Below are 60,948 nucleotides of genomic sequence, written 5' to 3' on the forward strand. Positions count from 1 at the left end.
AGTGAATTAATCTACATACAATGTGGAATATTGACATGATACTGTTGTAAAAGCAAACGCTGCATAATGAAAGAGCACTAAGCAAAAGGCAAATTACTTGAACAACGCAGGGAAACGAAGAAAGTAAAAGCGAAAAGCTGTATTAAAGAACTGGAAGGCTACATTTTATAGCCCGCGACCCTGTTGGAACACGGGCTTATCATCTTCATAATCATCATCATCATCATCTACTTCTTCCAGGCACAGTATACCGTGGCACGGAGGAGTATGGTGGTGCGTTGTGTGTGCTGGTTCTTACCATCCCATCCTGCGTACGGCGGGGCGTACTGTTGCTGCTGGTAATACTGGTCGTCAGCTGAAAAAAAAAATGGTTATGCGTCAGCAGAAATATTGTTTTTCGCCATGGGTTCATGTCAGGAGAAAAGAGATACCTGAAGACATAACAGCAGTTTACTATGAACTCTGCGCCAAAACCTCCTGGCTAAGAACGCATTTTCCCAGCTAGTAAGTGCATTGCACAACATTGACTGAACAGATTATAAGCTGCCCACAGCACGCGAACAAAACTTTGTTTCCGCAGACAACTGCAGGAAAATTACGAGAAAGAAAAAAGAATAAGCCGCCGCGGTTGCCCAGTTACTGTGATGTTCGACTGCTAAACCCAAGGTCGCGGGATCGAGTCCGAAGCGCGGCGACCGCGTATAAATGGTTGCGAAATACAGAAACGTCTGTGTTGTGTGCGGTGTCAGCGCACTTAAAGGGAAGCTGAAGCACTTTTCGAAAAAATCGAGTTCCATGCGGCATTTTATAGTTTTTAGTCCGCTGAAAAAGAATATCGCATTCGAAAAGGGCGGAAATAAACGCAAAAAGTTGTTTTTGGAAGAAAACGGGCACCAGCGTCTCAGGGCGCCGAGCGAGCGCCGCTAATGGCCGGGATCGTCATGACGTCATCTACGGAGATCTCCGGAGAAGGCTACAGGCCGGAAATTTCATAAACCCGGTATGGGTGTCACACGTCCTACAAGACGAGGACATAGAAGATAAATGTAAAAAATGTGGAGAGAGGGGGACCCTCGACCATATAATTTGGCAGTGTGTACACTCCCCAGGGGTGAGGGAAGGAATAGATAGTAGAGAAGCCTGGGAAACCCTTCTGCAAAGCGCGGACCCCGCGACCCAGAAGAAAGCCATCCATCTGGCGGCAGAGGCCGCGAAGAGCCAACAACTCTTTGCCTGCATCTAGTCGCGGAGGACTTGGCCTCTGCCCCTAGGCCTGCGCGCCAGGGGTAGGGAGTAGAGGGCCTCCATTTCTGATGGAAATAAAAGTTTTTGGAACTGGAACTGGAACTCCGGCCAGCACCGACTGTGTTGCTGCGTAGAGCGTTGCTTCAGCTATCTTGAGAACTACGTTTTGCAAATTCTGGATCCGTCATTCACCAAAGCGCAGGCCGAAAAGCAGCAAGCAAAGCAGGACGGCCGGCAGACTACCCGTGAATGGCGTCACTTCCGCAAGTTCCGTCCCCCCATTCGGGGCTTCCGGAAGCGAAGAGGGCGTGCCGGCTCAATTTGCGAACAGAATCGAGAAAAAATTTACACGCATGATTTTCAAAGTCCCTTCTTCCCAACCACAGCGTTTCATGCAATTTGAAAACTGTTTCAGCTACCCTTTAATGTAGCTCCAGGTGGTATAAATTAAGCCGGGACCCTCCACTATGTGTAGATTTGGATTTGGACAAAAGATAAAAATTCTTCGTCCAGTTTCCAGAAGCTAGGAACATGTGCGTATTCCAGCATTCTGCAGCTGCCTACGTACAATCTACGCCACCCTTGCGTAGAGCTAGAACAGAGTATTACCCTCCGAATAAAGCGACATTCCGCCGCACCTCCAACATTCTTGAGGCAGCGTTTGCGCGGAAGTAGAACAGCATAAACCCAAAAGGCAGGCGAGAAGTTGTACTTTGGCGGAAAGCCGTCGGCTGTTTAACTTCAGCTTTTACCGATTGGAGCGCACTACTCGACTGCTCTACCCAAGGGTGACGTAGACTGTGCAATCGGGGGCAAAGGTTTCTGAACCTCCTGCTCTCTAAACGAAGCTGATAGTTCTATTATTAGCCACCGGCCGGGGACCACACTTGGGGAGGTGAAAAGTCAAAATCCTGTTATTTTAAATCCACAAGCGCGTTCTCCAGCTGGTAGCTACAGTAATAGAGCTATCGGCTTCGTTTACGAATCACGCAGTCCAGAGACTTTTGTCCCCGACGGCACATTACTCTGGAAGCTTCTCGTATCGGCAAAGGAGTACCAGACGTGAATAAATCCACGCGTTTAATATGCGCCGGAAGGATGCGAATTTTCAACGATTTTAGTTTGGAAAAGTAAAATGGATAAAGCAGGATGCGGCCTGCTCTTCGCGCTGTTCCTTCAGCGTGGAGATTGTAAAGGAAAAAAAAAAACGACTTGTATGCTTTAAGCTCGGGTCCTGGAAGAGATCCCCTTCTCCTCCCGTACCCCCCGCCCGTACTGCTCCCAGCATGCAAGGCACATTCGTTAAACTTTATTCGTTGAGTGAAATGGAAGTCATTGTGATTTTAAGGCGACAGCCTTTAATGGCTCATACTCGCGGTGACCGTCCGTCCGTTGCATCGCCACCTAGGTCACGTGACCTTGTGATGTCACGTGACCTAGACATTAAGATCACGTGACCTTGTAATGTCACGTGATCTTAATGTCACGTGACTTTGAGATAACCGACGCGCTGCGCATGCGCAGCGTGACGTCGCCGCTCCCTCTGCCACGCTCGCGCCAGCTGCTCTTCTTTGTCGTGAAATGAATTTTAGCACGGCAAATTCGAATCAGTGCAATGAGTGTCAAACGGCTTTCGCCTTCCCGCAGTTAAGAGATATCTAAGTGTTTCCAACGAATGTGTTTGAAAGAAAAAATTTCTCGTTCGAATGAGACAGTTGTCTGCCGCCCACCGGTCAACCTTCTGATCCGCCCTTCCGGCACAAGCGCGCAATGCTGCCGAGGTTCTGGATTCATACGAGGGTGCTCGTACTGAATGCTAAGTACTAACACATCCGTCACGCCTTATGGGTCTGAACCAGCGACGGCCGTATTTCTGCGATCGAGAGAGATAAGCTACCAACCACACTCCACAAATTAGGCTCTGGGTGAGCCATCCGCTTGGCTGAGCACGGCGTGGCGTGTATGCGGCCGTTACTCACCGGTGCTGGTCGAAGCCATGCGGTACGTAGAACGTCAAAACGAAGCTTCTCAACAAATACTACGGCAGACTGAGTGCTTCCGCTGCTGGCGGCTGATGCTCGAGCGCAGGGCGCGATAGCAATGCGGCTGCGCGTGCACGTCCAACGCAGGGTGTTTAGGCGAAGGGATAGGTTGAACGAATAAAGAGAAAAAAAGAAGAAAAGTAAGGCTGGGATATCCAAACCAATGTGTGACGAAGAGTTTATTTTCTTATCAGCCGGGCCATTCTGCTGAGCCTAATATCTATATCGCGGATTTATATTATCTTGAAAATCTTACAGCTTCGGTACTGCTATTACAATATCTTCTCAGCCATGGGTAAATGCGAAGGCTGGATAGTTTAAACGTGTCTTGGCACGAACTGAAACAATCTATCAACGTGGTTGTATGGTTACGTACAATGCATGTGGTCTGGTGAGTTTGACGTGGTGGCTGCTAGTGTATGGTGTACTCCACACAGTTAGAAGAAAGAGCTCAATATAGTGTTCGAAGCGTGTGGCTGTACTTATTTTGTACTTTTTTACCTACCCACTTCACACTCGCAAAGACTAAGTTCAGTGTCTTAGTCCCGTTAATTAGGAACCCACTGCAGCGGTGCCTGTGACTTGTATTTGCGGCCCGCGAGACCTACGGCTCACCGAACTTACCTCTCACGCGATTTGGCTGTCCTGTCCGCCGTAGGCTTGAGTTCGCACGAGTAAGGACTTTGCTCTTTCTGTTTTGTCACGCTTACATCCACTGTTGCGCATGACACTTTAGCAAAGTGTTTATTTTATCGATATTTTTCTTATAATTCACGCTACGCACGAGACATGCTCCTTAAGCGGAGGCTTTCTCTGCCATTCTGTCTATACATTGCGTTCGAATTGGACTAGCAGGCTGAGTGCCGCAAGCGCTTGTTCCAGCTGTTCCTGCCGGACCGTCCTCGAAGGAGACAAAGAAGAAGACATACAGGGCCACCGTTGTGCCGTCACGGTTACCTCGCTGCAGTCTTAGGGTCCTTCCCGCCCGCTCATAATGGCTGAAAGTAAGACACAAACATATTTATTTCATTTGTTATTTGAGGACATCCCACTGTGTGTAAACCACCTTTGTACCCCCTTCGCCAAAAGTAACCGAGCAGCAAGTTTCTGCTTCTCAACCGTGTAACGGAGCCGTTACAGAACCCCTAAAGACCGAAAGGTGTCAAAACGTGAGGACAAGGATTTACTTTATTTTACTTAGATTCAGAGCTTATAAGGGCTGTCTTAAGTGCTTCGCTACGCGGCTAAGAAACAAACCACCGTTGCCCGCTTACTTTTGGCAAAGACTGTACATTATGTGCAATTCCTGCACCACGACGTTATAGTAGGGCTGTACCGCCTGCCGTCGAGATCTTTAGCGAGTGATTTAAATGAATACACTTTCATTTTGGGGGCGCATTGAAGCAGCATTCACTTTGCCTCAATTCCTTGGAAAACCAACCTCAATGCAATGTGGGGAAACTTCCTTCGCAGGGTAGAATTCGCTGTTATAAATAATTCAGTTGTGTTTTTTTTCTGTTTTTGTTGTTAAAGGTCTCCCAGGACTCAGCACAGCATGGCTAGGTAAGAAAACTTCGGTGTCTTGAAGGTGTTGTTGGCTGCTTGGTTTCGTTTCTAAGGAATTAAACTACGCGATAATGTAGCGTGACAGAGACAGTTCTGGAGGACAGTGCACATTTCTTGCAATCACTGTCACATATTTTGTTCAGCTAGATTTACAAAGTTCTGGATTCATTAAACACCCGTTTTATTTAGTTGACCTTTATCACAGCAGTCAGTGTTACTTGAGCGTGCAGTAATGAACTGAAGAAAGCGAAGAAAGTACCGCAACGCTTTTTCGTTTCTTCACTTCTTTAATGTACCTTGAGGTAATCCTGCGATGCGCTTACATTCGTTGTACTGTTCAGAACTGTCCTTAAAATTTTTTTAGATAGTCTTTAGACTGTTTGTAGTAGTCTGTCTATAAAGTCTATAGACTCTCCATAGACAAACCCTAGAGAACAGTCTGATGGCAATACAAATTCTATAGACAGTTTATTGACAATCTGTAGATTTGTGGCCGTGCACTTCTAGTAGACTTTTGTCTATAGGCATTCTGTAGATTATGAATAGACAAAATTAAATATCTATAGGAAGGCAATATAATCTATAAGAAGTCTATAGACTGTCTATACACCATTTTTGTAAGGGGCAGCACGGGAAGAACAAGTGTTATACTAAGCAATACCGCGAGGTGCTCTTCGACCTTCAGAGTTTCTCTCTTCTCGCTGCTCAAGACATTGCGTTACCCAGCACTCACCGCCACATCATAGGTATGTCTCGTTTAACACCGCATATTAGCCTCTGGACAAATTACCATTGACACTTTAAGACACGTTGCATCTTGACAGCCATTGCCCGTTCCTAAAAGAAAGCCTGCAATTTGCAAGACACCCCAATTTTTCAGAAAATGTGCACGATAAACACCTGAACTCCTAAATAAATATAATGTATACCCCACTATTCTCTCTTGCTAACACTTTAGCGCCCAGCATACAGATGACTCCAGGTATGGAAGCTCTTTGATCATCTTTTATTGATTTCAAATCGTGCAAAGTCTCGGATAACATATTATTCATGAGCAAAGTATTCAAATGTCCGATTAAATGTTCCTTTGCTATAGGCATGTGGACGACAACTTTTCAATAAAGGCGAGGATTGCCACCAATTGAGCAATATTGGCCTATTATTGGTCCCGACCTCTGAGTGATGATTTCCCCGTATTGTTATTAGCAAACGAGGAAATGATTCTTTCACACACACAAAAAAAAAAACGAATGCTAGACGCGTGGAATTCACTTCAACAAAAAAAAAAATCACCATTTGTTGTGCTCGCGTACCGAGTCTCTGGTTGCATCCAGCCTGTGCAAGAAATTTGCAAACGCATGCTCTTTGTATAAATGCATTCTTGTCTATCGCTGTTCTTGCTGTTTGGAAAATACTACTAACGTAACTGGTTCCTGGGCGCCGGGAATAACGGGACGAATGCCAGTATTTTGGAACGCAGTTGGAGACACAGGTAATTGTGTGTAGATTTACACGCTGTTGTTCAAACGCCGTTATCAACACTTTAGATTCTGCTAGAGGTTGCCAATTTAACCATACAACTCTCGTACAATTCCACGTTCTGTCTTTGTGACTGCCCTAAATTATCTGGCAACGCCGCCGGATGCAGAGTGAATTTTGTTAAAAATATGCCACAGTGTTGTTATGGTTTGCTTGTCTAACTCACAGGTGGTAGCAAAACTTGGTTGTGCTTTGACGTCGTTGTGTGTTAACTTAGCGTTTCGATATTACTTTGCGTGGCCTCCAGGTTCAGCTGACATCTTCCCAGTTGGTATGTACTCATTTCTACGTTGTTTCGCTATCACTCCGCTCTACACAGGTCATAATGGTTACTATGAGAATCATGGTTTAGTATATCTCATATCATGATAGGTCATCGTAGTACGTAATTAGCGTGTGAGGAATTCGAGATAATTGGCAAGAGTATGTAAGACTTCTTGTTATGGCACCATTTAGCGACAGAGGGACATTTTGTTGTTCTCTTCAAATGGCCTTCAGCTTCACCTGGAATATACGAAGCTCGTATGTATTACTCACCTTGAGTGGATGTATTATGTCGTCCACAATGCAGCATTACTATGATATTTACGGGTCGCACTAGTTCACATTTTAAGAAAATTATCATAACGGTGCAAGAAAATAATCATATTTAGTGATGTTCACTGCCGGTTTCGAACCACCGAACATTAAGACATGTACCCCAACATGAAAGAAGACGCATTAATTTCATCGGCATTTTTTGAGGTTAATTTTCTACAGATAGATACGACTGCTAATCACTGATGATGATGATCATCAAAACACTTATTTGGTCTAATAAAGAAGTTTGCCCTGTCCGGGAGGGGCCTTTCGACCAGGGCTGCAGCAGCGGCTGCCGTCGGCCTGGCCCTGTCTACCAGCTTGCGCTGGTCATCCAGGCCCGAGCTAGACAGTGCAGCTTCCAATAGCTTCCAATTGGGCTGGGTCCGAAATGGGGAATAGAGGGGACTGCCGATTTGAGTTGGCTCGCCAAGGGAGTGTGGTGCAGGGCAGGGTACTCATTACAGTTTGGGCACATGTTAGGGCATAGTGTGGGGTGTAGTAATAAGAATAAGAAATTGAAACAAAAAAAAGAGGATACCAAATGACGTAGAAGCCACTGTGGGCGCCGAAGCTACTCCAGTGACCAAGTACAAGGCAAGGTTGTACAGACTTGTAAGCCGCCATATCCTTCCAATGAGAGAGAGCTACGTATTGCTCAAGTCTCGCCACACAGCCGCTTAGTTGGCGGTATATACTTGTGGACAGCACCTGCGTTGGCAGTCAAAGGCTTTGACTGGATAGATACTCGTGCAGCGAGAATAACCACTCGAGGCGATAACTAATTAATCAATTTGAGGACATGCATGCAGCTGCTGTCCGAAGAGAAAGTTTTATCGCTCGTGGACTCATTTTGAGTCTCCTACTACTGAGACAGTGTAAAAACTCGGCATCTGCATTGTGCTGCGAGAGTTTCATTGCGTGCTCGACTCCCCAGTGAAAAAAGTTGGTGACAAAGTGTAAACTGCTCCATTGTGCTACTTTTACTCTTGCGCAGAATTACCGTCCTTGTCGGCTCCTGGACTAGGTGAGAATGATTTGCTGTCATTCGCCCTAGTGATATCGTTATTTGATTCTAAAGGAGTGTCGCATGTAGGTTTTTTGATGATTTGTGACGAGTTATTTAGAAGCAAAAGCTGTCTAGCCTACACACTTGGGAAAGGGCGTCGTGTATCCAAAAACAAACACGCAGCACCTTCTGGAGGTTGCGCTACGGAGAACAAGAAAAGGAAAACATTAGACGCGCTTTGCGGCCACTTTTTTTTTTTGATGAGACAACGACGGCGGTGACTGCATGAAGTCCACCGACCCCACGCCTTAGAAGCAGATGCCTTGCAATTATGCTGTCGTATATATCTCGCACTGATGCGAAATTTGCTGCTTAGAAGAAGTGAAGAAATCCTGTTCCGCTTATTTCTAAACATTAATGCACAATATAAAAGTTTATCAACAACGCTATATATATTTAGCATGCCAATAATGTTGCTGCGAACGTAAGAGATGTATAGTCGTGAGTAAAAAAGGTTAGCACTAGTGACGTGACTAGTGACGCTTGGCGCTGCGGTTACGAACACGCCGATAACAAAATTGCCAGTATGTGTTCGCAAAGCACGGCGCCGCGTCAAAGGCGCAGTGCGCTTTGCACCGCTCCGGTGACTTCATTGTGCTAATCTTTTTTACTCGCGGCTGTACGTAGCTCGTGGTAGCCATTTCCTTCCTAAATTTGGCATTGTGGAGGGCAGGAATACAATACTCTTGAGAAAATTTCGAGTGACTCTCGAACGAATTAGCTGTATGCACACGTAATTGCGAGTCTCCCACGATGCCGCCCGCCTGCACGGTCTACGGGAGGGGATGCGGAAGGCAGGCTATAGCTTTCGCGCGACTACCCTAACTATCGTTTTATCTTAGAAATAGTTACACATCAGACATCAAAGCGAGCTAAAAAGAGTCCCCCCCCCCCCCTCCCCCCCAAGTTTCGCTGCAGAACAGCCTAAGTATCACTTAGGGAATGAAATTTTTTCTTTGCCAGAAATGTAAGTTGCCGTATGACAGACTTATCACACAGACCATGAAAGCGACAACTGCTATCACTTTCTCTCTGAGTTTGTCGACACTACATTTACTATAGCGTTAGATTCCGTATTTATTTTTTAACTTGGCGTTTTCAGGTGTGGAAAAAGACGAGTAAGTGAAATTTGATTATCAAGTAACTTTCCAAAGCTGTTCTCACACAAGTTTTACTAATGAGGTGTCGGTTCATGAGTGCTGGCTAATAAAAAAAACCCCACACAGTAGCCACTGTGACGTACGGCCAATCATGGCAGCCAACGAGATGAGAGGAAAAGGGAACAGAAATGAATTCTACTCCTCGTGAGGACTAATTACATGTGGTGGGTACTTTACGTCCCTCTAGCAAGCCTCTGATCCGTTTCAAATTTTAACGCCATAAACCGTTGAAAAAATTCAAGATTTAAACAAAGTACTGCACCTAGGGCATGCATGTTAGAAAGGTACCCAGAGTGATCCGATTTTGGCGTAGTTGTGCATTGCCTGCATGTAGCTGTGTGTAATTTGGTGTGATTGCAACTGCACTGTGAGGTCACAGGGGCTGTGTCAACCCTTCAAGTGTTTACTATCCAAGATGCCATCTATAGTCCCCCCCCCCCCCCCCTCCCAACTGCCCACGAAAAAGGAACAAAGGTAAAAATATTTTTAGGTAACGAATTTATAGGTATTTGACAGCTGGATAAATTGTAACAAGCATCGCCTATTTTTGCCACTGACTCATCTCCTCGCCACCCCCCCCCCCAAAAAAAAAATCAAGAAAAATCAGCTTTTTCCGCGAAGCTGAATTACAATAGCAAGTTCAGGAGGGAGGGGGGGCGCAGTTTGTAAAGGCCGACTATGAGGCAAAGAAAATCATAACGAAGGAACACAAGGGACGAATGAGAATGGTATGAACCAAAGGCGCATAAAATACACGTGTGCAGTATAGTTCTTTTGGGATTGCACCGGGATGGTTGGGGCAGTTATGCATTCCCAGCTGCACCCTGGCAACATCCATGAAGCGCAGCACTCGCCGGAGCGAACGAAGGCTGTGCGGTGCTCATGCTATGCTTGCATTAGCCACCATTTAAGAACGTGTCAAAGGAATGTGCTTTACGTCACCCACGGGTCCCAATTGGACTTATTTTTGGAAATATGGCGGAGTGCTTGAAGGTTGCTTCACTTCCGCCACCGGTTGGCCCGGTACTGCACTGCCTCCGGAATCGGCCTGGGTAATTATACCGCGCGTCTTTTCTATCCTGTCTTTCTATCCCATCTTCTTTCAACTCTCCTACTATCTGCACATGGTAGCGATTGTGGCTCGGCTTGAACCAGTGAGCAGGCCTGTGCACTTTCCTTTTCTTCTTTCCTGGCAACAACAGACAGACCCCCCCCCCCCCCCCCCTTTTTTTTTTCTGGTTACGGTCGGCGCGGAATGCTTGACCCATGGAACGCTCAACTTTTGTAAAAGTTTTAAAGTGTTGAGAAAGGATGTAGGAGTTATGTGCGTTTTGAACTGTTTCCAAATTAGCTAGCACGAAGGTTTGTTGACGCTGAGAACACTAAAAATGCTAGGCATAAAGAAATATGAGCTTCCAGCAGTCAGCCAATTGCGGTTTGTCGCCGTGTGGCAACAAAAGAAAGCCACCTTTCGCTTCCACAAGGATGGACCTTCGGTGCAAAGGAACCCCCCCCCCCCCCCCCCGCCCTTCTTCCTTCCCACCCACCTTGCTTACGAATTCTGTTTCTTCCGCAGTTATTTTTAAATTCATCTCCAGAAGGAATGAATTAATTCCACCCATTTATTCAACACGTTTTGACAGCCATTTGATGCCCAGAGCTTGTGTCAGCTGTAATCAACTTCCTTGTGGCATTGCAATTGTTAAGATTGGAACGATATTTTCCTGCGAATCTGCCTCCAAACTGTGTGTTATTACATGTTTGTCCTGTTGTATTCTTCTTTTTCTGCAAGGCCCTCTTTGTAATGCAATGGGGCTCTGAGGGCATACCAACATACGTACAAACCAGCAGAGTCGAATAAATAAACGAACACACAAACAATAAACGAATGAGTAAATGAATTTACATTGTCCGAAAGCTGTCAAGAGTGTTAGTGTATTTCTGGTATGTCCCTGAGAAGCACCAACCTTTCTTGCATAGTTATGTGAAGCGCTGACAGTAGACGAAGTAGTACGATTTATTGCACGAAGACGGTGCTGTAAAATTAAGGTCGCAAATTATTGTTTAAAATTTTCTTACCATACCGCTGAATACCTGATTGGATCAAACAAATGAGATGGGCTCGGTCTTAATCTGGACGCTATTTTAGAATGTTACAGACGACCGTTAAACGAGCGAAGTTAGCAGCACGTAGGTCTAGCTGAGAAGAAACTAGCTGCATTTGTCCATACTTTTTTTTTCTGGCTTGAGACCTATCGTCACATGGTGATCATGGCCAGTCTGTGTTTCGTCTTCGTGTCCATCTCTGTAGTGGGGGCAGTCCTAATATTCCTAAATCGTGACACCTGAATGTTGCCAGGAAGCTGTATGAGCCATCGATCGACGCAGATAGCAGGGGTCCAGACAACGTCCTGCTGTGATTAATACCCCGGGTTTAAATGAGAACCCTCTCTCGGGCAGCGCGAGTGTCGTCGCGACTAACCTGTCATATGCGTGAAAATGGTGTCTAATTTTTAATTTATTGCTATAAAAGTTAAGTCAAATGTTTATCACTGCAAGCGTCACGAGACACACTTCAGAAGAAAGCGGACTTTTCTGTTTTGGAAAGTGTAACAGCCACCACTACTTGCGCGTCGACTTTGATTGTCTATGAAGACTATTCAGTGGCTCGAATAAAATCGAAGAGGCTTTCTAAGCTGTCAGATTTTGTTGACAGGTAAACCGAACAAAATCGTTTCTCTTTTTAAGACCACTCTTATAAGAATAAATTTACACAGCCAGGAAGTCAAAGTCTAATACGAACTATCACGCTACCTCCTGAGTGAGCAAGGGAATTGTCGCTAGCCAATCAGATTGATCATTAGGCGCTATCTCATTAACAACATTTAATGCTCTGAACCATATAAAGGGGAAACTTATATACTGTATTAACCAGTAAGAGCAAATGTAGGCTACCATAACGACGTATGATCATATGCGCCTGCACGCTACCTCTCTGGCGTCATTCGCTCGGCAATGTACTGAGGCGCAACTAATCTTACAGTTCCAGATCGAGCAGGCGATTCAAGCACGGAAGGTGAGAAAGTCTTTCGCGCTGTTTGATACGTGAAAAGTATTTCTCAGTACTTGTTTGGCAAAGTAGTTATATTCACTCCATGTTCAAGAAAGATATCCCGTTCGTAGAAATCTGGCCTGTACTGCAGTTCCGCGTCTATATCAGCCTCTTCAACAAAGAGCTGACTTGTCTGCGCATGCGTGGACCATGACCACGGCTCGAACAGAATGTATATTGTGTCAAAACGTTCAAAATAAAGTAGTTGGAAGTTCGGCGCCGTCCTTGTCTCGTGTCTGTCCTTGTAATGTTTTTGCGCTGCTGTCTTTTTCAGGCTCCGTTACCTTCTGCTACCCTGCGGGCCCGCGCGACCAGCCACTTTTCATACCCAGCAATTCTAGACAAAAGCATTTTTGGGCGGGAAACCGTTTATGAACGCAATTTTTTCATATAATGTAAGATTTCACTATAATAATCTAAATATCTGCAGATCACTCGACGGCAGCTTTGACTTTTTTTTTTAACGTTTTTGCTATTGTCAAAAGCGTTCCCCATTGTTTTTCTGTGGGAGCCTTAACTGTTCGATGCGACCAATGGAAACACTTTGAAATATTTTGTTACATATCAGAATAATAAACCATTACATTCAATATTACCGTAAAAGTATCTTACAATTTTTCAATTTTCAAAATTTTTGTCCGAAATTGCTGGACATGGATCGCACAGGCTAAAGCTGGACAGAGCAGCCTCCCATGAGGAGGTAGTCGGGATTGTAATAGGTGGTCGCCAGGCTGGGGGGCATTCTAAAGTGTAGTGGTATAGAGCTGTTTGGGCACCACTGCATGATGTGCAGTGAGAGAGGTGTTGTGAGCTGACTAACGTGTGGTTGACGTGGAGGTTCGGGAAGGAGTTCATCTGGAGATGGCGCCATGCCGTGGCGTCAGCTCTTCATAGGGATGGGTGAGGTGATGGAAATGTGAGAGTGAGAGTGCGGATGGGTCGGGTGGTGCAGACTTTAGTATTCGAGGACGTTGGAGTATGCGAGTGGGTCGGCCAGTAATGCATCGTTGAGTTGTGACCGCCTGTCGCATGGTGCTCACCTGTGCTCACTCGTTGCCAGGAAGGGACCAACGGCCTAAAATTCCCACTAAATTAAATCACATGACTTAACCTAGCTTGCCCTCTGATTACGCCGCAGACCAAACGCTTTTTATTTCTAGTGACAGTCAACTGAATGATGGCTTTTTTTTTTGTTAGAAGCTGCGCCGTCTACTCATAAAACAGCTGATATTGAGCTCTCTATCCGCAGGTGTCTCCCACGAGGACATCGTCTCCGCCATACCACCAGCTGCAGTTGTGATACGTATGCGGGAGCCGCCGGCGAGCACCGAATCACCAAAGACAATCCCACCGCTGTCGAAGGCCACTCTGGAGATCTCCAGTGTTCCCGCGCCCAGTGGTGGAGGTCCATCAAGCGCAAAGAGTGCATCCGCTAGCACGAGCATGCGTGTGACGACACCAACGGCTGTGACGAGTGAGTGGCCAGTGCATGGTCTAGAATAGAGACATTTAGCATAGCCCGTACCGACACCGTTTCCGCTTAGCGCTACCGCGCGCCACCAGTGCGCACGCGCTGATTAGCCTCGACGTAGCAGGTGCTTTGGCCTCGTTATCGGCAAATTTCGTCTCCAGCTTTAAACTGAGGTTGGTCGTGCACGATAACCAGTCTGTTCTTTGACGACCGCCAGGTTCAGTTCATTTGAGGGCACAAGTTCGCCCAATAAACATGTATCTTTTGGAAGCCTTGCGCTGTTTGCCTGGCTGTAGGACTGGCGTCTCCACTTCGTGATAAAATGGATTTCATGGGTTCATTTCGTGGGAACTCAAACTCAGTTGATCTCGTTGCTTCTGAGAAGGGAAAAATTTTGGCAAGACTACATGATGCGCAGGCGTCGCTATGAAAATATTTGTATCACAGTGCGTCTGGACATCACAGACGGTACACAGTATACCACGCCAGGCGCGTGTATGCTCGGTGAGTTGTAGGATTTGAGATGTCCTCGTCTCAAAAGTAATTCATTAGCCTCTCCTTTCCTGGCTGAAGTGATAAGGTACACTCTTTAAATTCATGCCACATCGGAAGCTTAGCCCCCGATTTTTCATATAGATCATCCCGCGATGCTCATGAGGAAGCGATGCGCAGAGGGAGTGCGTGTCGCAGCGCATAGTATGGCAATGTCATCGTTGCATTTCGCGTCTGTTCTAACGGTAGACCAAGCACTCACACCTGATGCTATCATATCAGTTGTTCTTTTAATAATATTCTTCATATACCCCCATAATGACTAACCTGCAATCTGTGATATGTGGAGGTAGAAGAAAATGCACTGAAAAGAGTCTTACGTGCTTTCAACTTTCAACAACTCAAAACTGTCGTGGCAACGCCACAACAATGCTGTTTCCTCTCCACGTTTCTCGCTATTTATTTTCGCTGAGCGACAAGAACAGGGGAGACGAGAGACTCGCCAGCATGTGTACATTGAAGGAGCTTACAGTGCTAAGGCCACGGAATACACAAGAAAGTGTCCGTCTTATTGCTATTTTACTGCGGTTATCTACAGACGGAAAGTACTTAAGTACTCCGCTTAGGCAGGAGATAATCTGAGAAAGAAGGAGTAAAGACGACGTGAGTTCGTTGGGAGCTGACCCCACGATCTCCGCTTGTCAGTTGAGGCGCCTTACCATCAGAGGTTCTGTGGCGGGTGTTTCTTTTTATACTTCAGAAGGTATTTTCGTACACATATTCAAAGATATGCTCAAATGAGTGCTTCCGAAGCTTGAGAACATTTACCAGCTGCACAACCAGCCGTAGCGCCGGACACCGTACGCCCGTTTATACTGCGCTTGCCACGCGAAAAAAAAAAAATGGTCGTGCGATCTAGAACCATTTTTGCTATCTAGGACATCAAGACTACCGAAACCAATACCTTAGATATGCATAAGGATACAAGAATGAGGAGGGGAGAAAATCGTACTTGGGCGATTTTCTCCTCAAGAGAAGCCTCCAGTTCTTGAAACCAGGGAAGAAGCAAGGAAATTCTTATATTACTAATTTTCTTCTTAATTTGGTTACCTGAGGCACTAGTGAACACTCAGGAGGTTATAAGATGTATAGAAGTGTGAGCGCAAATGCCTTCCAAAAGCGAGGGGCGTACGGCGTTAGGAGAATCTGAAATAGTGATTACATGCGACTTGTGCAAGCCGCTCTAATCACAGCTATTGCGTTCATCTGTTTCCTCTGACCTTTCAATTTTGTTAGAGAATTCTGCTATGCAGCAATTCCTCGCCTCTCTCGTCTCATTGGCCCTTTCATGGCCACTTTCACCTGTGCTTTTATCCCATGTTGTGTTGACATACTGTTGGTATTCATGTGGTTGGGTACATCCGGCTCTTCTTCTAATTACCTGTCAACACTGGCGAGTTAAGTTTGGGTCTTTCTGACCTACTTTTATGTTTGCTTTTGTCCTTTCCTTATATATCCTTCTTCATTTCTATAAAACACTGCCCGCGACTACTCGCTGTCTGCCAGGCGCTGCTGTACAAGCCCCATGAGGCTTTCGAAGGCCTGAACATGTAAACTTTTTTTCTTAGTGCAAAGTAAACTGATTGATTGATTAATGAACAAACAAATGGGTCTTTGATCTCTTGCTGCGATATGCACGGAATTGCGGTGAGGTGCATCTGAATTGAACCCTGGAACAATAGCTTCCGCTGTACTGACAACTCCCGCAGCTACCAGACCTGCGCAGACTACCACAACGGGGCCACTCCCACCGGCCCAGGTCTTCTGCTCGCTCGGCGAGAACTTTGACGACGAGCGGGCCATTGCGACGGGGTACTGCGACTACGTCGTCTACCCCGACTTAACTGTGGCGGGAGCGGACGACATCACCTCCATGTACGGCAGCCACAGCTGGGACGCGTTCCAGGAGGTACGGGCATGGCTGGCGATTGAAGCCTTGAAGTCTTGTACTTCAGTACAAGTGCCGTGCTTGCATAGCAGCTTTCGCCAGTCCATGTGCAACGAAAAGGTGTAACTTCCGGAGTGAAGGGTGTAAATAGCGTAAGCGGCTCTGGTAATTAAGACACAAAGGTCCACTCAACTTAATTCACACTCCGTGGGGTACAGAACGCAGCCCTGATTTAGGGGACGGGGAAAGAAAACTAACAAGCGCAACTTGCCATTTTCACTGTATCTCGCATATAGAATGCACTTCAAAGACTCTGGAAGCTGACCAGCAGACCATCGAAGCCAAATTTTGAAGGTTATGAAAGTCTCCGGGAGGTAGCGATAAGGCAAGATGTATGGAGGTACGAAAGATGAGTGTGCCCATTAATATCCATTACGACGTCGTCGTACAGGCATTCAGCAAGCGTCAGCCCACGATGGCCGGCGTAAGCCTGACTTCGCTGCACGCGACCCATCCAGGAAGCGTGGTGGCCCGGCTTCCCGCTCTGATACCGCAGCTGAGGCAGCTGGTGAACGCGCTGGATCTGCGAGCCGTCGGCGTGCTTGACTTTCCACGCCACGGAGGGCGCAACACGGCTTCGCTCGGTCCGGCATACCAGGTGCATTAGATTCTTCCTGTACCTATGCTTGCTTTGACTTTTTTAACTTCTTTCTCCTTTGGTTATTTATGTAAAAAGACCGCGAACCAGTATTTTCGTCCTACTGAATTACCTGCATCATACCTACTGGATCCGTTGTATCAAACCGTTGCTGAAATTTCCGCACTGACAGCAGTGGCACAACATCGAGCTAGCCCAGCGAGCGAAGGAATCAATTTTGTGCAGAAAACGCAGCGATGTTGTGAAGACACGTGCCATCAAAATCGAAGTGCAGGTGCTTCTGAAGCAGCATGTACAAATGCCCGGAAAAAACTTTCGGAATATGAAAATCACAAAAACATAAGTAAATGCTCGCTAGTCTGAGCAATCAGCCAAGAACTCATGGTGGCTATCCCTGCCTCCCCGGATATCCTGCACGATACGCGCAACGCCCCTCTCGATGTAAGGTTGCATTTCCAGGAAGTGAGAGAATTTAGGCTTGAGTAGCTGTCATGCACCGGAAACGTCTGCGGGCACCTTTAGACGCTGTGTGCATTTAGTTGGTACATGCACTATCGAAATCAAAATTCTGCATGAGATAAGAGTTGCGATTTCGGTACAAAACTCGAATGTGCCATCGGCTGCCGTCTGCCGTTTGTAGAGCTTGAAGCAGGTCGTGCTTTCGCTCCCATACCGTTGTGATACGAAGTGAGCAGTGGTAGATGTTGCCAATGTACGCGCCTGCGTTTCCTCCTGCTTGTCCTAGAGGTTTCTGGCTCGTGTTGGTAGGTTATCAACCTCCTGTGCTTCGCAAAAGTGGCTCGCGGAATGAAGCACAGTGTTCACGTTTAGTTCAGGTTCTGTGTATTAGTTATAACACAATAGCTTTAAAGATGCAGCGAAGGCTAACGTATTTGTACACATGATAACTTATGTTGCCATTTGTTGTTTTTAAACCGGTGGTTTAGAATCTGAGCGCAGGAACGGCCAATTGTCGTTTCTATGTTTTTTTCCTTTGCAGATTATGGACGAAGTGCTGAGAGGCAAACAGAACAAAAGCATATTTTTGGGAGTGTTGTTGACGTCATCTCAGCAAGCTCAACTGTTCGCCAGTGAATTGTCCGGCCTTGGGTGAGTCACCTACGCGTAGCGACCTACGAACGGTCAGTAGTCACTGGGAGCGTTATGTGAGGGTGCAGGCTCGAAATGGCACAGTTATTTTAAACAATTCTGATCACGAAAATGTCATGCACGACAGATGGAGTGAAAAAAAATTGAGCCTTAGTTGAAAGAAAAAAAAAAAACTCGTGTTAAGCTTCAGCTTGTGCTCAGAGTCTTGTGAACTGTCATTTATGAAGCCGAATGGTGCATGGCATAAGAAAACGTCATCCGAAAGTGATATTGTTGACAATCGGTAAAGCAAAATAACCCCAAAAACAATAATAGTGTTCACAAACATGCAAAGCTTGTTAAGTTTTTCAATATCAAAGCGCTTCGTATCGAATTTTTAACATAGTATAAGTGAACTAGACTGGTCAGGTGAACCCTCCCATCTTTGCGGTGAGCATGTTTTCCTTTGAGTGCTCCTAAAATTTGCCTTGTTAGGCTGCTCATGACACTATCGCTACCCACACAAGGTCGCACTGTCATTATCTTCGGCGTATTACATGATCCCTGAGTAAGACCAATTAATTCGTGTTCATTAATTCTTTATCCAACTTTTATATGCGATCACCCATAAATTCTCCTCCAGTTTGTCTTGCCACTTTTTCCTCAGTCATCTTCTGGACCTCTTTCAGCCAAATTCAAGCTAGGTTGTTTTACGGCGTATGGAAATTAAGAAATTAAGTCAATTAAGGTTCCAAATAGACTCTGGCTGTGAGAGACACCGTAGTGGAGGGATCCGGATAATTTCGACCGCCTGGGGTTCTCTAACGTGCAGTGACATATCGCACAGTACACGGACCTCTAGAATTTTGCCCCCATCGGACTTCGACCGCCGCGGCTGGGGTTGAACCCGCGTCTTTCGGATCAGCAGCCGAGCGCCGTAACCACCCAGCCACCGCGGCATATTATGTGGTTTACCTCGACAGGTTGCAATTAACATAAGACAGGTACAGATCTAGAAACGAACAGTGCTGTTTCCTTTTGATAAGCCCCTAAACCTTGTGCTTGTCTGCTTTGCGAACTGACTGCATGAAACCTTCAGCACTTCAACCTATCATCCTTGGGTGGTGCACCAGCGTTACACGGCAGTGGCCTTTTTTCGTACGAGCGCAGTCCCTTACTTTCCATAATCTTTTTTCGCGCAGGCGGAACCGGGAACACAAATGGACCAACTAGAACTTGAAGTCTGATGGAACATGAGGACGTGTTAATTCTTCTGACCAAAGAAATATTATTTAGCTCGCCGGCGTGCTGGCAGCGCATTGCTCGCTAGGCGTCGCTAGGCTTAATCTGCTTCGAATCGAAGCCGCAGCGCACGATGGATTGGAACTAGCCTTTGCATGTCAAAGATGTCTAATCCATCTATGAGCACACTATAAATAGAATAATGTCATCAAAATTAAGGCACATTTGGTTTCCGCAGCGTCTTCGGCAGCTAAGCACACAAGGCTAAAGCCGCCGATAGTCTTTGGTTAGTTACGTTGGCTTCACCGCATGACAGAAATGTGATGTGGAAAATGAGTGCGAGAGACTGAAGGCCATCCCCATGTACACCCCACATTCACCTTGCTGCCAGCGGGCGCACAAAGCCACGCAGCCGACCCCTCCCCTCGTGCGAAAAGTGATCGAAGAGCCTCGTTAGGAGAAGAGCCACTTGCAGGGGCACGCCGTGTCGTTTGATGTATATAATGACGAGCGAAATTTGAATTTGATATACAGCGCTATTTTCCTATACCTTTACACGGAACTTTCAAGGAGGTGATCTGTATGCTGGATATAGCGAAAAATTCGAAATATCCGGGATTAATTTATCCGGGCTTGACTGTAGATGCCACTGGACGGAGAACTTGACAAGAAACAAGAAATCACACCGTGAAGAGTACAAACACACACGCACTCAAGCCCCGAAAGACGTCGCGCAATGTACGTAGAAGACTATGAGAAACAATGCACACACTGTCGCATAGAGGCGGATATACACCACATGTTGGTATAGATAACACAAAAATAGAAAGAATAAAAGAAATGGTGATTGAGCGATGGAAGGAAATGCTGTTCAGCTCAGAAGCGACAGTTCAGCCAGAGCTGACCGAAAGGGCAAGAACGGCTGCACGGTCCAACGGACTCCCGTAATAGGGAAGACCGACGACCAACATTAGTGACAAATAAAATGTTTTCATCGTCATCATCATTTAACGCAGTCTCACAGGCACGCTTAACCGCGGTTTTCGCTGGAAAGAAATAATGTGATGTGAGGTACCAGAATGTGGCCATAGCTTCAAACTTTCTGATCTTTCAGTATGATCACAACCATAATATTGGAGACCCACGTCAGCAGACCGCTAACGCTGGGAGGCAAATGTGTCAGCCAGCTTATCAGCCTAAACTCACCTTCAAACGTCACCTCCCTCCCTAATCTGGTAAGTTGCAATAACACTCTGTCTTTTTCAACATTAACCTGATTTCTCAGATTGACTTTGTTAGTTATGTCATGAATTAGAAAAGACTAAGATTGATATCGATAACCCTTCTGGTCAGAGACGACCCATACAGACGAAAGCACGAGTTTTTGTTATTTCATTTTGTGCGATAATGGTGAGAAAGCAAACCGCGAAACAGCACAAAAATCTCCGCAGCCTCGTACATGCTTTGCTTATTTCTTGTAAATTATAAAAAAAATATTTCTGATTAGTGCCAGAAGCCGCAACCTCTTTGAAGAAAAAAATAATTCATACAGCAGGCACGCCATGACACTGCGTTAGCATAGTACTTTCAGAACCTAGTAGAACTGATCTAATCTTCCACCTGCTAGTGTTCCAAGCCTCGGACATCAGGAAACTGCGCGCCAACCAGACAGCGAAAGCAAATGGTTATCGAAAATTTCAGCGGTTCAGCAGCGGCATTAAAAACATTAGTGTTACTAAACTTCACTTGATAATTGATCAGTGCCTGTCTTGCTGGGTAGAGTGACTAGGATGTAGTCTTGATTCTATCAAGCTCGGCCAGCCCTCGTTTAAATATGCTCATGCAAGTAAAACTTTGCTTATCTCAGGACCAGTGTTGCTCGCGTAGAAAGTCAACTTGGGCGCGCCGTGTAATATGTTATCATCATCATGATCATCATAATAATCGTCACCTTATCTGTGCCCTCTGCAGGACAAAGGCCTCTCCATTAACCCTGATATTCAGCAGCTGCGGCCACCTTATCCTAGCAAATTTCTTAATTTCATCCGTCCGCCTAACTTTCTGCCGCCCCCAGCTACGCTTGCCTTCTCTTGGAATCCGCTCCGTTACCCTTCAGGACCAGTGCTTATCTTGTCTTCGCATTAGATGCCCTGGCCAAGTCCATTTCTTCCTCTTGATTTCGACTAAGGTGTCATTAACCCGCGTTTTTTCCCTCACCCACTCTGCTCTCCTCCTGTTCCTTAACGTTACACCTATAATTTTCTTTTCTATAGCTCCTCAACCTAAGTTGAACCCATTTCGTTAGATAAGCAGTGGTCTTTGTCGGAGTGAGACTGGGCACCATCAGAAGTAACGCGTGGAACAGGACGGCAGGGGCCTAAGCGTAGTAATGAGGAATCTTGCTCTGTGTTGCTGTAGTCTTACCTTGGCTGATGATGGTGAAGACGACAGTGCATCGCACTGTATTAAATTCGTTTAATGCCTTTCGGCTATCAATTAGGTATATAGCCCTCATAGATTAAGAGAAAGCGTTTGTGTTAGGCGTAACGTTAGCGGTCATGCAGGCATTGCGGGATCAGGGTATTGAAGAGCCTTTGCGAAAATAACGGAAGATATCTCGAACGGCTGCACAGCTAACATAGTTCTCCTTAAAGACAGCAAGAAAATTCAAAAAAGGAAGAATGCCAGGCATAAAAACACGATCTCGCATATGGTATTCACCGCCTGTTTACAGGGGGTGTTGAGGGGCTTGGATTGGGAACAGTTGGTGATAAGAGATAATGAAGAATACCTTAGAATACCTTAATGAAGAATTCGCAGATGACGTTGCCTTGCTATATATCAGGGAATGAAATTCAAAGTGTGATCATTGGCTTAAACAGGCAGGGCAGAACGGTGGGCCTAAAAATTAATATACAGAAAACGAAAATAATATCAAATAGTGTCGCAACGGAATAGCAGTTTACAATTCGTAGCGAGGCTCGGAAAGTGGTTAGGGAATATGTATAATTAGGGCAGGTAGTGACCACAGATCCGGATCACAAGAGGGAAATAATTTGAAGAATAATAATGCGGTGGAGCGCATTTGGCAGGTTAATCCAGAACACGAATGGCAGTTTGCCAATAACCCTCAAGAGATAAGTGTATAACAGCTCTATCATACCGGAACTCACCTATGGGGCAAAAACGTGGAGGCTTACGAAGAAGGTTAAACTTTAACTGAGGACAACGCAGCGAGCTATTGAAAGGAATATGACAGGTGTAACTTGAAGGGACAGGAAAAGAGCAGAGTGGGCGAGGGAACAAACGCGTGTTAATGACATCCTAGTAGAAATTAAGAGAATGAAATGGGCTTGGGCAGGACATGTAATACGAAGGCAAGATAACCACTGGTTCACTTAACAAAACACGTCCTGTGTACTTCTTCCTGTGTCCTTGTTTTTTGTAGCGCTATAAAGAACTTCGAGATAACCGCTGGTCCTGAAGGGTAACGGAGTGGATTCCAAGAGAAGGCAAGCGTAGCAGGTGGCGGCCGAAAGTTAGGTGGGCCGATGAGATAAAGAAATTTGCGGAGATATGGTGGCCGCAGCTGGCACAGGACAGAGTTAATTGGAGGGGTACAGGAGAGGCCATTGTCCTGCAGTGGACTTAGGCTGACGATTATGATGATGAACGCCTTTCGCAAGCAGGCAACCGCGGAATTCGCCCTGGCACAGCTGAGGTCGCTGAGGAAGCCGTTACGGCTGCTGTTCTCGTCCACGCTGGGCGCCATGATGTACGTGGGCGGAAGTGGGGCTGGGCCAATCACAGGCGCCAACCAATCTTGCGAGCAGGCGCTCATGGTCGACATCGACTACGCCTGCAACTACACGGGACCGCAGCAGCACTGGGGCTACGACGCGGAACATATGGCGCCGTACCACTACTACACCTCAAACAACTACGCCCGCTTCTACACCTACGAAAACCAGACCAGCCTCGACGCGAAGGCGAGTGCGCTGCCTCATCTTTTAGAACTTTCTTTACATTTTCTCGACTTGAGGCCAAACAATTACCGCTTCGTGACTCCAGAGCTGGTACTCTCGGAATTATCTTTCGATTGTAAGCCATTTTTAACTCGAGAGCCTTAGTACCCCAATGTCGGAAAATAATTGTCCGGTGTCAGCGACCGTTTGAAGCTTAGCAATCGGAGCGGTCGGTTGCTCCTGCCGCTCCGGCAACCTAAATGGGCCACCTAGGTCACTTGACCTCGTGGCGTCATCGCAACATGCCGACCGGAATGTGAGCGCAAACTGACCACTGTCGCAAGTTAATGATTGGTCACAAGAGGTTGCCCAGGAAGAGCAACTTCAATGGATTTCACAAGCCCCACGGGCAGTGGCCAATCGCTCAGCCGCTGCACCACTGCGCCTAGGGTGGTATGAGCACTATCAGAGATCTACTAATGTAAAGTCGAGAATTACCAATTTCGCATAAATGGGCACTAACCCATTAACTCTATCGCGTTATACCCTTAAGGCTGAGCTAAAGTGTCCCTCCAGTTTTTTTCTTTCTTGTTGACTTTTTGAATGCCTCAAGCGAGTGCACGTCTGGCATTCGGCCTTTGTCATGGCCATCGTGCGACCGATGTCGGCGGCGTGGCATATTGTGAGGCAATAACGCACACAAAAATGGGGATGAAATTGAGATAGACTTCATACCGCCTCAGAGGCATATTTCTGTATTCGCTTTTCATATGAGATTTGCCTCCTAGCGCGCTAGCACTAGATGCTTCCTTAGCGAAAAAGCCGTGTTGTGTGCAGTTGAAGCCTCCATATACCAGCTGCCACCTGCTACGGTTGGCAGGTGGCTAAGTGGAGAGAGGAAAATCCCACTTTCCTTTCCGTGCGCTAGCACATGGTGGGTATATCGCAGAAAAGCCATTATGTGTCCTGGTGAAGGAGTAAAACAGGTTTCGCGGCAGCAGCAGCCAAATGGAAAAGCAAAAAACCGCGTCGCGCCAGCTGCCGCTTACATTGCCGGGGGTTAATGAGGGGTTAATCTCGTTAACTGTTTCTTTTTGCAGAAAAATTTATGCTTTGGCTCGTCAGATCAATATTAGTAATACGACAGCAGGCCTCGCCCAAAATGTGGCGGCGTTACCTCGCGATTGGTCGAAACGGTGTGACGTCATCAAACGTGGGAAGATACAAAATGTTAATCAGTAGTAGTCAGTACGAGTACTTACAACTGCACCAACTACATAGGGAAACAAAAGATTTTGAATAGAACTGGAATATACTTTGAATGAAATTGAAATAGAATTTGAATACAATTGCCACATGTTCGCATTACTTGCACCTTAGTCCCTTAAGTGCCCCCGGTAATATTTTACCTTGTGGTATAAAACATAAAAACTGTGTCAGCCGATGAAAGTTATGTTTGCGCAGGTGAGGTCTATAGTCTACTGCCCGTTTTTTTTTTTGTAATAGTATATCAGCTGTCCCGTCAGTTCTTTACACTGGACGAGGAAGAAGGGAGTGCAAGCTTACTTTTTCTTTTAATTATCCATACTGATGATATCGCTCACCGACAACATGATGTAATAATTTTGAGGTAATTAGTGGTAAACGGAGTCGCCGATTTAGTCATCAGTCGACAGACCTACAGACTACTTTGCTTTGCATTGCAGTTCCACAGGTTTCTTTTGGAAGTGGACGGGTGGGCTGTGTTCGAGATCCAGAGAGACGCAAGCGAAAATTGCGGGCTTTCCAAGAGCTTCGAGCGGCTTAAGTACGTCTCACAACAGCTTCGGACCCGAACACGAAGACTACGCTGACCGGGAGTGCTCGTACTTATCGTGCGGAGAAATGGACTACTCCTGTCATTGCGCTCCGTTCTGCGTGAAGTGCATCAGAAGAAGAACATTTGGACGAAACCTTGTTCTTGTGATGTGAAGTGACCATCATTGAGACAATTCGCGCTTTGCACAAGCGCCTATGTAGTTATGTCATGATGATTTTGTTTAATTGTTACACTACGTATTTAAAACTTATTTGAGGCACTATTTGTAAAGGTATTTTTGGTGTTTGCTTTATTGTTACACTATGTATTTACAATTTATTTGAGGCACTATTTTTATAGGTATTTTTGGTGTGAAAAATGAATCACGTGCTGCTTTATTCGGAAGTGCAAATCATAAATCTCATCTTGTTTTTGCTACTTATTTTGTTGTTCAATATGTCATCCTTGGTTTGTTGCGTAGTTGATTTTAAAGATGGTAACGAATGTCTCTTGAAGCGCAGTCTCCGCTTTTTCCTGCTGTGGCTACAAAACATGCGTGTGAAAAAGTCATATAAAACTTCCAAGAAACTTATCCTCTGCGCTCAGCGGTACCTTTCAGATGCCCTAAAACCGTAATTGTCGAGAGACTGGTTACTGCCCAGCAGTAAGGAAAGGTCGCTCACTAGCGCTTGGATAAAGAGGAAGGCAGGAGAACAGGTTATTTTAGATGCTATGTTAATCACACTAATTACCGAGTGATGAAACTATACAATACAGGCTTAGATATCATCGTTTTTACGCCACTGATTTCCACCGTTACGAAGTTTCAAGTGAGCAAAACAAAACGCTTCGAAAGCACACGCAAATCGCGTATCGCCGCAGGTTAAGTAACGTCTTAAACAGTAATTTGAGAAGCAGAAGAGAAAGGACAATACGATGACGCTAAGTGCCTTGATTAACCTCTGCTGTGCAGATCAATTCAAAATTATGGTAGTTAATTACCTTTCGTTGACACGGACCGCTGACACCAACGCAGGGCTCCTTCTCGCGTTGTCTACGTCTTCAACAAGAAGATTGACACGAAATGGAGCTGCGTAAGCGAGAGAAAGGGTTTATTGACAGGAAAGGCAGGGAGGTTGGCCGGAAAAACGAATATCGGGTCTGCTAATCTGCACTGGGGAAGGGGAAGAGGAGAAGAAAGAGGGTCACGATGGGGATGGTGATGATGAGAGAAGGCAGATGAAAAAAAAAAAAGACAAGGCACATTTTCTAACATTACAAACGTGAGTCAAGGCCCGTGTCGCTTAAAAAGCCTGAGGGCGCCCGCGTTGCCTGTAGAGTTTTCTAACTCTCTGGCCAAGCGCCGAGGATCAAATCCTCCGAGAGGAGCCTGGTGTCAAAAGACTTCAAAGTAGATGCTAACATGAGTCTTTATAGTGCATATGCTGGGCACGCCACTAAAACATGCTCTACAGTCTCGAGCACGCCACATGTGGAACAGTCCGGGGAGTCCGCTTGTCTAATTAAATGCAAGTACTTGAGCGTGAAGGCGACGTTTAAATATAACCTATGTAGAAAGCATGCAATAGGACGTGATATTCCGCCAGGAACAGAAAAGGCCGTCGCCGGATCTAGCTTTCAAACATCGGTCATGCGAAACAGATAAAAAAGAGAAACGACTAAAGCACAGGATCCACTGCTTTTGCCACGGCAAAAAAAAAAAAAAAGAAGGCGAAATTGAAATTAATCAAAGAAAGATAAAAGTAGAAAAACACGCACAAAGATAACATGAAGCCAAGACAATCGAGTTGTTAATGAAACCTACGAGAAGTGTTAAACGCAAATGTAGCAGCCGTGCCCTCACGACGCCGTATGACCATTGCACTGCCATTGCTGCGTGATGAAAACATTTGGAATCTTAAACAACTTAGGCTTTCGATTTTCTGAATACACGCACCTTGTGCTTATAAGTTTTCAGCCTACAGCGTTTGCGGTTTCGAATTGAGCGCACCGTAGCACTATCCGCACCACTACATTAGCAAATTCTGAGATTTTTTAAAATGATCGGTTCGATTTCATGACCAGGATAGCTTTATTTGCCCTAAAATATGCGTTAACTTCACCTCTGTGGCTTCCTAAACGATGCATACTTTACTACCTCCAAAGGCCAAAAAAGTACTGCTACGATTGACTATCGAACATCATCGCTGTGTAGAGCCAATTGTGCTTAAATGACTGCTGTGACTTCGAAGAAATCCGTATGAATTCTGGTGCAAGAGCTAGCAGCCTTCACGGGGCTTCTCTTTGCGAAAACAATGCAGGAAAAACAAACCGAACGATAGATCTCTCGAAAGATATTTACGCACAGTAGATGGCCTTCATTGTAAGGACCTGGAGAGCAGACTCTTCTGAATATTTTTTGCTCACCGCTTTGCTTACGGGACGACGTTTTAAGCGATGACCACTATGAAGTAAACAAAACATGCATTTTAAGCCAATTTAGCAGTTCCTTCATTGTTGTTGTTGTTGTTGACCTCACACACTGCAATAGCCTGCGTCTTCGTTTTCCTCACTGCCCGTTTTCTGCAAGTGAAGAGGCAGACTACCCCCATGTCAGATGTCTCTGCTACAAATTGACTTTGCCGTTTTCACAAACTATTTCAACTCATGGATGATCTCGTGAATCCGAACAAAAATAAAGGTAATGTTCGCTCTCAGCCAACTGGCGCAGAACCATGCCCTCGTGGATGGAGCAGGGGTGCACGAAAAAAGAAGTTTAGTGCCGAGAAATGTTCCGCGCCGAGGTGAAGATGACAACATCTCCTTACTGATGCCCCTCTGTTGGTGTGTGCGCCTTAAATGTGCGGAGTTACGCGCTGTTATTCTTATTTTATTTGGTCCAGAGCTCCCAACAACCCCGAATAAAGAACTAGTGAGGCGAGTTCTTAGTACCGAAAAATTCTGACATCCCGGAGGGAGCGGGGTGTTTTAACACTTCACTTTTGTTGTATCTGCTGGTTATGCCAACAATGGCGGTGACGTGAAATTTGCGTTCGTAATTTAAGACACAAAAGTTTCCTCTTATAAATCAGCAACATTACAACAGTGACAGGGAGCTTCGGATAGGTAATATTTACGGCCATCGGTAAAGTTTAAGGCAGATTGTGGGAATCACGGTGCACTGATATTTTGCTGAACATTATAGCAGAGCGCGCCTTGGCGAGTCTACACTGTCGTAGTGGCGCATTTCCTTAGTGCTAACCATTTCGAGCGTATTATGGAAGACGATGATGACGTTCGACCCTCAGAGTTTTGCGAAGACGAGAATAAAGAAGCCCTGGCCTCGAGAACAATCCCCCACCGAGGTTACGCGCCGTTGGAAAAAGGACGGGAGCCACAGCAATGGGCAAGGTGATCTGAGGCTCTCTTTTTTATATTCTGAGTGCATGCAAACGAATGAATATTATACCAGGGCTTTCAAGGATTGGAGCTACACTGTATACAAGTGGCCACTGACCCAAACAAAGAGAGTGTAACGGGCTGCTGAATGTTCAAGCATCGGACTTGGACGTTATCCTTTTTTCGCGCATTAAACAGACTGTAGCTCATAGATTTGACCTGATATTGACTGGAGCTTGAATTAATACGCATTTTAAATCCATAACAAACGCGTTACGGAGATGAGTTTATGCCTGAGGGCAGTACTGGCCAAGCAATTTTTAAGGTTTGGTGACGGTAGTAATATTAAGAGCAAACAGGATTACCCTTACAATAATAGTTTCCACATTAACTCCGCCTGTAAGCCAGTAGCTAAATTAAATATATATCCTACTACTGGCCTATAAGGCCAGTGTTTTCTAACAACATCAAAAGTACCGCCTTACTATACAGCAGGTCTCTCTGATAGCGTTCGATGAATGTTTACGTTCTAATCAGTTAAGACTGTTCATTTTCTTCGGGCACATAACGTTTCGCGTGCGCAGTGTTGCATGGCTATAATCATCGGTGGGTGCGCGATCTTTCAGGGTGGCCTTGAAATCAATTTTGAATACTTCTGCACAAGAAGAGGCATAGCTTCTACTGTTGTCACGGTAAGCAACTTTTTCACAGCCTCTGAAACGCAAGGCGCTATCCATATATTACCACTTACAGAATTAAACTACGTGCGGCGTCACGCATCTGCGAGTTTGCAGTGATTTTGTAACAACGTAGAACGTGTGACCGTTAATAACTGTCTTTATGAGGGCGGTCAGCTGGTAACTTATTTCGGAACAGTAGCTCTCCCGAAATTTATTATGTGCACTTGGCCCTGACCTAAATAGAAAGAAAAATATAATTAAGGAGAGCGGGGCACAATTCTGAAGAGAAAAAAAAATCAGACCAAAATATTTACAAAGTATTTACAGCCAACTATACAGGCCACAAACGCGATGCAGATATAAAGGTTACGACATAGTGTACGAGTTGTCAGTGCTGCAATGACATTCGCATTTTATGGTTGCCCGACTCTAGCAGAGTTCAAAAAAGAGCTTAGTGCTAGGCCAAAGAAAGAGAGTGGGTGAAAGAAAACTGTCATGAGGAACCACAAAGACAGAGAGAGAAAGTAGAGAAATGATATAACGCACATATTCTGCACGTGCACAGAAGACACGGACTGAAGCTGTGGGGTTCAAATACTGAATTCTGAGATGTGGCTTGTCAATCAGCGCCTTTGATCGGTGAGGGCGGGTCCCGAGCACCTTCGTCCTGGAGAATGGTCGGATTTCCCTGATCTTGGTCCAGGTGTTATCGATAACGCTGTTCCTGGTGCTGAACATCGCGAGCGACGTGACGGGCGTCTACCTGTGGCTGCGCTACCTAAGCTTCACCTACTCCCTGATGGGCGTCTTTCAGTCGGCGCACAGCTTCCTCTCGTCGGTCGACAGCTCCACCACGGTGTTTGTGAGCAGCTTATGTTACGACAACCGGGGTGTGATGTGGTGTGATAGCTGGCCGCGCGCATATCTTCGACTTTGTTCGCAAGGAACAGTAACAACTTTAAGGCCCTTTACCTGGCCACCTTTAGCCCTTAAGAACGTGAAAGTTAGCCAGGAACGCTTTCCTCCCAACTTTAGGAGCTACCAATTCAAGTAGCCGTCATCTTTCGATCATCACTTGGCTTACGCAGCCGCTCTCGCTAACAGCAATGTTTAAGCATCGAATCCCGAGAAACCTCAATATTGTCCTCAGTGCTGTAAATGATGATGGTGTCGAAGTTACGTGTGCCTTCAAGCAATGCACTAAATTTATACCTATGTTAGTAAAGACCAAGATGGCCAATGTAAATCATAAGGTTAAAGCAGTGTGCAGTAGTGTAGACAAAGTGTCATATATCTCCCCCCTTTCAGCTCTTAAAGGAAAGCTGCGGGGCTTCGATTCTTGTATAGGTTAAGTCTCGTTCTTACCTTCGTTCAAGTTTCATGTGCCTGGCCAGAAGACGAACCAGCGAAAGGCATATTTGTTTCGGATGCGCAAATTAAGTATCTATGAATGCTAATGACATGCCTTCTGCAACAGGCTGGTGGCTGTTGCCCACTAGGCTCGGTATTTTTGTCTTCATAACGTATCTTTTCTCAGTATTTCAGCATAAAAAAGTGTTAACTTTTAATTTTCTCTTTTAAAATATCGATTCATTTGACTTCTGCGCGATGCGGACTTTCAGTCGTGAATTTATATCTTCAGCTCACCGCCCAGCTTTTAAGCCACCAATCTCTCCACCGATTCTTACTAACGTGCACCGCGGTTGTAATAGCATCGCCTTCGTTATCCCTGAACCCTATATAGGGTTTCCGGGATACTCAACGTGCCTGCTGGTCGCGTCATAACGCTGTTGGCGCGCGCCCTCTTACAGTCGGTGCTGTACTACGGCGTGGGTTCCGTCTTTTTCCTGGCCGGAGGCATCGGTGTCCTCACGAAGGGCTACGCGGGCGTGGCCAGCCTCGTGATCGGGGTACGCTTCCCTCTCCACTTCAGCCCTCGCGACCTTCCTCAATAGGATGGTTGAGCACAGTGCTGCATACCCAACTATTCTGCACAAAAGCATTTTTCAACGGGAAAAGTTTATGAAAGCAATTTTTTTCATGTATTTTAAGATTTTGCTATAGCACGCAATGCATCAGCAGATCTCTCGTCTGCAGGCTTGCATTTTTTTATTGACGTTTTTGCTATCGCCAGAGGCATTCCTCGTTGATTTCTAAGGCAGTCTTAACTGCTCGATGCGATGGATGGAAAAACTAAAAAAAAAAGATTTTTCTACACATCGGAAGAATGGACCATTGCCTTCAATATTTCCATAACAGCACCTTGCAGTTTTCAAATTATAAAAATTATGTCCAAGAATGCTGGACATGCCAACAGTAGCACGCTGTGGCCACTAAAAGAGTGTTGAGTCCAAAGGGAGCAGCCTCTCGCGAAACCTCGAGTGTTACTATACACGGTGTTTCTTGTAAAATGAATAAATATTTAAAGTGTATTTCTTCCTCCTGCGAGATTAAAATTCAAGTACAGTATTCCCTGCCTTTGCGTATTGCCTGAAAGTGGCTTTTAATTTAATTTCGAAGTGAATACTTACTTGATACTGTCCATTTCTATTTTGAGCCGCAGAAGATCTGAGTAAAATTCTGGTTTGGAATCTGTCGAGCGCTGAGCGAACCTTCACAAAGAGAGAGAATGACTTTATTTGGCGCCCATGTATAATGCAGCTCAAGAATAAGTGACTTTGTTGGACATATTTATTTATAGTTCCAGAGCTCACGGCAAACATACTTCGATTTTCACGCAGCTTGAAGACTGCGCGAAAGAAAATAGTTGAATGTAATGCTGCCACTTCAAGAATGGCGCCGTTAAAGTTTCTTGTGCCGCCATAAAACCTCGTCCAAACGAGTCATACATTTCCGCAGTTATTTCATCAGTGTTGACCCATTAAGTATCTAAAGAGCAAATACTTCGAGGTGCCCGACTGCTTCAGTAGGGTTTTCACAAAATCTACCGTTCCGTTTAATAATATTGTTAATGCTAGGTGAAACTTCCTGCGTAGCTGTATACCTCACTTTTCCTTAAATGTAGACGCTGTTGAATGAATGGCTGCATTTATCGAGATAAAAAGGGGAGTGGGTGGGGTACGGTGGTTCATAGCTATTGAAGGGGCAAGTAGAAAGGAATTAGGATTCTCTAACAATTTGTTCAAGAAAAGTGTCGCTTAGGAAATGGCCAACGGAAATCCATGCCACGGCAGATCAGTTGCACTTGAGCGCCACGTCTTACTTCCTCGATGTCCTCACGTTTACGAGAGCTTGAAATGTCTGAAATGTTAAAACCACACAAGAATGCGAACTGCCTAGTGCACGTTTTACTTATAACTTGTAAACGGGGGGGGGGGGGGGGGATAGCAGCTTGCACATGATGTATAAAGGCCTTTTCAAATTGGGAGACCAGCATGGAAAAATTCAATGCAGTCGCTGAAAGTTGCTATACAGTTTTCGGTGAGTGCTTTCTAATGTCGCGCATACTCAACGAATTGTATTCGATCGGCTCGAACATTTCCCGCACTTCTCGCGCTTTCCGCTCCGCTGCTTCTGGTGTCGACTGCCACGTGACCGCACTTGGGAGGAGGTCACGAAGCTCCCCGTTGGTCAGTGACACAGCGTAACACCGACGCTGAGATTATTTAAACCGTACGTAATGTAATCGCAAGCCGCCTGGACTAGACCAACGCTCTTTTCAACCTCACACCGACGGAAATCGGATCATCAGGTGGAGAAAATTTAAAATAATGAAACCGAACTAAAAGCTCCGGGCATCTTATCTTGAAACGTTTTCGACATCTCCTTTACGAGAGAGACCGTAAACGCTTGCTTTCTCTTACCGTGTAGGTTAATAGCATAGTTGAGCAAAGGCGCTTCGTACAACATGCGTAATCTTCGGAGAGTTTTTTTTTTGAATTTCATTATCTTATTTTTAATGTTCCTGTATTTTTGCACGATAGCATGATGACGTATGGATGAACTCTTAGTATTATTATTTTGTAACCTGTTTTCGTGCATTTTCTCCACAGAGTTTTGCCGTCGTCCTGGGAGTGATTATGTGCATATTCACAATCTGTGGATCCAAGATGTAATATCGACGACTGCTATGTTCTGTGGAATTTTGTTCGAAGCTTCGTTCCTAATCATATCATAAGTGCCATTTTATGTTGATATTTTCTGAAATTAAACGCGTATCTGTATCATATAAGACTCGTTCGGATCTCATTTGCTGTCCTTCCAATAAACAAGACCGCTTTCGACCATTTAGTTGATTTACGCAATATGCCGTACGACAATCTGTTCAAATAAAAAAAAATACTGTGCCGACTACCAGCGAATGCTCACACAGGCGCAAGAATTCAAAGTAATGCTCTTGCAATGTACACTGCCGCAAAACCACCTTGTGCAGGAATGATCGCAACCGGCGCTGTGCATCTAATCCAGCTCGTGATTTAGAACCCGCACAGGACGAAACATGTTTTAATTGAAAGAAAATATGACCGTTGTTAGTCCTTATTTATGTTTAAATTCTGAGGGCACGCACAGCTGTATGCAGCAAGATTTCTTGTGTGGCAGTGGCCGAGGGATATAAGGCATCAAAAAATGAAGCTACTTACTTTTCACCGCTAGAAATCTCGACCGGGGATATTCTACGGGGAAGCTTTTTTTCTGCTGCATACACTTGTGATTTCCGCAAAGTTAGGAATACGTTCTGCTTCGTGTTTGCCCCCATGTTGGACCTCGTGTTCGGCTTCAGGGTCGCATCGGTTTCTGGACAAAGTTAGCGTTATAAAGTTTGCCGAGAACTGGTGCTATACTATTTGGGATACACTGGTATCCTTCCTCGTTCCCCGCGCCAGCGGCGATCGTGACTTACACGTGCGCGCTGGCCACCAGGAATGTGGAGAGAAGGCACCCGTTGCGACTCTGCTCATTACGGTCCCAGCACTGGCGTGACGTCATGGCAGCGGAGAGGGTTGCATGTCTGAGCCTGCCGGCAACGATTTGCTGCTAGGGAGACAATGTCCGAGGGGATAAAAGGGGGAACTGGGGGCGGGGAACGCTCTCTCGCTGCTGGCCGACACTTGCACTGCCCCGAAGAATCCCTTCGCTGCCCGCCGTCCCCCGAACCCAACGCCGGTCGACGTCAAAGACTTGGTGAGCTACAGAACGTACATTTTTCGGATAGAACATTCTTCTGCAGTATGCTTTGCCTCACGTTAGGACAATAAACTATCTCCTAGCGTGCCCTGCCGGTGCCCATTTTGTCCGGACCTGCCGTGGCTGCGACTCTGCGCCACGGGTTGGGGAAACGTGTCGCGTACGAGTAACGTCTGCGTGTAGCTGGCACGGAAGGCCGGCTGGACGCAGAGTGACCCCATAACTAAAAGGACTTTTATAAACGGTACAACCACTTGTCCACATTACAATCGACTCGCTCTGGGCTTTGGACGCGACCTGAAAATTATGAAAAAAAAAGAGGAATAGATGCCAGACTTTTCACACTCATATGATACAGAAGGTTATTGCAAGATGCTTAATGGGCGGGCGAGGCGACGTAAAAAATTTCTCTGATGTTTTGAATTCTCAGTGATTTTTTTTTTCAGACGATCGGGTTTTAGAGACGCCGGTGGCAAACTTCTGGAAGCATTTGTTTAGCTCGAACAGAGAAATGAGAACGCCGTGGTCCTTTCTTCTTCAGGCAGTACTACCAGAAATAATATATAAATGCAGGAAAACAGCATGCTTCTAGAACTGCGAGTAGGACCACCAACAAACAGGCATTTTTCTTTTCTTGTTTTTTATAGAAAATATAGAAATCAAGAGACTACAGAAACCGACAAGCTAATGAATCAATGCACTCTTACAGTACCAAACACACACCTGTACAAACTGGCAAGAGGCCAAGTTCGTGAGGTGCGCTTGTGTTTACTTCTGCAAGGGCGCCGATCTTATCAAAGCCCATCGTACACGTGGCGATAAAAGGGCGCTGTGCGGGGGATAAACAGGATACCGTGCTTTGGTCGTCAGAGGCTGCAACGCTACGTCAAGGGCGCTCACTCGCTTCGGTAGCGTCGCCTGCCTTAAGTGACCACACTCGGCGCGCACCCATGGAGCATTGTCCAACTCGTACAGAACGCCACTTAAGGCGGCCGTCGTGTGCGCTGAGGCTAGGCTTGAACGCGGCTTTTGTGTGGACGCAGTCGACTGTTACCCCCCTCAGCCCCACTTGAGTCACGCGGTTCACCGCGCCTGACGTCTGCAGATTCTCCGGATACTACGAAACTGCGCCTTGAGATGCGTTTCAGGATCGACGGTATGTGCAGCAAGCCGAACGTGCGCAGCGTTTTACTCAGCCTACACAGCGCTACGAGCTGATCGGCAATCTTCAAGCAAGACTTACCCTTTCGCGGAAAATTAAGGAAGACATCCGGAAAGAAATGACTGGATTGCTTGAATGGCTGCTGCTGGCAGGAACGGCCTTCTTTGTTCTGTACTTGTAAGTACCCGGCTGTCACCTTTTCTGAGATGCATTAACTTGCTGGTTGCCGTGGGAATTAATTACGTGGTGAAGGCTTCCTCTTTTAATGTTGCGTAGAAACGTTTTGAAAGCAGTGTTAGGGATTTCAGAGTAGCCTTCAGATAGACTTCTGACCGCGAATCCACTACTCGATGAACACCATCACTGAATTCAGCGCAACCTTGGATATACAGGCGTGATCAGACCTGTGGTATTGATGCCTCGGTACCAGCATTAACTCTATACTGAGGAACTGTTACTAATACGTCGTCCTCAGCAGTTTTTCATACAAGCCACATTTATTTTTGTAGAGTTTCTGTCCTGTACCTGCATTGACAAAAACTGGTCTTTTAAATCGAGGACTTTGTACTGTATCGGTATTATGATGACTAATGAGAAATTGCGATGCAAAGTATAATTACTTCAGTGCTCTGCCAGCCAATTTTGAGTGCTTTATTATGTCTCGGCAGGTACGCGGGGAGGAACAGAAACTATTGGAAAAGTCAGAATGTGATTCATGAACCATTTTCCTTGCTCTTCGGTCCAGCCTCCGGCTTTTTATTCAAGGTAAGGAGAGTAGTAACGCTGCTATGGACATAACTTTCCTGATATGAAATAGTAGGCTGCACTATGCAGCATCTGCTGTCCTGATATCCTTGCCCATACGTTGCGATTTTATTGGCTTCATTTCCGGTAGTCTGCACAGCGTGGTGTATCACGTCCTAACCATTGACAATTATGGACGAATGCATGTGTGACTCTAAATTCCAGGGTGACAAGGGCAGGCGGGCTGGAGAGGGGGTTGTCGTCTTATATGCACTATGTATTCTGTGGTTCAGTAAAACAAATTTTGGGCTTTTTAGTCGCAAGAGAAAATGGTAAACAAAATTGGAGGGTAACGTGGCAGAAGTGACCAATAGAGCACGAAGTTTTCATTGAAGCGTTAAGTTACGTGTTGTAAAATCGATGTTCTAGAATATTATCGGGGCGGGGGGTTAAAGGGGGGATGGTCTTCCGCCAAATGCGACTCACCTCTATCGGCACTCAAGTAGGATACGTGCGCAAGAGCTCTCGCACTGGCATTTTCTGAGCGTAATCATTTTTATTGCTAGATTAAACACTGCCTCCGTGTGTGGTTTAGGCTTAGAAAGTGCGCCTGGTCGGAGAGACTATATAAACACTTAAGAAACGCGTGAACAGTACGTGACGTCTCCCATAGGATGGCAGGAAAATGCAATGCCTTCGCTTGTATTGCTGCGCTAAGTGAGGTACCGGAGGTGCATGCTGCTAAACACGGGCATTCGTAACGTTAAAAGACATTGAAAGAAATTCAAAGAGCAAACCATCCAGTGTAGTTTTTTATACATTTCTGCCGTTTATTTTCAGCCTGTGCATGCTGTCGATCAAAAACGCTACGCAAAGATGGGCAGAGTTTTTGGGTGAGTGACGCTGCTATTTACCGTTCCCGAAGGGGCGGACAACCTGTGTCACGAATTCCCACTCAACACATTCAGGTATTTCGAAGGAGACAAGCCGGCGTTGATGGTTGGTGAGCCGGACCTGGTGAAGCTCGTGCTCGTGAAGGACTTTCCAGCGCTTTGCAACAGACGGGTACGCAAAAATCCAAAATATGCATGCCTACACGTTTATCTATAACGCCGATGTCACCACAGGCGGGAGACCTACACAACTCAATGCCTTTTTTTCTCGCTCTCTTTTTAAATAAAAGTTGATTGATTTTTTCGACCCTATTTTGGACAACATGATGAGCACTGCTCCGGTGGAACTTTGGAGAAAGATCAGGCCCTCAACAAGTCCCGCATTTTCTACAGGAAAGCTCCGCAGGGTGAGTAATTTTCGATGATACATTGGAGAATGCCTCTCAGCGGAAGGATGCCACATTCGTCCATGCAAAGAAATCAAATACTCAGGTGGTGCCAGAGACGAAAAAAGAACAGTGAACGTTGCGCTGAAATGGAATTACTTCTTTACAAGGTGCAAAAAAAACAAAACGCAGTACTTGAGCGTTAATATTGAAGTAGTCTTTCTGCACAAAAAAAAAATTAAGCACGAAAAAAATTGGCGGCATAATCTACCAATTCATGCACTGTATTTACTCCGGTTTGGGGCGGAAATATTCCGGAAATATCCGGAAATATCTGGAAATATTTTTTGCTTGCAAGCTATTCTGCTGATTGGCATGATTGGCCAGTGTCTTTGCTCTATAGTCACATAGCTGCTTCGGCCATTGTCGTAACACCTTACAAGCGAATAGTTCTTTGAGGTCTAAGGTAATGTGTAAGGAATAGCACTGTTGCGGAAGAGCCCTTGCATAAGCTGGAGAAACGAGCCTTAAGAGGGATGAAAATGCGGAGGTCAACAAAGGTTCCAGGTTTTCGACTACGAAAAACTGTGTAAGGTGGCAGCCTCATTGAGGATTAACAGGAAGCGTCAAAAAAGAAAGAGAAAGGCTAATCAAATTCGTTCACGTCGCATTATACATAATTAGGTAACTGCACGCAGGTTTCATGATACATGTATTGTAAATAAATAATAAGTACCTAAAATTCAAAACAGTGAAATTTGTTTCAATAGTGTGATAAAATTATTTTCTAAACACAAAAGATTCTGGTAATGCAGCAGGACAACAGCCAGCGGTAGCTTCCTTATAAAAATCGTCTATAGCCTGCTTATGGACTTCTTATAGACTCTATTGCCCTCATATGAATATTTACATTTGTCTATTCATAAACTATGGACTACAGAAAAAATTCTGCTAAAAGTGTGTTGTTTTAACTCAATGGATTGTCTATAGACTGTCTGTAGGAATTGTATTTCTTATAGTCTAGTCTATAGACTCAGCCTATATAAAGTCTATAGGCATTATAGACAAAAGTCTGTGGACAGTCTTAAGATGGTCTAAAGAAACTTGTGTAAGATTTATGTGCTGACTATAGAGTTATGTGTTCAGGTCTTTTCTTTTTTATTTAAATGACGCTCTTGATTGCAACTTTTTATATTTTGAATTATTATTAGCGTCGCTTTTCACCTGCGATACCTCAGCGGCTCAGGCTCAGGAAAACTAAGGCCGGTGGGACAGGGTTGGCGGCAAACTCGTCTAGAAGTTGAAATCCTGCTTTAGGGTGGCACGAAACGCCGGTGCTCGTAGGTGCATTGTTGAAATAAACACTGCTATCAGAGGTCATTTGCTCTTGAGCGGCCGTTCTATAGCCACAGGAGAAGACGTTATTTCAGACACGAGTGTCCAGCTGCATGTTAGAGTAGCAACATAATGTAAGAACGTGTTCGTTGCTGTGAAAGAAGATCCTTTGTTGGAATGAAACACATGTTAGAGGATGTTCTTTCGGTGCCTGCTCACAGGGCGGCAACTTTCGCAGTCATTTGAGATGCTTTGTGCTACCTTGAAGTTTTTTTGGTCACTTTATTTTGGCATTTTGTTGCCGATCGAGGATGCGCGTTACAAATGGTTACAAGCGTTGCAGTATGTGATGTAATTTTTTTCCACAGTCTCTTTTTTTCGTGCCACAGGATTGAAATAGAGATTGATACGGAAGATTTCCACAATGACGAACACGAGTTAGAGACGTGTTCTGTTTCCTTGATTAGCGACTGGAACAGAAACAAAAAAACAAGTCGACTTTTCAGATGAACAGCTTAATCCAGGAATGCGCCATGGTCACATCAGATCATCTCAAGAAAGCAGCTGAACAAATGAAAAACATGGACATGAAGGAGTAAGCGCCATTTAATTTTTTACCTTGAGTTGAAAGTATGCTCCTTGCCTACGGTCAATTTTACAGACGACAGCTACAAAGGGAGGGGTAGACCGGCGTAAAAAGGTACTATTCATGAGTCCAGCGAGCTTCTTTCCGCAAGGAAATTCACCTGAACCTCAACTGAAGAGCAGCCGTCGGTTGCTAAACTGGAATCAGTGCGGATTTGCTGTTTGTGTAAACAGTTTCATATGATGCTACGCATCGCTCCGCATGAGCCATGTCGAGTCATGAAAACGTTGCACTCTTGCTGTAAATGCTAACAAAAAGAAAAACGAACCAGTGTCGACATCCAGCTTTCATTACGGTTTTCTTTTTAAGCTCGTAAACGCATTGCGCTGACTTCTGACGTCTGTACCTGTTCGGTATTTTTAACGCCGGAATGCACATAGTCTAAGATAGCACTGGTCAGCGCATACAGCTTGTGACATATAAAACTGTTCGGTTCAATCCTGTGTTGTTCATTGTTCTCGTCTAATCAAAAAGTTCTTAGGCCCATTTTGACCGGTGCAGTTAAATGAACCATTTTAGCAATGCTGGTAGTGGCGCTTTGCACCTCAATTGGTTGCAATCCCTTTCATTCATGCCTTCTCTCGAGTAGCCTACATTGCCGTAATTATAAGCTTGATCTGAGGATAACCAGTGATTAATGGCAAGCGTGGTTTCCTCCTAGGTTTTACGGCCACTACGCATTGGACGTCATCGCGAGCTGTGCGTTCGGCACAAAACTTGACTCGTACACGGACGCTGCCAATCAGTTTGTGACGACAGCGAAGAAAGCATTCTCAGGAGGAATAAGCCTGGCTGTGGTTATCTTCGGTAAGGACAATAAGCCGGCTTTTTTTTTTCAGCTTGTAACTGAGTCAGGGTACCTCTAACTGTGACCTCTGACAGCGACTGGTGTTCGTTGCAGTTTTATGCCCTGGATTGGGGAAAATGCTCAAGGTGAAGCTCCTTAAGCCTGAGCCATTTCATTACTTCAAGGAAGTTTGTGTGGCAATTATACAAGAAAGAAAACGAAAGCGAATAGTAAGTGGTCTTATTGGAATATTGTTTTAAAAATTTTCCTTTTCGCTGCTATAACTTTGAACTGTTCAGTTTTTAACATCTCTAATTTCGCTATTAAACGAACGATCGCGCGTGCTTCATCTTTTTTAATTTGTGATCACTGTTATTTAAAATCGCATATTTCTGCGAGTTAGTTCTGTGCATACCAGATCATGCCTAATGTTGGCTGATAGTTTTCATGTCTGTCCTACCCATGCGATTGATTTCTTCGCGCCAAAAGACAGATGTCCTGGCGCCAGGCACTACACAACGGCGTGCTTGGTGAATGCATTTTCCTGATCCTACAAAAACAGCAATGTAAATTATACATTACGGACAACTCCACCAAGTGTCACTGACGTTTGTTTGGCGACAAAAGACGAATTCATTGGAGGGGAAATTAGAGTTTAAAGGGGAACATTTTTTTTCCTTCAGCTAGATTCACTCTCTTGCATCAGTGACGAAAATGGCCCCTTGATCAATTACTGGAAGTGGATGTCGGTGTTGTCTAGCGTAAGAAAGCACGCAAGCAAAAGTAATTCACGTTGTCGTAGCTTGCTTGTGAAAATCGCTTTAGTGGCGACACCTCTGTTTCATTTTTTTACATTTTCTAGCTTATGAAAGCTCTGTTTTCAGCGAAAGTAGCCGCTTTGTGATTGCGTCGTGGTAATTAGTTGATACATGACAGCTTGAGTTAGTCCTCAGCGTCTACCGTTCATGTTAAACAAGGCGTCTATAGTTCACAGAGTCTAGACCAAAATAAAGAACGTGGTTTGTAAGATAAATCAAACTCTTTGAAGTAAGACGAGAGAAAATTTTGCGCTCGCAACAAAAATGTCTGCTGTAATTTGGAACGCAAATCCGTCTTAGCGGCAGCATGTCGTAGCGGCAGGCCCCTGTCCTAAGTGGTACTGTAGCGGCAGTAAAAGTAACAACCATGTATAGAATTTTCTACTGTGCGACATGATCTCCAGTCGTTACAGTTGAACTGGTATCGTTGCGACGAAGAAAAACTTGTTTAATTTCGAAAAGAACAGTTATGTCAACGGAAGGGAGAGGGGGAAAGGGGCATAAGCCTAGCAATACTTCAGAAAATGTTCTTGCTTCTACGAAACGTACTGTTCCAGAGGAGTACAGAAATATTCATCATGTTTTGGTATAGTCAGCCTGCCGTGCTTTTCAACTGCCATAAGACCAAAAAAAAAGATTGAAATATAAAAACCATAGCTCGGCGTTCGCGAAGAACAGGCGTGAGCACACCTGAATAGACATCGACCTCACGTACGTGTATTCATGTCATCGCCATCATCACATCATCATCTCCTTCTTTACTGCGGTGTCTATGTACATTCAATTTCGTTTTGATTTTTGCACCGCGATACGGCGCCGCGCTTTCTGCTTGCTGCATTACTTTTCTCAAGCGCTGAAGGAGACCCTCAAGTGGGCTATTATTTCTAGCACTGCTTGAGTTCATATAGTTTATCCTCGTTTGATGTGCGGTGAGTGGCGTCCTTTGGTCTCATTATTTGACACTACCAGTTACGAAACTTACTTCTTCGAGACTGGTGGAGAGGCTAGTGTTAAACGCGCTTGTCGTTAATGACCATTTCATTCTGAAATATAATCTCATTTTGACGTTCAAGCTCATTCTAAATCACTTTAAATATCCGGACATAAAACACCGCTGTTTTGTGAAATACACAAAACAGATATGATGAGAAGCTTAAAACATGTTCTCAATTCGCAGACATCTTCAACATTGGTATGCCTTCCGAGTTATCATCACCCGCTTAGTCCACAAAGATCACGTGTCTGTTTCCTTATACCACTGTTGCATGTCGGCTCTAGTTAAGATTCCATTGGCACCAGGTAAAAAATATACGCAGTGTATGAGACGATACATTTTCTACCCCAGCGCCGCGAAGACTTCTTGCAACTCATGATGGACGCTCAAGAAGGAAATCTCGCTGACGGCGCTGAAACTGCGCCCGGAAATGAATCCGCGGAAATCTTCAACCTGGAATCAGAAGTTAAGAATGACGCAACGTTTGTCGCCAGAGGTGAGCGTGTGAACAAGGAGCTATTGGACGAGCACACAGGTGTCACGAGAGTTCTTTATGGTGAAGTACCTTAGGATAAATTTGTTTATTACTTGAAATGGTCTGCAAGCCTAATAAGACAGGTATGGACACGGAAATGGAGAAAAAGCTTCAGTGAAGAAAAATTCAAGTTTCTGACCAAACAAACAATAGTTCGTTTTTCGCCCTCCAAAGGGACTGAAAAATGCTGGGGCAAAAATATCACCTAAAGTTTACCCCGGCGTTAACGCCTATTTCAGCGACAACTGGAGTGGTGCGAAATGCTAATATCAGTAGGAATATTTAGTAACTCTTGTTGCGTGTGTGGAATTCATGCCTCTACACTCGCAGAGGCGTTCGCGGGGCGCAACAGGTGGGGCCTGTAAGATGATAAGGAAAGCTTAGAAAGGAGGAGTAGATGGAGGGGGTGAAATCGCTTGGAAGAATTAAGAGGAGGAGGAGGAGGAGGATGAACTCAGGCCTGACGAAAAAAGGTCTGTGGGGCCAACAGATCCGTCCGAGTTCACTCTCCGCTTGTAGATCACGTGACTGCTCGACTCATCTTTTAGGTCCAACTACGGGCTCCCATGTTGCCGCACTGATGAAAGAAGAAGAGGTCACAATACCTGAGAGGTTTATGCAATGCAAATTATGCCAGGAGCAACGCATGAAACTTCTGCGCTGGTCAAGCGCATAAATGAGAAACGTACGGTAACTGAAAAGAAATTTGTAATAAAAATGACAGGGCGTGTTTTGTTAAAACAGGCCAACGTTTACACCCTTTTCCAGTAGCATAGAAAAGTTGCAAATCATTTGGTATCCATTCAATTTTATGTCTCCTCGTTATCTTTATTATTATTTTCTATTTATTTTTTTTAACTTTAATGTCAGGAGCTTGCCAGGAGTGGGAGATCAGTAAGCGCATTTTAGTTTGACGAGTAGCGATACCAGCCTTAAGTTGCTGGTTTGAGCACTGGACTGTCCTCGTAGTCTAGTACAGTAAGCGACAAAAGTCTCTGGACCACGCGTTCCTGAAACGAAGCCGATAACTCTGCTATTAGCCGGTGGCTGGAGAACACACTTCTGGAGGTAAAATTCAAACTTTTGTTCTTTCATCTTCACAAATGGGGCCTCTAGCCGCCGGCTAATAGTAGAGCTATGGTCTTCGTTTGAGGAACGCGCGGTCCAGAGACCTTTGTCGGCGACTGTACCTGATGACCGATAAGGGCTGCAGACTGAGCAAATTCCTCTAACTTTGGCTGTTTTCGGTTGAAAGTTAGTCTTGCTTCCATCATTTAAAATTCAAGTTCTGAACAAAGAGGCCGGTAATGTCCTCTGTGCCATCTTGGAGTGCTCCAGACAGCTACCGCTTGTCTTTCACCCCTTTGCAGCAGCCCTGTCTGAAGACGAGGCACTGGCGCAGTGTGTGCTCTTCTTTCTCGCGGGCCACGACGGCACCTCCTCCGTCCTCGCTTGCGCGGCCCGCCTTCTTGCGCTGAACCCAGAAGCCCAGGCCACGCTGCGCGCTGAAGCTGACGAATGTTTTGCGACACATGTAAGCGGGCGTGCACCAAGCTCAAGTTGAACTGTTAAGCGCCTGACAAGGGTACTGAGATGCGTTTACGTTGGGCACATTAGAGGATTTAACGAGGCGAGCTGCGAGTCTCTCTGAAATGTGTAAGCTCGAACTATAGCGACTTTGTTTGCAAGCTTCTAAGCAAGGCGGTTAAGGTTCAAGCAACCGCGGGGTTTGGATTTAACCGAAGAAATAGCTGTGGCGCACAGGCCAAAACCCTTTTCTGGGACTTTCTAAAGCACGCAAAACGCCATCGTCCTGCAACTTTCGTGTTTCTGGAATGATGGTTGCTTAGAGGGCAAAACGCTTGCCTAGAACACGTTTTCGACGTTTTTCGGGCTGAACAGGCGATATCAAGCGATAACATTAATTGAAATATGGTCCTGATGTAAGTATGTGCAGTTAAACTCATATAATTCCATCCTCATTTCTTGCCTTCCTGGTCGCAGCGGCATTTGAAGCTGAGGAACACACAGTTCGATCGTTCTAGACAAGCGTTGCACATCCATACGAGTGTGCAACTGCGCAGCGGTGCAAGCTACTGAGGCATAAGAACAGCACCCATGATTTTGCATATGTTCTGCGATGTGGGTTCTATCCTACAAGGAACAAGCAGTGACTATTGATTTTTTGGTTCAAGAGTATAGCTCGTGCAAAAAAGACCTGTTCCGCATTGCTGCCAAAATAAAATTTCATGACAGAGCATGGCGAAGCGAGCTTTGCTATATGACTGCAGGCTTCAAAAAGAGTCATGGCAGGAACCAAAGAAGCGAAATGATGTCATATCAGTCGGCATTGGTTTTTATGGTTTCAGCAGCTGTGTTTTACGTCAACGAACGCCTTACCCAGGCCAAGCTTTCAGGTGGCATGATCGACCACGCCATTTATTTTGCATTTGCAGGGGAGGGATCCGAGCCTTGACGCAATAAGCAGGTTGCCTTACCTACACTGCGTTGTGTCAGAGACCTTGAGACTGTATCCACCTGCTCCTCGGTACGTACACATGAAGCCTTCCTGTGATTGAAATCCGGTGGACTGTCTCTGGACGGGAATGCTGGTCTTGATAGTGTAAGCCATTCTTGAACATATACTCAAAGGCGCATTCGCTTGTCTAATTCTGACGAGTAATCCAAGCGAACATTCCGAAGCATTCACAAAGGCGCATGAATGAAATGCTTCATTGCTCCGCTGACGGAGGGTCGAGATCCAGGAAAACTTGGACGAACTGCACGAGCGCTTTTGAACACCTTTTAAATAGGCGTAGCTTTAGAATGGGCGCGCCATTTTTGTCACGTGCTGCGGTTGTGAGAGTGCTGCAAAGGGAATGGAAATTTGGGAGGGTAGTCTGACCTAGTATACCCGCTAGCAAGATAGCCGCCGCAGCGTTGACAACGAGGTTGCCATGATTTGTCCTAAAGGCAGTTAAGATGATGGCTAGTAAGGCGACAGTTGAGATTGAACTATGTGGCATTGAGGGCCGCTCTTCCCTTTCGATGTGATCACTGGAAGATGAAGAGTGTTCACAAGATTGCCGGATGTTGATGGAATAAGCGCACGCCTAACTATCAGGACCAATCAGACCGTGAGTCCGTTGCTCATGCTTTAAACGGCAGCGCATTCTGAAAATCACTACAAGCTTTGCCTAGGCGCCGCAAGCAATGGAGGCGCTTCTATCGGTTTTGCGACATGCAGGTCTCGTCGGGCGTGTGTAAAAATTGCATTTAATGTGAGAGTGTTTGTAACATCACGGCCTATACGCTAGCAAGTGGACCAGGCTAACGTCTATTTTGTTAGCCAATCACTCAAGAGTTTGTTATTGTCTGCAATAAGATTTTGTTTTTTTTATTCAGGATCGACAGAACCGCTCACGTAGACTATGTCCTCGGTGGCACAGGTATTATAGTGCCCAAAGGCAGCATCGTCGCAGTGCCTGTCTACGCTATGCATCATGACCCGGAGTTTTTTCCCGATCCAGAAAAATTTATACCCGAAAGGTGAGAGCCCTCGTAAGCTCAGTACAAGAGCCCAGCTGATAGATTCGATCAAAATATTAGAACAAGTGGCGAAGACGTCGCTTGAAAGTTCTTTTCCTAATGTCACGCTAAGGAGAAACTGCCTCACAAGATACTCAGACAAGCGTAATGACGGACGTCAACATTGTAAACTTGTGCATATTGGCAGATATGAAACGATCACAACTTAAGTTCACGTGGTTATTTTTTACGAGCGTGATTATCATTTGTAATTGCTATACATTATTGTGTTCTCAATTTCTCCCGCACGATACGTAGAAGTCGTTACTCTGCCCTCTGGCACGGCAGATTTCCCTTTTAACTTTTTTTTCGTAGTTCAAACATGAAGGGTGCTACTAACTTCTGGTGCTGGAAGATCCAGAAAAAGAAGCAAACAAACAATGATTTTAACTAGAAAATTTTTGCAATACAAATGAGCATCAATGCCACAGGAGGAACCTGATGCAAGATAAGTCAACCAATGGCTTATCCAGAATTGCAGACTTTCGCCAATAGGCCAATAAATTTTCATATTCTAACTCACTCTTTACTGCTCATGAGCAGAAATCATCTCGAATAATGTGAAATGCAGCTCGACAGCAATGACTGCGATTAGCCGTTTTTGCTCGTCAGTGTTACAGGGTACCCGGATGTGCTGATGCGGCCTTTAAATGAGTTAGAACGACGCCTCAGTTACTCGCATTGTTAACGTTTAAATCTAACCAGGTTGTATGCGTAAGTTCAAAAGGATTTCGGTTCAGTTTTTAGTATACGTTGCTTCTGGGAAGTAACAAAATGGAGGCAAGCATTATCGGCGCTTGAGACTCAGTGCGCTTTATCGACAACTTAGGAGATAGTGTTTAAACTAGCAGAACGATAGCTGTTGATTAAGAGCGATTCAGAAGAGTACTCGTGTGTGCGATGGCCTCAGTCGCTGTCCTTTGTCGAGTTTAAAATGAACTTTACCAACTCGGCGATGTATGCATCCTGTTACAATTCGCGAAAGAATCTGAACCTTGCTGCCTCTTTGTGCAGGTTCAGTGATGACAATGCCAGTTCCATACGTCCTTATTCGTACCTGCCTTTCGGTGCTGGGCCTCGAAACTGCGTCGGCATGCGCTTGGCTCTGCAGACTGTTAAGCTAGCTCTCCTGCACTCCGTACACAGTGTGGAGTTTGTGGCAACGCAGAGAACGAAGGCGAGTATGAAATTTCGTGCAGCGTGTAGATATCAAAGTGGTAAGGAGTGTTTTACATCCGATCTGCGACTATTCTACCTCGCTAGAATTCTGCGCGATTATGGAAGCTACAGCTGGTATTGCACGGTCATGCACCACGTGCAAAATAACCTTTTATTAAACAAAGCGGTGACGGGATGTAGTTAATGGGATCGGTTATCGTCTTGCACCGAAAGATAGTGACAGAGAGCTGGCACTCGCCTGCCGCGTCTGGCACGAGGGGCCTTTTTGGATGCTGCAGAAACGCCCCATGCGGGTCAGGTTTTACGCGTACAGATACACGCGTTTTTACATTGCCGGACAACGTTTGGATTCCACTCCACTTTATTTGCCCTGTTCATTTTCAGTGTACATCCAGGCTATACCGCAAAACGTTTGTTGTCCTAATTTCTTTATCGTTCTATATGTGTCTTAAAAAAGTAATTCTCTTCCTTCTTTTAGAAATAAACTTAAATGTAGCCACTAAGTGCCTGGTGTCTTACCAGCGTGAAGCGTAGCAGTGCTGTAGAGCTAGGACGTTTTCAGAATATAAAGCTGGGACAAACAGGTTGGTTCGATGTAAACTGTGAAGGGAGGAGTGAATCAGGGAGATAATGAGTGCTCAACGCTTGGCTTCGATTCTCATTAATTTTCTGACTTTTAAGTCGATATTTGAGTGAACCTTTAGAGCACTATACTGCGGTTCGCTATTTTCTCAGTACTAGCCTCAACATATTGACCGATGGCTGAACGTCGGTGCAATTACAAGCCAAATTAGTGGGCCTGCTTCTTTGCTGTCGAAAACACTGGGTAAGACAGGCGAAATTGCGACGTGAATGGCACGTTGCTAAAAGGCCACTAATAAATATGGCGAAGGTAAATATGCAACAAATTATCAGAACTTATTTCACTTTTCCAGCCTTTGTCGCCGCTCGCTTTGTCATTTCGTGAAGTTGTAAAAACACTTACTCTGGCAGCCCGTGGTATGAACAGTGAACACTCCAATCGAGCTCCGACGCACTGTGAAATAACTAAAATGACAATAAAAGTTTACATATTTCCACACTCCCTACCTCATATTGAGCAGGAATTGCTGTAAAGCTGGCTTGACGAAGCAGCGCGAAGGTGAAACTAACCGTTTCCTCGATAAAAATTTAGTGCCTGCCGAATAGCGTAACAGCGCGTTAAGAATGACTTTCAGTAAAAGTTGAACATAACTTATTTCTGTAAAATATCGCTGCTCCGTAATTTTTGTGCACCTCTACGTACGGAAGCTAGTTGGAAAGAATTATGCTTTTAATGTGCCGTGAGAGCTTCCGTCGTCACTTGCCAGCGCTGTATTCAGTTTTTTTTTGTTTGTCGCAGCAGATTGTTCAAAACATTTGTGACTTAGCAGCGTCTTTGAACTCCTGTTCCAGGCTCCACTCGAGTTCGTTAAGGGCATTGGAATTCTCAAAGCCAAGGATGTCACCGTTGGCGTGAGAAGGAGACCAGATCTTTGACGGGGTGCTTGTTTCGTTTGATTTTCACGCTGTTGGCAATAATCAACTAATGAAGGAATTGGTCAGTTTACTAAATAAATGACCATACTCCGCCCTCAGGAGAGAACCTTTGACGTTGTTGAAACAGTATCCTTGTGCATGTAACCTTTTCATGCAGAATAAAAAGATAGCACTGCTAACAGGAGACAAGAAAAAATGACGCACTTCTAGAAGAAGACACGGCATCAGTTTGACTGAAAATGAGCGTATTGCAAAAGACAAACACCAAGTGGCGCTAGATAACATTTTTTCAGCGCTCATATTTTCGTGCGCCTTCTGCGCCAAGCGTACAAAACTCTGCAAGTGCCATGGGGGGGGGGGGGGGGGGGGGGGAGGGGAGGAGGGGGTATTACGTCTTGCTACATTATTCAAGAATGGGTTCCACCGTGGACATTTTTATCTTTACGTGCTTTGAACAATGCGGTGGATAACTTTGAAATCAAGCTGCAATTAAAAAACGGCGCCAAATTTATTATTTGTCGAAGACCTTTGGTCTGTACCCGCGGTGGTGTCTCAATGACGATGACGTTTTGGCCGCGGAACTCAAGGTGGCACGACAGGATCGCGGCTACGGCGGCCACATTTCGATGGAGGCGGACTGCAAGACTGTGCAACTGTGCACCCCTGTGCAATTACAATGCTGTGCCCATTGAGGACACCCAGGTAGTCGAAAACAACCGTTTACGAGGCTTTGCACACAACTGTATACGTGCTGCACGCAACACCTCTACTCTGACGTGTCAGTAGCAGCTCAGAAATCTGGCAGAACATACATCGCCTGGCGGCTCGCATTTCGCAACTCATTCGAATTGAGCGGATCTCACGTGACCTGCTGAGTTCACAAACCTAGCTCTGCAGATTCTGTATCCCGCCTGGCGATCCTACCCTCATCAATGCCTCGGTCCTTCAGCACGAATGATGCTGCCCTCCTCCTCACAAGAAAAAAAAAAAAAAACTTCCGGCGCCGCACACGCGCTGTCGTCCTTCCGTGTGCGGTAACCATCACCTGCGGTCTTGACGCATGTGTGTGACTCCCGCAATCTTGTTGTGCTAGTTGAGTGCAGTGTGCGAATGCATGACAATGTGTGTCTGCACTGCGGAATAGTATTTGTGTACGCAAAACATTTATATATGTAGCTCAACGGGAGTGGTTTCCGTGCAATAAATAAATAAAAAAAACTGCGGCGAAAGCCTATTGCTCTCGCGCAGTGGCCAGCGAAGGTGATCTGTTCGCACCGCCGCGGGTTCGAATCCCAGTGGCGGATAGTTATGTGATTTATGTTTGTTCATTTATTTCACTTTGCACAAACCTGCAAACATCGCAAGATCTTGCTCATGGTTTACCGATCGGATTAGCGCTTTCACACTAATAAATCAGCTTCAAATTAGCGCCTATGTTAACGGTCGGAAATGCTTGCAGCTACAATGCAAGCATGAATGACACAGCACTGTAGGGTAGTTTGCCCGCTTCAGCCCATCGGCGCAGACATCTTTGCTTGCATTTTCGGAGCAGAGCGGCGAGCAAAAGTAAAAAAAAAAACTTATTCTTTTCCCTCGGCGAAGTTGAAATGCTAAGCCCATTGCATATTAATAGCGTATTGGCATTCTGCCTTGTTTGGGTCATCTTGTACCCTCAGAGCCCGAGGACATTACAGAGGGGAGTGGGGATAGATAAAAATGCAGTATAAACAGCAATGAGGAGGAGAAAAAAACAAAAATAAACCAGGAATACATAAATGCAAAACGGGAAGGAAATGACATTAGAAATGCAATGGGGATACATTAAAACAGTGTGCATATAGTGAAAGGCAAATTTTATACTGTAATAAACAAGCATATACTCAGAGAACCATTAATGACTTTTCGAAATGTAATATTATCAGAAATATCTGCGATATCGTGAGGAAGGTGACTCCAGCTGTCACAAGTCCGGGGTATAAATGAGTCATGAAAACATTTTGTGTGACAAGATGGGAAAATAGTGATGCTTGCAACATCGCTATTTTTACTTGCCTAGGTAAGACATGAGACCAAAGTTATAAACAAGTCTCCCAGATCTTTCCAACGTAATCGTCAATGACTGTCGCAAATACGCACTGGTACGCATCTCCCCGCTCCCACATCGCATTTTAAGCTGCGTTCATCACATCCCGCAAACCCGCCTCGTCTGGACACCTGAGCATTTGGCTCTCCCTTGCAATGAGCGTGATCTTGCGACAGTCCGAGGGCTTATCCTCCGGGCGCTAGTGGAAGTCCATCCCAACCTAGAGGAGGCTCAGGCCATCCCACGAATCAATTCGCCCGTATTCCAACATTAACCACTGTCCCGCAGAACACACTCACCGCCTCACAAAAAATCTCTGTCGAGAGGAGGCGGTCTTCTGGCGCCAAATCCAGACTAATACTCCTACTTCTTCGGCATAGGACTAAGTTTCCTCCTGTGCATCACCCCACAAATTTCCCCTTTTGTGGCACAGATTCCACCCCCTATTGTTCCGAATGGGAATGCCCCAATCTTCCCTCAATACCCCACTCCATGCCCTTAGCGCGGCCCTGGACGACCAGCATCACTTTATAGTTCGGGTGAGCCGTGTATCTATGGCAAATGGGACCTTGAACTAAATGTCCCACCCTCTGGAGGCCTAACCTCAGTTTATATCAAACTTTTTCTCTCCCTGCCATTTTCACCTCCACACCGAGCTGTAGCCAAACACCGCCATCAGACGCCTCCTTCATAGATGCGTGAAAGAAGAAGACCGAAAGATGGATGACAGTCACGAAAAATACGTGAGCTTTCAGAAGCCGGCTTACCGGTCTGAAGACGCCGAGACTACACTGCCCGCATTTGCCCAGTGTAACCACCTTGCTGCCCCAGCGAGCGACATCACCACAGACGACAGGCCAAGGACGGCATGGCGCCAGTATGGCGTGTTCGTGTTGGCCGTCACGCTTTTCACGATTGCATTGTCGTGGGCAGTTCCCCAGCTGGTGCGGAACTTGGCCATAGGTTGCATGTATCCTGACTGCCTGGATCCGGGCGCAGATATCGCCCGTTCATTGAGAGACGTCAGGGGGGACCCGTGCCAGGACTTCTACGGCTACGTGTGCACCGGATGGCAGCGGGCCAATCCCGATGCCAGGAACCATTTCGAGGTACACTACTCATTTTCTGGATGTTCTTAGTTTTGCCTTGTCAGTACAGGGCTGTAGACAGCAGAAGGCCCCAAGACTGGACCCTGCTACAGACGCCGATCACAGTTCCGTGCGGTGCTGCATCATCACCATCATTATCAGCCTGACTACGCCCACTGCAGGATAAAGGTCTGCCCCATATCTCTCCAATTAACCCTGTCCTGTTCCAGGTGCGGCCACCATCCTCCCTTCTATTTTTATTGTCGCCCCGTACGATGCTTCTCTTCTGGAATTCAGTCTGTTACACTTAATGACCATCGGTTATCTTTCTCTCAATTTGCATGCCGTGTCCGTGCCCACTTCTCATTCATTTCGACCAGGTTATCATTAACCCTCGTTTGTTCTCTTACCAACTTTCCTCTCATACTGCCCATTGAAGTTACATTTATCATTTTCTTTTCCATTGCTTGCTGCGCTGTACTAAATTGAAGTTGAACCCCTTTCGTTAACCTCCATGTTTGTGCCCTATAGTTGTAAACGTGCGCCGATTTTTACTTGTGACAGCTGCGTAGGACATTTTCTTCACCTCAGGTGCGCCTGCGTAGTAGTGCGTCCTGCGCTGTCCTGCTGGAAATGGGGTCCGGGAATATCTCTTAACGTTAAACCTATCATTTTCTTTTCCGTTGCTCGCTGCACTGCCCTGAATTTAAGTTGCACCCTTTTCGTTAACTTCCACGTTTCTAGCCCATAGCTGTATATGCGTGCACATTTTTATTTGGGACAGCTGTGTAGCACATTTTCTTCACGTACGTAAGCTGCGTATGCGTAGTACTACGTTCTCCGTTCACTTGCTGGCCATGTGGTCCGTGAATTGGGCGCTGAAGAGAATGTGCCTTGCTCAGTCATATGAGGTCTGACCCCTTTGGGCTTTGGGCTAAATCGTATTTGAACGTTGTTCCTTTGCCTAAAGCGTCAAGTAGAAAAGTGACAGATGTCATGACCTTACGTGAGACCAGGGCAGCAATTTTCGCTAAAAAATTACTGTTTCTCACAAAGCAGCTGTAAAACGTCCAGATGTTCAAAGTACCTGCCATGCTAGAATATAACGTCCCCCATGAACTAGTTTCGTTGAAGAAAGTATAACACATGTAGTGCAAGACAGCGAAATGAAAGTCCTGTCAGGATTTCAATAAAGGTTTCAGTTGGGCTACTTGGTAGATATCTTTAAGAGGTGGAAAGCAGGGCAAGGAAAACATGAACGGGAGGTAGGAAAGCGCTATCCATGCTCGCCCAAGTTGCTTGCTCTAGTTTGCCGAGTCTTTCAAATGCGATGGCGCTTCTTTCTGCAGCGTCCCCCTAAGCATCCCTTTTCATAACGTACGCGTACGTTTCCTGCGCGATGTCAGCGTACGTTAAAGAACACCAGGAGGTCTAAATTATTCCGTAGCTCTCCACATCATGTGTCGCTTCAGGACGTTAAATCACCATTAAATCTGTCACTCAACAGTATCGTTTCACGGGGAAAAAGTGAGAAACGCATTGACTCCGTAACAGTGTAAAAGAAGCTGACCATGGCTTTCGGTGGCGATGCACAACCAGAGTCTGCAGAAACGCGTCTCGCTGGCCACCATCGTCAGCCTGATGCTGGAAGAAGCGGAGGGACCGAGCCCCTCGCAGCGCGTGGCCCGCCTCTTCCAGCGCTGCGCCCAGCTGGCCTTCAACGAGCAGGACCGGCGTGACGAATTGCGGCGATTCATGAAGCGCCTCGACCTCACGTGGCCGGCCTCCCGGACAAGGTATGCGCGCGCAAGACGCCTGCTCGGCAGCGCGCTTGCTTAAACCCTGAGCCTCTTTTTGAGTCGAGTTTAGTATATGGCTTTTTGCACTGAGCATTTAACAGCTTCTGTCGCCGCTGCATGAATGACGTATTCTCGCTGCAGCGGCCATGTTCATCATAGCACAGCCACCGAGTCGTAGGCGAAAGAACGCGCGGGGCTTTGGAAAAGTCGTCGAAAGAAGAATTAGGGTTAGTGTATCCCCAATCCACATAATATACATGAAACGAACACGTGTGCAAGAGAGGTACATACCCAGCTTTTAGGGAAGGAGGAAAAGAAAGGAAAAGCTACTGCGTGTAAAGGAATCTGCCCTATTCTTGGCTTTAGAGTCGGCCCGGCTTTGTACCGACGGCGCAAAATAGGTTGCCTGAGCATTGACTGTGGCCTTCCTTTTGCTGTTCCATTTTACTCCGCAGCCTGGTGTTCTGTTTTTATAAGGGTGAGTAGTGCGCACTGTGATGAGCGGCTGTGAGTGTTTGTTTTCTTGAACTAATGGTATGGTTGGCCCAAAGCGCAGAAATCTGGTCAAAACACAGATGGAGGGAAGCACTAATCCGCTGATGCACCTTGATTACACTGAAATAATGTACGACGTTGACGCGATGCAATAAAGCGCTTTCTAAAAACATCGTAGCCATTGGTTTATAGGAAATGAGACAAACTAATTTTTTTTTACAACAGTCGCCAAATGGTTGAGAAGACTTCCGCATTATTTCGCTTAAGACAGGCACTATCTGAGTGAGGACTGATGCATTTATTCATACTGTGAGTTCACTTTGGAATGTTTTTCTTTGCGTGTAGCTTCATTGAATTGTTTTTGTTTAGGTTAAACGATGTCATACAGTTGGCGCCATATTATCAGGGATACGTGACAAGATTTAAAACTAAACATTTCGAGAGATTTGCCTGTCTGGTTAGGTTTGAAGACGTATAATAAACTGCAAATCTCAAAGAAAGAATTCGGCGACATAAAAACGACGTCCGCAACTTCGCAAGAGCGCTCAATCCTGTAGTCGAACATTCCGAAGACTCAGACCACAGAATCAACTTCGTCGCAACCAGCATCCTCGGAACCGAAAAAAATTACCACAAAGGCTCCCCTCGAATCCTGGCACACCCAAACCACGCCGAACAACATCAACCGCACAAAAGGAAACCTGCCCCCAGTATATGCCCAGGGACTTCGCTCTGCAACTCAAAGTAAAAAAAGTCGCCATTGACCGCCTCCGCACAGTGCCACGTGACTCACAGCCTTAATCCAAAAGTCAGCCTTGCACCAGGTGGCCAGTGTTAATCAAGAAGTCACACCTTCCCTTGTGACTTCGCCTCAAGTCATGATCGAAACGTTTGGGAGGTTTTTCTCGAGATGATGATTTTCTGAAGAGTTAACTGATGGGCTAGTTGGTTTTCAGCTATTATATTCATCTCACTGAGGTCAAACCACACACAAGAGAAAAGAAAGGACCCCACAAGATGAAGCCCGTGTTTCATCTGGTGTGTTCCTTTCTTTTGTGTGCTGTGTGTGCTTTGTGCTAAATGAGATTACTGTAATGGTGTTTTTTTTCTGCAGTATTTTGCGACGCTTTCTTATTGTTTCTCAAATTCTTGGCGCAGATCGAAGCACACACAAGAGAAAAGAAAGGACCCCACAAGATGAAGCCCGTGTTTCATCTGGTGTGTTCCTTTCTTTTGTGTGCTGTGTGTGCTTTGTGCTAAATGAGATTACTGTAATGGTGTTTTTTTTCTGCAGTATTTTGCGACGCTTTCTTATTGTTTCTCAAATTCTTGGCGCAGATCGAAGCAAAAGGTCCTGGAGTTGCTAGTGGCCCTGTCGCTGAACTGGGGAATGCCCGTGCTGTTCCAGCTTACGCTAGAGGCGCACTTGCGACGACCGGGATTTCTTGCCGTGCACTTCGACTCCACTCCCTACATGCTCGAATGGGTGGCAGTGCGCAGCTTGCTCCAGGAGCAAGGGGCGCTGTTAACCTACTTCGACCAGGTCTCCATCCTGCTCTCTGGCTCCACCGCCGACAGCGAAGTTATTCAAATGGCAAGTGACATGACGTGCACAATCGGATCAAAGAGCAGTGCAATGCAAGAAAAAAAACACATTGACACAACCACTGCACTTGTTTTTGTTCAAACCGTTTGATTTTAGCTCGAACAACCGTTTACGTGCGTTCAGTAGTTTCCTGTTTAGCCGCGTTCACATGAATACGACAATGACGCACCGTATTTCCTTGCATATCTCGCGGAGTGGCCTTCACGTTCCACATCAAGTGAGGCGGGAAGGTGGGCTCTCGTCCAGTGCACGCGGCGGAGGGGGCCAGCCGCTCACATCTTGATCCTAGTCTGCTTTGTTATCCGACTGAAGAGGGTATTGTATAGCTACTCCAAGAAGGAGTAGGGGCGGCCCCAAACCTGTTTCCATTCATCGCGAAAAGTCGACTTGCCCTTCTCGATCTACCCCTGCCTGGTGGATTAGCGCGACGCGCTCTCCTGCCGCATTCTACGTGTTTACTGCAAAACACTTTGACGTGTCGCTAACCTGATGAAGTTATGGATTTCCTAAAGCTAACTTCGAAAGGGGTTGATTTGGTTTACGGGGCTTCACGTCCCAAACCGAGTTAGGCTATGAGTGCTCCGGATAATTTCAGCGCCTGGGGTTCTTCAACATGCACTGATATTGCACAGTACACGAATCTCTAGAATTTCGCTTCCATTGAAATTCGACCACAGCTGCCGGGATCGAACCTGCGTCTTTGGGGTCAGTAGCCGAGCGCCATAACCAGTGAGCCACCGCTGGGCGCAAACTTTTAAATGCCTTGAGGCAGTTGAGGGCTGCTGCCCCAACTAGATGTGTCAAGTAACTAGACTTGCGAAGCCCCGCATCTATAAGAACCGTCGCTCTTTATTTTCAGTCTGATTAGAGATTTGGATGCTACAAATAGCTTACGTGGCTTCTGAGGTCATCCATAACAACAATCTCTTTTTTTGTCATGTCTCCGTGCTCTATCATAATTCTCCGCACTTCTATCAAATCTTTGCAGATGCTCGCTGTGGACAACCGCGTGCTCTCCGCAGTGACGTCGTCGACTCTGGACTTGCGGCCAGACTCAGAGGCGCAATATGTTGTCTTCAGTCAGCTCGACGGACTGATCGGACCCGAGCTTTCCACGAGCGAATGGCTCGAGGTGGGACACCAACGTTTTTCCCCTTTGATCTTGCGCGTCTTCGCAGGATGGCTTATTAATAGGTTCACCAGCGCTCGACGTTTACTGGGAAGCTACCTGAAAATTATGAATTGCTTTTCTTGCAAACGATGTTCTTCTCCCTGGACATGGTGGTTGCCGTCAGTATGGGGCTGAAATTTTGCACTCGATATGCCGGCAGCCACCATTGGCTGCGCCAGGACGGCGAGCATTTGTGACACTGTTGCAAACAAATATGTAGTTTCTACGTCCATTTAAGACGTGTTGATCACAATCTTCATGACCATCAGTCTGAAGGCGTCCAGCGTAGGGCAAAGGCCTGTTTCTTGACCTCCAATTCATTCTGTCCTGCACCTGATGTGCCGCTTTATTGTCGTAAATTACCGCGAACATACTGGCATGTAAACGTTCCCGCACGTTAGGGCAGTTAATCCGTTGTTACATTCGATCTCAAACTATAGCAAAACAATCCGTTGTGAAGCAAATCTGTCTTCTCAAGAGAAGGCTTGTTGTGGTCGCTGTGCAGGCCTTGAACCTGCACCTACCTGACGCCCTGGGTCCGAGCGACGAGATGTTCGTTAAGAACCGGCAACTGCTGCAGCTCGTGGGACAGCTCATGGGTGAGGCGAGCCACGACGCAGCACCATTGCTCACCTACATCACGTGGCACGTGGTACGCACCCTCGCGCCCATGACCTCCCACCCCGTTGTGCGGCAGCAGTTCGGCGGCAGCCGCGTAGCCACGACCGTCTACATGCTGGGTCGCTGCTACGTGGACGCAGACGCGGCACTGCCATTCGCCTTCGCGCACGTCTTCGCCCGTCGCTGGCTGCAAGCAGAGTCGGTCCGTGACGTGGCCGCCATGGAAGAGCACATAAGACACGAAGCCAACGCGAGCATGGCCGCGCTACCCTGGATGGATAGCGGGACGAAGGGCGTTGCACTGAAAAAGCTGTCCACGCTCCGCACCATCGTCGGCCGCCCAGCTCAGCTCGCCTCTGACCAGGCTCTCGAGCTCTTGTACCCGTACCTTTCGGCTCTAGGAAGCGGTGGCTCCTACCTCGACCTGATGAACTCTGTGCGCTCGATGCAGCTGCGGTACGCGAAGCGTCTTCTGCGCACAAACGGTTCTGCAGGGAGCGACCTCAGCGTGCCACTAACCGCTGTCAACGCCTTCTACCTGCCCGTCTACCACGTCATGGTAGTACCGGCGGCCATATTGCACCCTCCTTTCTATGTGGCCGGGTACCCGCAATCCTACAACTTGGGTAGCCTGGGTCACGTGCTAGGCCACGAGATGACGCACGCCTTCGACCCAGACATGGGGCTGTACGACCGCGACGGCAGGCGGCGGGACTGGTGGACGTCAGCGTCGAGGGCTTCCTTCCAGAGCCGGTTGGACTGCCTCCGCCAGATGTACAACTCACTTCCCTGGGCGGAAGGATTGCAGTACGGAGACTATGCTCTTACCGAAAATTTTGCCGACTCGGGTGGTCTACTCAAAGCGTATCGGGCGTTCCGGACACTGGAGGGCGGCACCCGCCATTCGCCACCTGCCGCCCTCGCTGGCTTCACAGACCAACAGGTGTTCTTCCTGAGCAGCTGCTTCAAATGGTGCTCCACGGAGGAGAAGCAGGGGCCAGGGTGGTACTCGCCGCCAATCATGCGCTGCAACGTACCACTCATGAACATGCCCGAGTTCGCCGAAGCGTTTGACTGCAGTGCGGGCAAGATCATGAACCCCGTGGCTCGGTGCAACTTCATGTGAATGAGTCCTCAGCTCGGTTCTAGTGCGAGTTTTTTTACTCTCTTGCATTGTGTCGTTTTTCTTTTTTTTTGAGAGAGTGCGGTTTGAATGGTACTCAGTGGCATTTGAGATACATCCTTATCTATTGTTACCCACATGCGCTGATGCCTAACCAACTTTCATACAATAGTTGTATATTGTTGACGTTTATAAATGCAGGACTGCAGAATGGCACACCTGGTTCTGAACTCCATTCCCTTAAAGAGCTCACTATTTGTACCTGAATACGCCTTAAACGTTGTCATTTGTCTTTTGTAGATGATGGCTATAAGAGCTGCAAGTAGTTAAGTCCGCTAGTGGTTCATAAACCTAGAAAAATGGGCTAAAGGTGTTCTTGTGTTCAAATATGGTGCGAAAAATCAGCTTTTCTTCTTAGTTCCACAAATACTTCGTGCGGGCCAGAATTTTTGTGCAGCGAACTGACTAGCCATGGGCCAGTGGGAACTGGCCTCAACCTCAACCTCTTGAGCTCAAAATTTAATCAAGAATAGAGACGTTTGTTTTATTGGAATGAAATGACTGGCTTGGTTGCATGTTGTCATCGATGTGGTTCATTCGTCGTTTGACAAGAATGGCCGCAGGACAACTCATCGTTATAACGCGGACGCTCGCAGTTTGGTAAATATAGGATTACAGTTGAATCCAGCTACAACGAAATCGATGGGACGCGCGAGAAATTTCGTTGTCGCGAAATTTCGCTGTCGAGAAATTAACCAAAAATGCAAGGCAATGACTCCAGCAAAACATAGTTTTATTGCCAGAAATCTGTGAGCTTAGCCTGCTTGCGTTTCACTGCCAGCAGCATCGTCACGCGACCCTCGCACTCTGTTAACAGTGACATCGCAACGTCGTCATCGTGTGTGCCAAGCAATTTTCTAATAACGTCGGAAGGCATCCAGTACCTGCGATGAGACTGCCGGGGCAGGTAAATCTTGAGCGGGGTCGTCTCCATGATCGGACGGCTCTTCCGGCTCGCGAACACTTTTGATAATGTCTTCATCGCTTCGTTCCTCGTGGACAGTCACGTCAGCGTCGAGGAAATCGTCCAGCGCTATGCCAGCAGGGACGTTTCCAGCTTCCTGGAGCTGTTTCCAAGTAACGTCAATCCCCGGAGTCTATGACGATGGTACACTTTCCGCGGCTGCAGTCGTGCTGGTCGCCTTGCTGTCGACAAACCCGGCGTGCTTGAAGCAGTTGCGGAGCACGCTGCACCGTGTTGCTCTCCATGCCACAGCCATCACTTCTAAAGCCATGAAAAGATCTACTTTCGTCTCCCTACCAGTGTCGGTGTTCAGGAGAAGCCGCTGGATCAACCTCTTCCGGTAGGAAGACTTCATGCTCCGGATGATGCCTTGGGTTTAATGACTGAGGAACAGTTCGGCGGGAAGAACTTCAGCTCCACACTTGACAGCTTGACGTCGTCAATGCGGTGCGCTGAACAATTGTCCAAGAGCAAACAAACCTTTCGATTTTGTCGGCTCATGTCGCGGTCAAGTGCCACCACCCAGTCAGCAAAAATAGCACGGGTCATCCACATCCTGCTGTTTGCCACGTACTTGACAGGTAGGCTCCTGTTCCCCTTGAAGGAGCGCGGTTTTGCACTTTCGCCAATAACTAACGGGAGGCATTTGTCAGACCCATCCACATTTGTGCACAGCAGCACAGTCACTCGTTTCTTGCTATGTTTGCCTCTGTGGCAACGCTGCCCTTTAAAATCAAGCGTCTTCGCTGGCAGCATCTCATAGAAGAGGCCCGTCTCGTGTGCGTTATAAATATCAGACCAAGCGTAACTTCCAGATAACTTTTGTTGATTGATAAGTAGTTCACTGTTTGTATTTATACGTTTTTTGTTCTTCAAAAAAAACCAGTTGATAGTCAGCGCCTGTTTGTGCTAGTCGTTCGTCTTGTGTCCCGTTCGTGTTGCGCTGAGAGCGAAAATGAACACTTACCAACTCGCCCAAATTTCCGTCTTGCTGAACTGCTCATTGTCAGTCATGTTGTCCGCCGCCCATGCTGATGCGCCGTCAATGTCCGCAGATGCCGATTCACGGCACAAAACCTTGCCGACGATGTTATGCCTTTCTTTAAAGCGATTCAGCCATCCTATGCGAGTCTTAATGTCGTTCAGCCCTAGCA

At 46.2% G+C, this 60,948-nt stretch overlaps 3 protein-coding genes across 7 annotated transcripts; all 3 read left to right on the forward strand.

Annotated features, from left to right (window-relative positions):
• The first annotated feature begins 11,450 nt into the window (after window positions 1-11,450).
• LOC144095264 (uncharacterized) lies at window positions 11,451-33,175 on the forward strand. The gene is made up of 12 exons (XM_077629043.1): window positions 11,451-11,538; window positions 12,244-12,276; window positions 13,562-13,786; window positions 16,045-16,244; window positions 16,675-16,881; window positions 17,882-17,991; window positions 20,327-20,447; window positions 22,902-23,201; window positions 29,001-29,066; window positions 29,758-29,916; window positions 30,866-30,964; window positions 33,068-33,175. The coding sequence occupies exons 1-12, from the start codon at window positions 11,463-11,465 to the stop codon at window positions 33,128-33,130; spliced, it is 1,659 nt and encodes a 552-aa protein (XP_077485169.1). The 5' UTR covers window positions 11,451-11,462; the 3' UTR covers window positions 33,131-33,175.
• Window positions 33,176-35,064: 1,889 nt separating this feature from the next.
• LOC144093482 (cytochrome P450 3A24-like) lies at window positions 35,065-48,878 on the forward strand. Of its 5 annotated transcripts, none has more exons than XM_077626918.1 (14): window positions 35,065-35,538; window positions 36,030-36,126; window positions 36,946-36,998; window positions 37,074-37,170; window positions 37,289-37,405; window positions 39,226-39,314; window positions 40,027-40,172; window positions 40,267-40,382; window positions 42,316-42,460; window positions 43,870-44,033; window positions 44,956-45,047; window positions 45,905-46,048; window positions 47,102-47,264; window positions 48,701-48,878. In XM_077626918.1, the coding sequence occupies exons 1-14, from the start codon at window positions 35,480-35,482 to the stop codon at window positions 48,782-48,784; spliced, it is 1,566 nt and encodes a 521-aa protein (XP_077483044.1). In that variant the 5' UTR covers window positions 35,065-35,479; the 3' UTR covers window positions 48,785-48,878. The 5 variants fall into 5 exon arrangements, with proteins under 5 accessions (XP_077483044.1, XP_077483045.1, XP_077483046.1 ...); XM_077626919.1 differs by having other exon boundaries at window positions 43,873-44,033; XM_077626920.1 differs by lacking the exon at window positions 47,102-47,264.
• A 1,544-nt stretch (window positions 48,879-50,422) lies between these two features.
• LOC144093483 (endothelin-converting enzyme 2-like) lies at window positions 50,423-59,078 on the forward strand. The gene is made up of 5 exons (XM_077626921.1): window positions 50,423-51,976; window positions 53,555-53,751; window positions 55,588-55,843; window positions 56,844-56,987; window positions 57,532-59,078. The coding sequence occupies exons 1-5, from the start codon at window positions 51,587-51,589 to the stop codon at window positions 58,771-58,773; spliced, it is 2,229 nt and encodes a 742-aa protein (XP_077483047.1). The 5' UTR covers window positions 50,423-51,586; the 3' UTR covers window positions 58,774-59,078.
• Window positions 59,079-60,948: the final 1,870 nt, after the last annotated feature.

This window comes from Amblyomma americanum, chromosome 6 (assembly GCF_052857255.1).
Source record: "Amblyomma americanum isolate KBUSLIRL-KWMA chromosome 6, ASM5285725v1, whole genome shotgun sequence".
In the NCBI taxonomy this organism is placed as follows: Eukaryota; Metazoa; Arthropoda; class Arachnida; order Ixodida; family Ixodidae; genus Amblyomma; species Amblyomma americanum.

What these genes read in the sequence shown, in the direction of transcription:
- LOC144095264 (XM_077629043.1), top strand. Translation starts at nt 11,463, where the DNA reads ATGGTGATCATGGCCAGTCTGTGTTTCGTCTTCGTGTCCATCTCTGTA. An exon ending in AGTCCTAATATTCCTAAATC is followed by an intron (nt 11,539 to 12,243) that starts GTGACACCTGAA and finishes CTAATCTTACAG; the next exon opens with TTCCAGATCGAGCAGGCGAT. An exon ending in AGACCAGCCTCGACGCGAAG is followed by an intron (nt 23,202 to 29,000) that starts GCGAGTGCGCTG and finishes GCGATCTTTCAG; the next exon opens with GGTGGCCTTGAAATCAATTT.
- LOC144093482 (XM_077626916.1), top strand. Translation starts at nt 35,480, where the DNA reads ATGACTGGATTGCTTGAATGGCTGCTGCTGGCAGGAACGGCCTTCTTT. An exon ending in GCCTTCTTTGTTCTGTACTT is followed by an intron (nt 35,539 to 36,029) that starts GTAAGTACCCGG and finishes ATGTCTCGGCAG; the next exon opens with GTACGCGGGGAGGAACAGAA. An exon ending in AAAGAAAACGAAAGCGAATA is followed by an intron (nt 40,383 to 42,315) that starts GTAAGTGGTCTT and finishes TTTCTACCCCAG; the next exon opens with CGCCGCGAAGACTTCTTGCA.
- LOC144093483 (XM_077626921.1), top strand. Translation starts at nt 51,587, where the DNA reads ATGGATGACAGTCACGAAAAATACGTGAGCTTTCAGAAGCCGGCTTAC. An exon ending in ATGCCAGGAACCATTTCGAG is followed by an intron (nt 51,977 to 53,554) that starts GTACACTACTCA and finishes ATGCACAACCAG; the next exon opens with AGTCTGCAGAAACGCGTCTC. An exon ending in ACAGCGAAGTTATTCAAATG is followed by an intron (nt 55,844 to 56,843) that starts GCAAGTGACATG and finishes AAATCTTTGCAG; the next exon opens with ATGCTCGCTGTGGACAACCG.